This window comes from Lontra canadensis, unplaced genomic scaffold (genome assembly GCF_010015895.1).
Source record: "Lontra canadensis isolate GAN:19392208 unplaced genomic scaffold, GSC_riverotter_1.0 scaffold56, whole genome shotgun sequence".
Classification (NCBI taxonomy): domain Eukaryota; kingdom Metazoa; phylum Chordata; class Mammalia; order Carnivora; family Mustelidae; genus Lontra; species Lontra canadensis.
The window spans coordinates 7,703,599-7,764,546 of record NW_022631050.1 but is presented as its reverse complement, the minus strand read 5'-3'; the positions used below and the strand labels follow the sequence as shown (position 1 = coordinate 7,764,546).

Here is a 60,948-nt window from a genome sequence, read left to right as displayed (position 1 = left end):
AAAGGAAGGAAGGAAGGAAGAAGGAAAGAAAGAAAGAAAGGAAGGAAGAAAGAAAGAAAGGAAGGAAGGAAGGAAGGAAGGAAGGAAGGAAGGAAGAAAGAAAGAAAGAAAGAGAAAGAAAGGAAGAAAGAGGAAGAAAGAAAAAGTCTGTCCTAGCCACACTGTAGGCCAGGCCATTCCTGCTTGATCAGCTCCTGAGGGCTTACTGAGCGCCAGACCCCATGCCAGGCCCCTCCCATGTGTTCCTCATTTCAGCCTTGCAACAGTCCCAGGAGAGAGAGACGTGATAATCTTTTTAAACATATGAATAAACTGAGGCTGGAGGGGCTACCTATCTTGCCAAGATTCCACAGATAGGTGGAGGATTTGCTACTTCCAGGATTTGCTTACTTCCCCCAAAGAGCCTCTGGTTCACTCATGTTGATTCTAGAATTTAACCAGACCAGCTGTATCACTCCCTCCACCCAGACACAGTCTTGCCCACGCTCAAGGACCACCTCCTGGCCTCTTTCTTCTCCAGGAAGCTTCTCCTGCTTGTCTTTGGTCACGTCCAGCACAGATCGTGTGAGCAGCACAGCTGAGCATCTATGGCCTTCTGTTCAGTACTGAGCACTGTGACTTCAGGTGCATTAACATTTTTACCACACCCCTCCCCCCGTAAACTCCTCGAAAATACCACTGGGACGTAACAGGGGCCTGACATGTATGTATTGCCTGCCAAACACTTCTCCTGTCTTCACTGCTACCACACTGGTCCCAGCCACCACCACCTTTGACTTGAGTTATTGCCAAGTTGGTCTCCCTGTTTCCACTCTTGCCCTTCCATGGTCTCCCTTCAACACAAGTGGGAATGATTCTGTAAAAACTGAAATCAGCTCACGTCCTATCTGCTTATACCTCCAATGGCTCTCTGCATCTCTCAGAAAACAACAAACAAACAAACAAACAAAAATGTGGCTTATAGGCCCAGCCCCTCTGTTAGCTCTGGCCTCACGTCCTACTTTCCCCTGAATTTCCTCTGATCCAGCCATATGGGCTGTTCTCTTTGCCCAAAAACCTCTTGCCCTGAATATTCACAAAGCCCATTATTTACCTCCACGAAAAGGTGCTCTGACAGTCACCTTCTCCAGGAAGCCCGCCAGTCGTCTCATTTAAATCTCACATCCTGGGGCGCCTGGGTGGCTCGGTGGGTTAAAGCCTCTGCCTTCAGCTCAGGTCATGATCTTGGAGTCATGGGATCAAGCCCCGCATCCGGCTCTCTGCTCAGCAGGGGGCCTGCTTCCTCCTTTCTCTCTGCCTACTTGTAATCTCTGTCTGTCAAATAAATAAATAAAATCTTAAAAAAAAATTTTAAAAAAATAAAAAATAAATTAAAAAAAATTTTTTTAAAATAAATAAATAAATCTCACATCCTTTCCTTCTTGCTATCTTTCCACATATACTGACCCTGCCCTGCGTTTTCTATAGCACTGTCACCTTCTGACATACACTGTGTTTTACTTCTCTGGTATGTTTGTTATCTGTCATCTTCATGAACATGAGCTTCACGATGGCAGAGCATTGTCTGTTTTGAACTGTTTATTACGGATTCCTCAATAAGGGACTGGCAAACAGACAAACATGTTGGCTAGTCTGATCCTCAAAACAGCCTTGAAACACAGGAACATCAGGTATTTGCCTGAAGGGACTCAGCCAGCAAGCAGCGGAAGTGGGTTCAAACCTTCCTCTGTTACTCCCAACACAATGCCCTGCCTACAGGGTGGTACAGCCTCTCACAGATTCCCAGAATCCTAGACCAGAACCCAGTGCAGACATGACTTAACCCCAGCACGCTTTTTCTTTTACATGAAGAAACTAAGTCTATTTACTCGCCCAGTGCCTCACGGCTAGAGGGCGGCCAGCAGAGACAAGCGTCATGGCCCCTGACTGTCATTCCAGGAAAAGTGACCTCAGGCTTAGCAGACAGGGACTAATAACCACATTTAGTCTTTTATAGCAAAATATGCTTCCTTGATTAGATCTAGGCAAAATGTCTGCTCATTCTTTGGATTAAATTGTATTTTGTGTTTGTCAAGCAGTTAGAGCCTTTTGAGGCACTCCGAGTCAAGTCTGTTCTGACTTTGAGAACTGTTTTTACTTCAGGGTTGATGTTCTTGGGCCAAGCTCGAACCAGCTGTGGGACTGTGGTAAAGAATATGGCTCTGGAACCAAAGTGCCTGGGTTTAAGTCCTGGTTCTACCTTCGTGATCTTGGGGAAGTTACTTGGTAAATCTGTCCCTCGGCTTCCTCATCTGTAAAATGCAGACAATGAGCACAGTGCCAAGCACCTAGTAAGTGCTTAGTAAATGTTACTTATTCCTATAGTGTGGGGGGTGAGATGTGGAGACATCTGACGTTGGGTTTTACAGACTTTGTGGCCCCTAATGGGACTGGGTATCAGCAGAAGTGAAAGGCATCATCTTTTCACCGAGGCCCGATCTGGGAAATGTCGGACGAGCTGGCCTCTGAAACCTGGTAGAGGCGTGGGAAGAAAGGGGGGTGGGTGAAGAGATGTGCCACATTTATACACTTATCTAGTCCTTTGTTGAGCTATGACTGGAGTCACCTGTGGGGCAGAGGATGTGCTCCTGGCTCTAGCTCAGGTCTATTCTGCCTGCCCCAAGTTACGCCTCTGAAGAGTCTTAATAGTACACCAAGGAAGAAAGGTTAAGTTGCTGCTGTTGATACAGCAGTGTTCCTTCCACACCCCAGAACCAGCCTGGACTCTGGGTAAAGAAAACAGCCCCAAAGGGTAAGGGGATGCTGACCAGTGGACTGACAGCATTGGAGTTCTCAGGCATCCTCGTTAAAACTTCAGTCTTTCAGGCCCCAGCCCAGACTGATGGAATCAGGCTCCGCAGGCAGAGCTGGGAACCTGTCCCTGGGGAGCCAGGGTCCCTCGGGGGATTCTGACCACAGGACCCACCCAGGTCAAGAGGAGAATGCTTTCCCCTACTGCCCCAGAAGGTCAGGTGGATGAGCTAGAAGAAGTCATATTGTCCAGCTTTCCCATCAGACATGAGAAACTAAGGCTCGAGGTCACAAAGCTAACCACTTAAAGAAGGAGCATCAGAATGTTGAGACTGGAAGCGTAACCCTTTGTGTTCCCAGTCCAAGACCCCGTTCTCTGTGAATTCTGGGACAGTCTGCTATCCCTTTCAGCTCTTCACACAGAACTAAGCACAGAGTAGGCACCCAAATGTCCACTGAGGAGAAGACGCCAGGGAAAGAGGGAGGAGGGAAGGGGAGGACAGCAGCTATCTGGCACCTTCCAGGGGTTCCTGGCTGGCTCAGTGGGTACAGTGTGTGACCCTTGATCTCAGAGTCGTGAGTTTGAGCCCCACGTAGGACACAGAGTTTACTTAAAAAGAGAGAGCATTGCAACCTTCCATTTACCTAAGGTGTAGCAATCACGGGCTTCCACATGGTGAGAAAGTTTTCAAAGAGACTGCCATGCAGACACTAGTCATGGGGATGCCAATGGACCAGAAATACCCCTCTACCTCTCCCTCCCCATCAGACTGTGGCACCTCCAACTTGCCACCTCCCCAGGCACTTTCCCTTCTCCAGGCAGCTCTGTATCACCTGCTTCCCACCCAGGAGCTTGGCAGCCTCTGCGATGAGCTTTCCTTAAGGGACAAATTCTTTCTATAGATGACTAGATTTGCATAGAGACTGGAGGACAGGTGCTGCGTCCCCTCCACTCCCTCCTTTTCTTACCACTCTCCTTGGAAAGGGGGCTCTCCAGGTTAAAAATATATTTAAGGTATCATACGAGGGGCCACCAGAATTAGCAAGCAGAGACTCCACTGCGTCAAAATGCTGAAGCCAGCGGCCTGCTCCCACTAGAGCTGGAAGACCCTGGGACACTGAGGAGGTGGTGGGGAGTTGAACAGGAAAGAGGGAGGAGGAGCAGAGAAGAAAGGAATTCCAGGAATCTCTGGGAAGCTGAGAGGCAACCTGGTGGAAGAGTCCACATTGGCCCCTCTTTCTGGGCTTTCAGAGTCTTCGTGGTGGATGGTCACATTTATGTATATATATAAAATATGGTTTTCTGCTAATGGAGTCTATCTGCACATCATTCGGACATGGGGGGCATAACTGAGGGAGATATAGACATATTATACACTGACAGTTTGCTTATACAATTTATAAAATATGTAAATTTGTATGTATAAAATAAATACAGCAAATATATCTATCTTCTCTTTCTTCGTGTTTTTAATTCCAAATTTTCCAAAGCACCTTCATTTCTCTCTCTCTCTCTCTTTTCCATCTTTTCTCTTTTCTTTCTTACAAAACCCATGGAGCAGGCAGAGAAGACATCATTAACCTGAAATAGTAGATGCAGAAAGTAGAACAGAGAAGTGACTTGCACTCCTCAGCTCCACAGTGAGTGGAGATCTGAATTAGAACCCAGAGTTCCTAAAACAAGCCCGCCTAAAGTTTATCATTAGAAGACAAGCTGTAAATGGTAGAATTCATTTAACAGACATTCCTTAAATGGTTCAATCTTGCTCTTAATTTTTTTGAATTGTGCCACTTCTGCAAGAGGCTGACCCCATCTATTGCACTTTTAAAATCCAATTTTCATAATTTTTTCTAATTTATACATATATATCATTTTCAAATAGTGCCGCAGGAGGGAAAACGTAGATCTTATAATGACAAAGCCATTCTCTGAGCCCCAGTGCTGATAACTGCTCTCCAGAAGTAACTATGTTCATCTCTTAGCTGTTTCATTATTTCTAAATAACACATTAACTCTGCTAACTCTTGATTTTTTCCAGTTTACGGTGTCATCTCCTAAATTCCTACTATGAAAGATGAGCTCTCATTTTAGTGTTCTCTCTCAATTCTCTCTTATACACACAGTCCGCTGCCGTCACCGCCACACGTATACACAATTTCCTCCAGTTCATCCTCCCAACACCGTATCTGTGGGTTAGATCAGGAATCAGGACTTACACACAGCTGAGGCTGAGCCAAAAGACATTCTATGGTTTCATTTGCTTTTTCTACAAACTCTTATTTTCTCAGGAGTTTATCACTGTGGGTTTATTTGCTTGTTTATTTCTTTTTCTGTGTATCCGTTACTAATTCATCCCCAAATTCTCGACCAGAAGTGTGAATATACTCATTGCACTTGTGTTCTTCCCTTTCCACTGTCAGGGTAACCTTAATGTGTGGGGTGTCCTTCCTGCCACCCCTCCTATGCCATCTACGTGCAAATGGGAAGCCAAGAATCTAATGACTGGCTCCATTACTCAGTCCCTCTCAGGTATCCTAGGTCTGGAGATTTGGACAAGTGACACATAACACTGATTTCACAATCAAAGACACTCTACTAGGCACTGAAAGTACATCTATTTCTTAAATGCCAGAGGGATGTTGTGGAATGAGATCTATATTTTTGCCCAGACTGAAGGCCTACCCTCTTCTAAGGAGGGTAGAGCAGCCAAGGAGGATGAAAGGAAAGGGCTCAGAGGTCATTGCCACCTGACATGCTTCTTTCTCTCGGTCCGTTGGCTGAGATGGTCCCAGAAGTTGGTTCCCGCAGAAGCCCCCTAGGCACCTTTTAAGGCGGCATCTGCTTCATTATTCAGGTCTCCTTTTACCACCAGGGCACCAAAGCTCTGGAGCACCAGTGCATTTGGTGGAATCACAAACCTGGTCAGTCGTGTCCCAGCCAACATTTTGCTCCAAAATAGCCCTGGTCATAGAACCATCCTGAGTTCCTGCAGGATCAGGGAGAAGAGAAACACAGGAAGGATCAGAAAGAAAGTTCACTAAAGGAAGTTGAGCTCCACTTTTCAGAGTTGAGCTGCCATAGTAGCTGCATTCAGAAGGTGTCCCCCTACCTTACCATATTGGTTTTCAAACGAGTTTGAGTCATTTGTTGAACTATGACCAGAGTCACCTAAGGGGCAGGAGAGGTGCTCCTGGCACCTTTACAGAAGTCATGAGGAGGAAGGCTGGGAGAGGCTCGAGGCAAAAGGTCGCCAAATGAGCAGGGTGCCAGAGCCTGCCCCAGATTCAACTGAGCAACCCTTCTCTTAGCAGGTTAAAGATTTTATTTTGAGACTATTCAGAAGTTTTATTTTCCAAAGAGGCTCCTAGCCTGATCTCTTTTCTAAGATAAATATACTCATGGAATACAGTCAGATATATCACAAGAAAGACACGCAATGCCTCTGCTGCCCTACAGTACACACAGTCCTGTGCTCTAGCTGGTTGGAGAATTCTCAGGACCATTCCAAGCCAACAGGCAAAAGAGACAAAGATTTAATTCAGAGCAGTTTATCCATAGCATTTTTTGAATTGTAACATAATCTAAATGTTTGCCACTAAGGAATCAGTTAAATTATGGCATAGCCATAGGAAAGAATGGTATATCTCAATTAAAAATTACATTTTCTAAGACTTTTCGTACTATGGGAAAATACAACATAAAGTGATGTGCTATCAGTAGAATTGAGAACTCCATATAGGGTGTGATTCTGGGTTGTAAGGAAAAATAATTGTATACGCATACACTATTGAAGGCTTTTATGCAATACATTGGTGGTGGGGCCCAAGGACTGGGCATAACTCACACTTTTCTTGCAGCCATGACATGTGGAGCAGAAGGGTAGAGGAACACCTAGCGTATGATTCAGTCGACATTAAATTTAAAAGGAAAAACTGATCTACGGTGATAAAAGTCAGAATCATAAGGGCGCCTTGTGGCTCAGTGGGTTAAGCCTCTGCCTTCGGCTCAGGTCATGATCTCAGGGTCCTGGGATCGAGCTCCACATCCGGCTTTGTGCTCAGCAGGGAGCCTGCTTCCCTTCCTCTTTCTCTGCCTGCATCTCTGCCTACTTGTGATCTCTCTCTGTCAAATAAATAAATAAAATCTTAAAAAAAAAAAAAGTCAGAATCATGGTTACTCTGGGGGATAGTGACCCAAAGGAGTTTAACAAGGCCTTTATATATACACACACACAAATACATATATACAAATACACAAAAATATACAAATATTTGTGTATATACAAACATATACAAATCTTATATATAGATATATAATATATAATTATTAATATAAAATATATTTTTAAATTATTAATATAAAAATATTTTAAATTAATGTAAAATCACATATCATTATTATAAATAATTTATGTATTATAATATATAGGTATATGTTATATAAAATATATTATATTATATATTATAAAGTTATATGTAGGGACGCCTGGGTGACTCAGTCGTTAAGCATCTGCCTTTGGCTCAGGTCATGATCCCAGAGTCCTGGGATCGAGCCCCGCATCAGGCTCCCTGCTCAGTGGGAAGCCTGCTTCTCACTCTCCCACTCCCTTTGTTTCTGTTCCCTCTATCACTGTGTCACTCTCTGTCAAATAAATAAATAAAATCTTTTAAAAATACACACATTTTGGGACGCCTGGGTGGCTCAGTTGGTTAAGCAGCTGACTTCAGCTCGGTCATGATCCCGGCGTCCTAGGATCGAGTCCCACATCGGGCTCCTTGCTAGGCGGTGAGCCTGCTTCTCCCTCTGCCTCTGCCTGCCATTCTGTCTGCCTGTGTTCGCGCTCTCTCTCTAACAAATAAATAAAATCTTAAAAAAAAAAAATACACACATTTTTTTAAAAAGTTATAAATATATATAAGAAGTTATATATATATATATAGAGAGAGAGAGATGTATATATATCTTATATATAAATGTATATATATCTTACACCTCATTGGAAAGTTTACTTCAAGGAAAAATAAGAAGTTTAAAGTGACCCAACAGGAGAAGCTAAAGTGGGCATCCTGTAAGCATATACACAGGGTGGAAACAAAAACCTGTGGCTTTTTTTTTGTTGTTGTATATTTTCTGCAATTTATTGCAGTTTCTATGACTTTTTTTTTAAATTAATTTCTTTTCAGAGTAACAAAATTCATTGTTTAAGCTAATCCCCACCAGGGTAAGTAGTGACCCTTTAAGACCATGTGCTCACAGAGAACAGTCAATGCCTTTTTCTTTGTAGTTTGAAGGCATCCTGAGCTGATGTCCAAGTGTTAATTTAGGGTTCCCTGGATGAAAGGAGTCTGTGTTTTTGGTCCACCCGGTGGAGAGAACGGCAGGATTCTCAGCTCTTAAAGTTCAGCGGCACACTGCCTTGCCTGCCTTTGCCGCTCGCTTGGAGGGTAATTACCTCCAGCTCCTCAACGCTCAGCTGAAAGGCTGCGTAACATGATTCGAGCTGCGGAGTAAGACCATCCTGGGTTCAACACCCAGCTCCAACCCTTACTAGCTGCGTGAGCTGAGACAAGTTTCACACTTCCCCAGAGCTTCGATTTCCTCATTTACAGGCTGGGCGTTAGAGTAGTATCTACCGCATATCGGTGTAGTGAAGATCAAATGAAATTAAACCACTTAACCTATGTGGTGCAGTCAAAAGAAGTGAACTGCTATTATTTCTCAACCCACTTTGCACTCTCAGGCTAGCTTCCTCACCGCAACCAGCCTCTGACCTCACATTGCCATTCATCTTCTCCCCTGCACGAAGCTGATATGTGCTCAAAGAGCAGCAGTTAGCTTATCAAAAAGGAAAATATGGAAATAAATCTGGCTGGGACTGGGGGAGGCATGAAGCACCTTCAAATCCAAACAGAAGATGTAGTTGTTAGGCCAGGTTGGAGAGTCCCCGGTCTCCCACTCTCCACCGCAGTTTCTCTTGAAGGATGAATGGCACCTTGGCTCTAACGTTTTCCTTGGGTCTTAATGACACCATCCAAGGAGACAGAGAAGCTTGGGGGATCTGGGGAGGTTGCCCTGAGGAGGATTTGACGAGTGAGGCACTCAACTCAGTACACGATTTAAGAGATTGCCAAGGACTCCTGGGTGGCTCAGTTGGTTAAGCGACCACCTTTGGCTCAGATCATAAGAGACTGCCAAAAAATCCATGATGAAGATAAAGATCTTAATGCAAGATTTTTAAAAATCAAAATGAATCCCCAACATCCATGGTGAACATATTTCAAAACGTTCAGTAAAGACAGGATCCAGCAAGGCCAGGATTGGGGGAGGGAGGTGAGACTAAGTCTCCTTAGCATGGACAGGACTCCTAGGCATCTTAAATTCTAGATTTTACCCAAGAGAAACACCGCTGTCTGGTAAAACACACATTTGTGTAATTATCTTTTAAACTAGATAGTTCCCTTTCTGTAGGAAACTGGCCCAGTATCCTGCGTCCTCTTGGTTCCCTTTGGAGCAGACCAAGACTTGTTATATACCTGCATTTCCCAGAGCAGCAGCAAGAGTGTGTGTGTGTGTGTGTGTGTGTGTGTGTTCTCTCCCCTGAGAATGGAGGTAAATTCTCAGGGGAAAGTATTGACCTGCCTAACTTGGGTTAAGTATCCACCCACAGTCCACTCAGCTAAGACATGCTATGCCTAGTCTGTCCCAGTCACTATGTCAGGTATTAACAAAATACCTACTCCTTATACCAACCCTGTGATGGCTTTTCAGAGGGGGAAAGTGAGTTACAGCTAAATCCACAGAACTAGGAAGAGGCAGAGCCAAGGTTAGATTCAGTTCTTCTTTCTGTCTGGATGCAAAGCCCATGTTGTTTTCAATAAATACACTGCCTCCCTTTCTATATAAGAAGGACATGGTAACTGTCCAATAATTTCTCCATATTATAGTAAATATAAGCTAAATTATTGGTGTTCTAAAGAGGGAAAAAATCATATATCACTTGGAGAGAAGAGTAAAGGGGAAAAGTCAGGGGAAGGACTTAGGAAAGGCCTCATATTCTAGTTCAGGTAAGAATTCGGACTGTAGAACTGGCTAAGAAAGTTATTCCTGCCAAAGGATAAAGCTTTACAAGCCCATAACAGTTTTTTTTTCCAAGGAGATTATTTTTGTTTTTTTATTTTTTTTTTATTTTTATTTTTTTATAAACATATAATGTATTATTAGACCCAGGGGTACAGGTCTGTGAATTGCCAGGTTTACACACTTCACAGCACTCACCATAGCACATACCTTCCCCAGTGTTCATAACCCCACCACCATAACAGTTTTAAGCATTAAAAAGTTTAGGGCACCTGGGTGGCTCAGTCTGTTTAACCTCTGCCTTTGGCTCAGGTCATGATCCCAGGACCTGGGGATCAAGTCATCAGGCTCCCTGCTCACTAGTGAGTCTGCTTCTCCCTCTACCCTTATCCCCTGTTCGTGATCTCTCTCTTGTTCTCTCTCTCTCTATCTCAAAAAATCAGGCTCCCTGCTCACTAGTGAGTCTGCTTCTCCCTCTACCCTTATCCCCTGTTCGTGATCTCTCTCTTGTTCTCTCTCTATCTCAAAAAATAAAGAAATAAAATATTTAAAAAATTTTTTAAAAGTTTATATGAAGTTCTTTCTTTGTGTTTATGTTTCTCAGAGTTGAATGGATTTTTCTGATTTATCAAATAATGTTTTCCCCTCCAAAAGATATGGAAAATTCTAGTACGTGTAGATTAGGATCACTTTCCTCATAATATCACTACCTTCCTTGAGGGAATGACATTTAACATATTTGGTCTCATATTTTTTTATTCATTTTTGTCTTTATATAGTTGAGATCATTCTTTACATACTGGTGGGTAGCTCTTAGGTAAAATAAAGGTGAACAAAATATAATAAAATCATGTTAGTATATTGAAGATTTTACTAGTGAGGACTCTCATTTGCAAACAATAGACACTGATTGTGGAAATTATTCAAAAGATACGAGTCAATTTTAGAAACTTCAGAAATTCTGAGGACAAATCTCAGAGGCTGAATGGTAAGGACATGCCTCAAAATGATGTCACAGAGCTGGTCTGGCAAAGATACCAGGGCTGCTGTCCCCTGTCCCCACCACAACTTAGTCACCAACACTGCTGACCCTGGGTGAGGGACAATGGCAACTTCAAGATAAATCTGTATACAAATGGGAACATAATTTACAATGAAAATAGAACCACACAGGAAAGGACAAGTTATTTACTACCCCATGTTGGAGAAGCTGGTGATCCCTCTATGGGGAAAAAAATAAAACAATCTATGTCCCATGCTACATACAAAAGAGGACTGTACTTGGAATTTCACCTAAATGTGATAGATGAAAACAGCATATAGAACAAAGGATAGAAGATCTTTGTAACTTATGATCGAGGAAAGATTCATAAAAAATTCATAAACAAAATTTCTTAGTACACTGGTAGCCAGTTTAACACCTTAATAGGAAGGTACCAAATAAGAGAGCTACAGCACCAGAGTCTCCCTCAGATGCCAAGAAAAAAAAGCCAGCAGTGTGAATCAGAGCCCCAAGGGCCTTCCTACCTCCTGGCGAGGAGCAGTAGAGGAATGCCACAAGGAGAAGGCAGGTGACAGACACCTCCTTAGGGCCTCCATGGACTGAATCAGGAGTGACTGAGGATGGGAGGGAAGGTTCCAGATTTTCAGCTGGTTGAGCATCAAATCCTGCATTCTAACTGATCATTCGACTTCTCGCCTCACCATGCTGATGTGGTCTGTGAAGACTTGTGTTGATTTTTTAAAAAAAACTCTATCTACTCATGTTTAATGATATTGGTCCTATAAATATTCTGGTGAAGGCGTTATTAACATGAAGACATTCATTTTCCCATAGCAAATCAGTAAAAGAAAATCTCTCATATCAGATTTGTCTGAAAAGACAAATATCAGAAGACAAACAGAGTTTTAATCTTCCCTCTCACTTCTGTCTGGTTCAGAAAATTTTTCCTGCACGCCAAACCCTCTTTCTTTATTTCCTCCTACATTGTCATAATGAAAACTGTGCAACTGCTGTCAAATGTTTAAAAAAAAAACAAAAAAAGAAAAAAAAATGAGGAAAATGTAAAGGTACATTTATCTTATCTCAGGACTAGAAAGGACTTTCTCAGCTTAAATAGAATTTTAAAAAAATTCCTAACAAAGAAAATGTGTAGCTTCGATTACATGAAAATTGATAATCTCTTGTGGTCAACACTCATTGAGATAGCTACCCAGCTCACAGTGATTTCCCATTGACCACATTTGTGCCACTTTCTTTTGCCAGGAAGAGAGCTGCGTCCCAGGCTAGGGGTAGGCACATGACCTAGCCTAGCCAATCACAGTACCTCTCTCCTCCCACTTCCTACCATTTTGTCCTCCTTTCATTCTACATCTATTCCTTGAGTGAGGATTCAGTGATGGGGAAAATATTCCTGTCCTCTTGAAGCTTAGAGTTTGGGGGGAATTAAACATTAATCAAAAGAAACATAGAAAATTGTTAAATAATTTATGTACAGCCATATGGTAGAATATTACACAACCAATAGTATATACCCAACATATAAGACCACTTATATAACCAGACAAAAGAATCCAGTTATAACATTCCAATTGCCAACAAGACACGGGGAGGCAGGCTTCCACCTCGTCTGGTCCAGATCTGCTCTCAACACCACAAGCCTCCTTACTACCCAGCTGTCTTGCAGGCATCCCGTGGTCTTGTCTCTGGGCTCCTGGAATCTGCCAAATATTCTCATCTCAGCGCCTTTGTGCCCTCACTGATTCCCTCCTGGGAATACAGCTTTCTTGCTTTTGAAACAGCTGGCTTCTCATCTTCATAAAAACGGCATGGTATAAAGGTCATGGCACACATTTACCGTGGGATACCCCGCAACTGTTTTTAAAATATGAGCTGAATCTATGGGTACTAATATGGAAAAATATTTAGTGCATTTTAGATTGCTAACTGAAAAAAGCAAGTTGCAGAATAGCATGTTAAAAGAATATATATACATGATTCCATGTGTTTTAAAAAATTTTTTGTCTATCAAACATCTAAATTTAGTGTTTTTACACTAAATACATACCTGGAGAAGCTGAGTAATGAAACTGAAAAAGAAAAGAGAATGGGAAAGAGGATTTTCACTTTTTACATTGCTCAATTGTTACTGGAGGGTTTTTAATATCCTCAGCCTATATTATTTACATAATAAGAATTCTAGAAGGGATGGGGTGGGAGGGACAGGGTAAATGGGTGATGGATATGCGGGAGGGTGTGTACTATGGTGAGTGCTGTGAATTATGTAAGACTGATGATTCACAGACCTGTACCACTGAAACAAATAATACATTGTATGTTAATTTAAAAAAAAGAATTCTAAGGCAAACGTTTTCTTTGTATGTTAAATGTCTGAGCTCTAAATGTTTTTATTTTGGTATTCTAGTTTTTGCTCCCTTGATCTCTTTCCCAGATTTCTCCAAGTAGCTGGAGAAGGTCTTTATTTTATTTTTTTAAGCTGAGTTTCTCTTTAGTGCTCAGGACACTCCAAAGCGATTGGTTATTTCACCATGGTTATTTCTATTATGCAGCCATAGTCATCATACTATCTGTTTCTTAATTTCCTCTTAGTTCTAAAGTGGTTCATGAAAACCTGCTGTAACTAAGTCTCCAAGTTTTGATCTCTACATTCATGTTTCCAAGCAATGGACAGGTGTTGAGTCACTAGATCCACTATTAGTTCTCTGAGGACACCTCCCCATCACTCCTTTAAGGATCTTGCTTATTCAGTGGAAGGTTCCTTGACCATCTCTATACTGGTAATTCCAGTTCAATATATTCTACCCAGATCTCCCCAAGTCCCACACTGCAATAACCAGTACTCACTGGACATCTTTGCATGGATGTTCCAGCAAAACCTCATTCCCACATGTCCCAAACTTAACTCATCATTCTGCCCACCTGCCCTTATTTTCCTCCCTAGTTAATGGCACTAATGTCCTTCCACCTTGTCACCCAAGCTAAACCTAGAAGTTGGTCTAGCTTTTCTCTTGCCTTCACCTACACACCCCAGCAGAATTTTAAGGGACCACATTCCTGGGAGCAATGTTGAATCACGGTCCAATCAGGAGAGATAAGCTACATGGTAACATGAGCAGAGAACTTTTTTGTTTGTGTGCAGTTCTCAAACAACTTTTAATAACCAGAGGCACCCTCTAGGTATTCACTTCCTAGAAGGACAGCCTTGATCCAGCTATACAGCCATGGTATCCTTCTAGCCACATCTGACCTCTTTCTTGCTGACACAGAAAGCAGTTTCAAGTATTGCCCATGTAATTTTTTGCTGTGTTTTTCTTCCTTATAGGAATTTATCTTTTCTGATTATAAGAGCTTTTGGGTTTTGTAAACTTGCCAGTTTCAGATATGAGCAAGGGAGACTGGTCAGAATTCCTGAGTCACATTCCGGGGCAGACCCTCCAGAGTTTGCACCCCTGAGTCATGCTGAGCCCTGAAACCAAGGGATTTGAGGTAAGAAAGCAGCAAGCCTGCCCAAGCCATTCTACCCAGCATGGAATTCCCCAACAGCAACTTCCTGTCTGATCTTCCTGTTTGTTCCAGAACGTTCTTTTCCAGTTCTAGAGGCCAACCACATTCCTTGGCTAATGGCCCATTCCTCCATCTGCAAAGTCAGGCTCTCTCCCTCACTCTCCCTCACCATTTCACTCTGACTGCAGACCCTTAATATAAAGAATTATTAACTATAACTGGGGATAGGGACAATGAGAAATTAACTATGAAGAAGGAAAGGGATCTCTAAAGAACACAGGAATAGCAGATATAAGGAGAAGCCCTACCCCTAGGTCTATCACAGAGTCCCCAGAGAAGACCTGCCTCTCCTCGAGAGTTGAGGTCTAGACCTTTCCACAGAGAGCACAGCTGTGGCTCACTGGATAACAGAGAAGTTGCTGAGGTGTCATCCTGGCAGAACATAATATAAATCTGCCCTCTAGAATTTTTCAGAAATATTCCCTCTAGGATGCCAGGGAAAGCTATTCATGGGGCAGTGTCTCACTTACAAAACTACCCGATGTGGTCCAGGAAAAGCCACCAGCAGCTGGGTGCTGCTGGGGTGCAGCTGAGTGCTGCTGGGTACTGTGCACTATAGGAGCAGAGCACTGGAAAAGCAGCAGATGCTGCAGGAGCCAGAGGCCTCTGCTACAAAACTTGGTTGGAGTTGGGGGTGCGTGCTCTAGGGAAGCCTCAGGCTGCCAGGAGCTGCTTGTCCCCATGCACTGCAGGAGCTGGGATCTGGAGATGTTGCCAACACACTGCAGAAGCTCAGAGCTGAAAAGAGTTATAATCTCTGTAGGAGCTGGTCACTAGGGAAGCTTCATGTGCTGCAGGAGTCTGTAGAACACTCTAGTACTAAGAAGTCAAACCCTTCCTCCTGTAATGCCTGTCTGATGCCCTATCCTGACAAAGCGTCAGTGCCAATAGGCCAAAACATATATTTAAAGGGCCACATCTATTTTCACAGAGCAGGCAAAAAGGATGAGTTTGGAGCAACGAGCACAGGAAGTCAGATACATTCATTCTCCTCTAATACCATTGGCCATGGCTCTCATTCAGACTTACTCACTTGCTCACTTTCTCTTTTTATTCCTTGTCTGGAACGTTGAAAGAGTCTAGGAACTGGTCTCTTGGCTTGGCTGCCACTTACCCAAATGATGATGTGTGAATTTGCAGACGAGCCTTCCTTTGGGTATGCAAAACACATAGTCTGGGTATCAATTCTCCTGGACCCTTGCTAGATATGCCCTGCACAGCTGACAGCAGAGGTCTTGTTCCTCATCTGTCCCTAGACTCCAGTCTTCCTTGGCCACATCACTCCTCAGATCTGTGCTCCATACTGCTACCACTTTTCTACAACCTAAACATAACAATGTAACTTACCTTTCAACCCCTCAAAACTTCCCTGTTGTCTATTAAATAACATCTAAACTCCTTAAAAAGGCATACAAAGTCCTCTGTGATCTGCCTCTTGCTTTCTTCTTCAGTTTATTGAATAACTAAATGAACAAAAATGAAACCATCAATCAAAGAAAGAATGAACTCATGAATTTCAGGACAGAAGTTGAACATCAAGGGTCTAGTCTCCATAAGGACAAACAATAATCAAATTTGGAGGCAGCCTCTGCCTTTTCTCTAAGCTGTGGGAGTAGGTCTCAGGTAAGAGAGTACTGCCAAGCAGGCACATTATTTCTTCTTGCATATACCTCCCCTACCAGGACAAAGTTTTTATGGTCATTTTTCCCTATCTCTTTGCGTTTTGTCCACATGTTCCCATCATTAAGCTCAGTGAGGCCCAGCCTGAGAGTCTACCCACTCACTGTTTCCTCTCCATTTGCAGCTGCCAGTCCTCTCCACCTTGTGTTTACAGTATGGGAACCACATCCCACACAGTCCCTCATTCAACAGCCTGGCCCTGTACTAGATGCTGAAGATCACAAACATGAATGACACATAAGCCCTTCAGAATAACGTCCATGTCTTTGCCAGAATAATCTTCCTTGCTTTCACCAAGTCTTTTCCCTGCTCAGGGACCTAAAAAATGTACCTCTTGCCCACCTACTCATTTCTAAATTCATACTTCACACTCATTCACTCAACAAGTATAACTGAAGGCTTAACATGCCAGGTACTGGTACTAGGTATAAAGCAGTAGATGAGATAGGCATGGAATCTAGTCCTTGAGGAATCCAGCCCAGTGAGGAAGACAGACATAAAAGCCAAAATCACAGAAATAATTATAAAGCTAGTACTGTTTAACTACAGTCATTATGAATGATCTGAGGGGTGCTTATACAAGTATGTAAACAAGAGATCTAATCTAATCTAAACCAGGAAGCAAGGCAAGGCCTGAGATCTGAGTAGGAGCCCAAGTATAGGTGTGTGTTGGGAGAAAGAGTGATTGTTGAATGTCCCAGGAAGAGGAAACAGCTTACTCAAAAGTCCAAGATTGAGGATAGAGGGAGTGCGAGAAAATGTGTGCCTACAGGATAGTAAACAAGTGGGAGAGTGGCAGATAAGAAACAAATCATGCAGAATACCGTGGCTTGTACTAAGGTTTTTGAACTTTATCCTAAAAGTTAGGAGGAGCCATTGATGGTTCCAGAGCATGTGGTACCATGACCTGACTTACATATTTTCCCCTCAACATTTTATTATGAAAATGTTCATACATAGTGGAGAGAATCATACAATGAACACCTATCAGTTTGGTCCTGACTTAATTTTTAAATTATATCACATTGACAAGTGTCTAAGTGAGAAAAAGGAGGAAAGAAATTTAATTTCTTCTTCCCAGGGAGGCTACAAGGAAGTTTAGAAATGATACCATCTGGCCAATAAAATGACTAGAAATTAATAATTATAATAAACTAATAATAAGTGCACGAAAACACAAGGGATTGTTGCCAAATTCAAAACACAATTATTAGGGGAAGTGTACTAGAATTTTTTTCTCAGGTACACCCTGTCCCATTTCATCTTTAGAAATTATGACTCTAGGTCCAAGGTAATGGTTTGAATCTTTTCAGTCATTATTTTCTTCTTATTAAAACTTGAAATAAAGTTGCTTAAAGTGCTTAACGCTGTAAAAACCCCACAAACACTAATTTAGTTTCTTAAGTAATAGAATATTCTCCAGGTATGTGGAATTGATGAGGCCCTGATAAATGGTGGCAAGGGGCATAGAGAAGAAAAGAAAAAAATTTTAATTGTACAGGAAGTAGAATTGATGAGCTATGTTAACTAATTAAATAAGGAGGGGAAGAGAGAAGAAAGTTTTGGCAGAAAGATTTAGATGGCAGAGGAAGAGATTATTAAAATTATTTATTTTGGATATGTTAAATTTTATAAGTCTCTGAAATATCCAGGTAAAAATTCAAGCAGGCAACAGGAATTTAAGCATAAAACTGAGGTGGGTGTTCAAAAGTGTAAATATAAAATTGGAAGCCAGCAGCATGCAGGTCACCAATTGAAACTGTGAAAACAGTTGAGGATGGCTCTAGAGAGTATGTAAAAAAAAAGGACAATTGTCACCTTGAGTCATCACCAGACTTCTAGGTCTCAAGTGCCTTAAATACTGATGCTATACCAAGTAAGAATCAAATTGCCAGTTCTCACAATTCAGTAATAAAATTTTTTTAATAATAAAAAGATTGATAACCCAACTAAAAAAATGGGCAAGGTATCTGAATAGACATCTCTCCAGAGAAGAGCTATACATGATTGATAAACACATGAAAAGATGCTCAACACCATTACTAGGAAAAATACAAATCAAAACCACAATGAGATACCATTTCACACTCATTAGGGTAGCTAGAACTAAATTGCAGTTCCTTAAAAAGTTAAACATAGAGTTAACCTACGACCCAGCAATTCCACCCCCCGGTATATTCCCAAAATAATTAAAAATGTATGTTCAGACAAAAACTTGTACCTGAATACTCACAGCAGCAGCTATCATTATTCCTAGTAGCTAAAAAGTGGTGAAGTGCACTTTTGGGAGCAAAAGTCTATCAACTGATGAATGAATAAATGAAATGGATATATCTATATAATAGAATATTATTCACTAATAAAAAAGAATGAAATACTGATACATGATACAACATGGATGAACCTTGAAAACATCACATTAAGTTAAGGAAGCCAATCACAACGGACTTCATATTATAGGATTCCACTTATATGAAATGTCCAAAATAAGCAAAACTATAGAGACAATGTAGATTTCAGATTCCTCGGAGCTGGGAGTATTGTAGAAGGAGGATGGAGAGGGTGATGTACAATGACAGGTTTCTTTTTAGGGGTGATGAAACTATTCTAAAATTGTGGTAACGCTTACACAGTTGTGCAGATACCACAAAAAACATTTGAATTGTTCACTTTAAATGGGAGTACTGCATGGTAAGTAAATTATATTTTAATAAAGCTGTTTTTAAAAAACCAAATGGCCCTTTACAGGTACCAAAGAACCTCACCATCCGGGTACCATACTTCTTTTTTAATCAGTGGGGAAATGACAAGTGCTGAGGATAAGGTCTGTACTTATCAAAGTACTGTATTTATCAAAAAACAAAACAACAAAAAACAAAAACAAAAAGTAAGTATAAGTGAACCAGAGCAGTTCAAACCCATGTTGTTCAAGAACCCACTATATACCATGTGGTTGGGTGATAAATGAATTAATCATCCACCTGTGACATCATTATAGTAGACACCTCTAGCACTTAAAATCATAGTTTATACATGTGTTTAATGGTTCTCCCTTACAAGACCACTAACTTTTTCAGAATAAAGATTGCGTCAAATTTCAGCACAGCAAGAACTGACAAGAGTGCTTGGACACTTTATAGGTGCGCAAACGGTTTTTTTCAGGAAGGAAGCATCCAGAATTGAAGTTAAATAAGCTCAAAGTGGAGCATGAGACCCAGTATAGGATATCCGCCCTCTCCAACCAAAAAGGCACAAAAAAAACAAAAATTAATAAAGCAGAAGAAAGGAATCACGGAATGGAGAAAAGGGCTCTTCCCTCCCACCGCCAGGGCGGTTTCCCTGAAAAGCTCCAGAATTGATTCGGGTGTGACCGGTGACATCACTACACCTCTTGGCGACCACCAACCACAGAAGCAGGTCGGGTCCAGCACGCTGACTTTCCCGCCTCACTGAGATCCAGAGATGGTGGGTAGGGCCCAGCGAGCTGCGGGCCTTACGTCACGTCCGGTTCCGGAAGCGCCAAGGCTAGAAAGGGGAGGCCGAGCGCGGAGGGGCGGAGCCAAAAAAGCGCGCGTTCTGAAAGGGGGAGGGGCCAGGTTAAGGAGCGCCGCGTCACGTCCGGCCGACTTAGAGCCCGTGCGGAGGCGGTGCGGAGCGCTTCGGTACTCAGCGGCTCGGGAACGTGTGCGTTCTGAGAGGCTGCGGCGGAGCCTCCCTATAGAAGGCGCAAGAAGTTGGCAGCTTCGATTGAAGCACGTCGAGCGGCGACAGCAGCTAGGAGTCATGAGCGACAGCGGCGAGCAGAACTACGGCGAGCGGGTACGTAGAGGTGGTGCAGGGGGCGGCTGTGTGGTTCCAGCTTGCATCTCTTCCCAGGCCCGTCGGCCTCAGACCTGGAAACAGGAGCGATTTAGCCTCTGAAGTCTGAATCTGGAAAGCATGGGAGGGGTTGGCTTTAAAAGCGTTCGCGGAGAGTGATTTTGGTCGTTAAGTAGGACACCGGAGGGTTTATGTGGCCCTCTACCCGAGACGGCGGTTTTTTTCCGTTAGAAGAGGGGGAAGATTAAAAATGGCCGCTGCGTCCCCTTGGTGTTGGGGGAGGGGAGCGGTATCTCATTTCGCCGTTGCTCTCCTGCGAAGCCTCGCTGCCGCCATCTTGGGCTGGCGGGCCGGGCGCGCTGCCAGAGGCACAAAATGGCGGAGGAGCCGCGCGTCAAGGCGGCCCCGCGCCTCACAGGGCCGCGTGGGGGTGGAGAAAGAAAGGCAGCCTTCTCGGGGCGGGGGGGGGGGATTCTTTCCGGCGTTTAGTTTAAGAAAGGATCGTTTTATAGACTCCGGAAAGGCGGAATCTGAGGTGTTCTTGGGGTCTCTTTGAGGGTGGAGGAAACTAATCCGAGGTAGACAAGTTCTGGGCGGCTGTAAAGGGGGTTGGCGCGGGCTTTGTGTTGGGCCTAAATGGAGGGCTTTTCTTCAATACCGACAGCGTTTTCAAAAGAAAAATAGTTATCAGAGCGTCCAGTGGACTAGACCCCCAGGCCGCAGAGGTTTTCTTGTTTTATGGAGTGGATATTTTCCACGGGACTGTGGAAGAAACTGGCGGGCAACAGTTTATGGCGCCGTTATTTCCTTTGTTATGAGGCATTCTAATTCTGTGAACCACAGCTTGTGTTGGTAACACTTAGATTCTGAGTCTCCACCACCCAGATACGGAGTTCGGTGGGGGGTAATTAAGTTGCAGAAACAAGACAGTTTCGGGCTTAAAAAGCGTGATGCAAAGCTGGTTGCAAGCCTGTGGGTATTAATGAAGATGCAAAAATACAAAGCTTGTCAGAATCTTGCACCTTTTGGAGGTTATGAAGAATTTCTTAGGAGGTTAATAAAAAGCATCAGAACTCGATCTTTCAACTTGATAGGTATGAGTAGGGTTCTTTTACAGTTGACCTGTTAGGTTTTCCCTTTGTCCTGCTGCCGATCCTAAGATTTCAGAAGCGGTCGTCAGGTAAATCTGTTCAAATATATTAGCAAGCAGACTCCTATGAAACAGATGTGGGGCCCTTTATTAGGAAGGTATTTTAAAAAAGAAATTCTTATTTTCTGGCATGTTGTTGAACTTAGTGTGTAACTGTGGAGCCAAATCTCATTGATTTAGCCTAAAGTAACCAGGCTTCTTCACCTGTTCAGAGGAATATTGGCTTTTTACACTTAAACGTAAGGCGATTGATGACACCGTCACGGGTGCATGTACCTACCCTTATTTTTAAGCCCTTGCTTTCTTATGGTAAGAAAGTTTGGATTGAGCCCACCAATTGTTAAAGATGTGATTTCTGATTCTGCCAGTTGACTGTGCCATTGAAATGAACCATTGGTGTTTGTACCAGAAAGCAAAGGATAAATTAAAGTCTTCGTTCTCTGAACAATTACTGAGTGCTTTTTGGACTGTTGAGAGAATACAAAATGTCTGGTTTCTGAGTGGAAGAGCCCTGGGTTGCATATACCTGAATAAGGTACTTGTAATGGTGTGCTTGTGCAGTCAAATGCTGTACCACTGAGCTGTACCCCCAGTGGTGTGCTTGTGAAGACAAAAATTGCCCAAAAATAAATCGGCATATTTTACATAAGGGAGGAAGTAATCGTTGGAAGTATTTTCCTGGCTTGAGACCACTCAAGGGACATCATCCCAATTATTTGACATTCTCGAATTGTTTGTGGGTTTTGTTTTGTTTTGCTTTGCTTTGCTTTGCTTTGTTTTTCCTAGTGAACCATACTTCCTAGTTTTTTCCACAATCTTGTTTACATAGGTATTCCCTGACGTCTTACGGAAGGAAACTTATAAAATAATTTCAACCTGCATGTTAGAAATTAACTTTTTTCTTGCATACAAGTCTTGAATCCTGGAAGTGTTTCTAAACTTCGTAGTGGAATACTTGCAGGTTGTTTAGACATTTTGTTTTGTATGTAGATTGCTTCACATTTGGTGTATTGAAGCCTGAAGAGGTTAGAAGAAACCTTTTAAAAAGCATGTTGAGGTTCCTGAAGAACGTCTGGCAAAACCCTAAAGCTTAATAGAGCAGTTTAGATATAAGGCCGTAAAAAAGACTAGGTGTGGTAACAGGCAGGTCTGATTGGCTAAATTGCTTTTGAAAATGCCTGAAAGCAGTGAAAAAGTTTTATTCCGGCTAATAATCTTGGACATGCCTGTTATGAATAGCTTCTCTGGAGCCTGAAAATTACAGTAAATCCACTCTGGGCATTCAAACACTTCAGACTATTAATATGAATCATTAGTAAAAGCCAAATTGGTACTGGTAATGTAACCACTTGTAATACAAATATCCTCATTTTGGTTGGAATCCCAACTACTTGCAAACCTACCCCATCTCCCACTTAATTTAGCTGTCCAGGATCCAGATATTCCGGTATCCACAGGCCCAGGATAGTTCCAGAGTTATTTTTTCCTTATTTGGACTTTAGAAGTTCATTTCCTAAACAGATCGGTAGTTTTGTGTGCAGTAAATTGTTCTCAGTTTGATCATCCTGATAGAGTGAATTATTGACTCTTAGAACTGTGGTTAAGTGTGTCCCCTTATCTCCTTCTAAATGCACACTTAGGGTATATTCTAGAATTTTTGTCTTTCATGTAACACTTTGAGTTACGGTAGAGTAGCTTTTACCTTTATTTGTGGGTTTTTTCATGTGAAAGTTGATAGATTTAAATTAAAAATTTGTCTTTAGAGTCGACTTTCTTGATGTAGCCAAACCGGTGCAAAGATACTTTCGATCTCCAAATTCAGTTATCTTCCAGTATTGTCAAAAAATTGCTGACAGTTTTTGGGAAAAGGTTGACCAGCTCCTTTGCAAAAAGAAGTATTAGTAGCTGTGTCACAATTTGAATGGAGTAAGAATATGATAAAAGTAGCAAGTTTGGAGGTCCATCGTACTGTTGAGGGGTAATAAATCTTTAAGGCCCACTAATAGTCATAATATTTAGAGTATGCAATGTTTGTGTAAGTTTGGTCTCGGCACCTGTTTAATATTCTACTTTCCTAATTGATTGTAATTTCTTTAAGATTCTGCAAATGCATCTATACTTAGAGAATCCAGAAACTAAGGAAACCTTACTGTGTGAACCAGATGGTTTTAATTTTTGTCCTATAGTTAGGATTAAAGAAAATTTTCTGGTAGAATATGGGTTATAGTTTTTGTAGAAATGTTTGCAATATAGGTATATTATCTTTAGTCTTATTCTTTATGGAGATGAATAGCATCTGGATACCATCCCATCAAACTGCTTTTCAGATTTCTGCAGTTTTTCTCTTCTGCTTAATCTTGGGTTGTCTTTCTGTATTGTTTTTAGCCCTTAACTCTGGGTTCTGATTTTCAAAAACTGAAACATCTCAATCTGTTTCTTTCAAAAGAATTATGGCTATTGTACCAATTCCTTTAATACAGGATTGAATTAATGTCCATTGGGAGGAAATAGTTTGCACTGTTTCACTGAGTCTGGTTAGGTACAAGTCTCTTGAAGAAACCAGGTTGAAGAATATTTTTCTTGATTTTAACTAAGAATGTTTTAATGTTGATGTTGTCTGGAACTAGAAGGTGGCATTTTCAAACTGAAATTACAAGTGATAACAAGGTAAGTACTCTGGTTTTGTCAAAAGATTAAAGAGGAATTCAGGTGGTGAGAGATGTTAATGTTTATAGCATTTACCTTTTCCCCCCTTATCTCCAATAAAGCCCAAAACCTAAGTGATAAAAACTAACTTTTTCATAGTTCATATTTACCCAAAAGGACAGAACTACAGTTCTGTATTTTGAGCCTTAGCATTCTGTCTTAACGTTGATCTGTTTTCATTCGTAATTATTTTCTGAAAAGGGATGGTGATTGAAGTTTAGGAAATTATAAGTGTTTTTACCCAATTTAGTTTTGGGGGGTATGGGTTACATTGAATTTTAGGTATTGTCACTTCGTCTTGTTTTCAAGAAAGCCGCGCCCCCCCCCCAAAATGTTTTACTATAGCAATTGGACTTTTCAAATTCCCCAAAATCTTTTTGAATTAGGTAGGTTGTGGAGGTTATTTTCACATTGCTACTTTGATCAATGCAGGATTGCCTGATAGTTCAGCATGTGTGAGGCCCCTTTTCAGAGTCTGCAAGAGATGGTGTTACCACTGATTGAGGCAAGTCAGATGAAGGGGGCACTGCCCCATCCCCAGGCATTTTTCTTAAATCTTTTGAAGATCTTTCTCCACCCAATCTTCCAGTAGACTTTGACCACAGAAAAATAAAATAGTCCGTTGATGTGAGCATTAACCTTTATATTTCTAGCAGTATCAACAGACTTTTCTTTGCCCTGTTTCAGTTTTTAAGATACTACCTTGTCAGCAGCCTGTGGAGTTTGTACATGTTTTTAATGTTATTTGAATTCCAGCTATAATCCCTAGAATCGTTTTTTTTTGTTTGTTTAGTTTTGCTTTTTTAGCAAAAATTGTGTTGATGGTGGGAGAAGTTTTTTGCTTATTTCTAATAGGATCTCTTAACCAAATGGACAATAACATTAGCCCAATAGTTGGTCATCTGGTTTTATTAAAGTGGCCACTTGAGCTTAGTAGTTGAGTTGAAATAAACCTGATATTTACATTATGTAGCAACATGTTTTGATCTTTGAATATAAAAGGAGGAAGATGGTTGGGAATGGGTAATAAAAGAAAGGCAGGAAGGCGTCCATATTGAAAAGTTCTGATAGCTAGAGCTTTGGCCTCCTCCATTCTAGTATCTTCTGCATCTAAGCCCTGTATCTGTATGTTATCTTTAGGAGGCAGTAAAGAGGAAACCTGCTTGGGCATTCTGATTCCACGATTACATTTGTGCTGCCAGCAAACATTTCCCATTACATTTTAGTGATGGATATTAAAAGAAAATCAATTACTGTGACTCCCTTAAAAAGCTATTTAAAATTTTTCCTGAATTAAATAAACAATTGACTTTCCAAAAAAAAACTAGATTGAAAATTGTGCTTTCTTAGGAAAGACATCATAACACTTCCCACGATAGCCATAGTTGTCTTTATACCCAATTAGAGTTATAAGGACTTATTTTTTTTTCCCTTTTTTAAAGAACCATTTAAACCAGTCACCCCAAAAGAAAGTAAAACTAATAGAGAGGAAATTGTTGACTTGACAAATGAAAGATCATAAGGTGTGAAGTACAGGATAACAAGGAGAATGAGGCTGTTTTGTGAGGACTATTTTGTTCAGGGTGTTTAACAGACACTATTATACTTTATTGATCTGTTAAGTGATGTTGAGTTTTGTTTTTTTGTTGTTGTTGTTTTTTAATAATTTCAGGAGGTGAGCTATAATTTTCTCCCAATATTGCCACCTTAAAAAGTAGGATTTCTCCTTTGGACTGAGGAAGATTTTAATACTTTGTTCATTGAGGGGGAATTTTAAAGATTCTTTGAAAACACCACTGTTGGATTCAAGTTTGTTCTGCTTTCCTTCATAGCTACTTGGATGTAGTAGTTGGTTGACCTGATTTTGTCTTTTTATTATGTTAGTGCTAAATTTAGTAGTTGACCATTCATAATTCTAAAATGTCACTAGAGCAGCTATCTTAGGGGGTGGGTTTTGAGCACTTTAGTCCAAATTTTCTGCTTTCCCTGACATTGTCTTCTCAGAGCTCTTTAAATATGCAGTACAAAAATGTGTGACATTAACTACATTTCTTCACTGTGACATTAAATATATTTCTTTACTTTATAATGTAGACAAGTCACAAGTCGTAAGCCTCTCCAACCCTGAGCCTGTCATCATTGTACAAATGAATTGTCCGTGCTTTCCTTTCTTGCACTTTTGTATTAATGTGTCACTTTTTGACTAGAGATGTGCTTTTGACACTTAATATTTTCTCTTGATGAATACAATAAGTAAGAAGTGTGAAATGTAATTAAAGTTTTTTAATGTTGGATGAACAGCAAATGTTCAGTTGCGCACTTCGCATTTAACTTAAGCATGATAAATCTATTTGAAGTAGACAGTTGAGGTTGATTACTTTATGTATTTTAGAACCAACAGGAAGCTAGTTTGAGTTTTTTGAGCTGCATATTGTAGGTTTTTTGTGTTTTTTTGTTTTTTTGTTTTTTTAAAGTCCAAAAAAAGGGATTTTTTTTTTCTAGTTTCAGTTTTGGCACTGGATTTTATCCTGGAGTTTTAAAATATCTTCATCCTGTTCTTTTTCTATTAAGGTTAATGTTGAAGAAGGAAAATGCGGAAGTCGTCATTTGACAAGTTTTATAAATGAGTATTTGAAGCTCAGGAATAAGTGAAGCTGAAATTTGAAAAAATAAAAGAAAGAATGCATGCTAATTATCAGACCAGAAGTCCCACTTGTAGAATATTGAGCAATTTGTGTGAAGTGGGGAAGATGAAAGAAGTCAGAATTTGAAACGGAAGAATGAAGAAAAGAAATAAAAATGAAGTTAAGATAAGAAGTAATCTGGAATCAGAAAGCACTACGCTAAGTAATTACTAGTCTGTTTATGTGTCCCTGTATATTTTGCTAAACATGCATGCATTATTTGTTTAATAGAAGAAAATATATACAGGGCAAAGAAGTGCCTTCCAGGGGAAACGTTTAAATTAGGTAATTCTAATTTTAACTTCTTAGTCAAATGATTGAAATGCAATTTAAAAAAATAACCCTTTGTAGTCAAATGTGAGGCAGGAATGAGCTCTCCAGCATGGGTAACAGTTGGCTTCATATTGTCCCTCTAGATTTTTTTCATCTAACTCTGCTGGTCCTGGGGTATGAGGGAGTCCTCCAGAGTTGGAATTGGTGGTTTGTGGCACCTCCTGGACTCTTAAAATTCACTGACCCCTGTCCTTCAATACTGAGAAATGTATAATACAGTGTTTTCTGTGTTTGTCATAGTTTTCCTAAAGAATGTCTTCGGGATAGTTACAGAACCGAACCCTCAAAATTGAAGCAAACCAGTGAGCTAGATAGTTAGCTCCTTTTGGCCTTTATGAAAATATTCTTTTTCTAGATGGCATAGTGGAAAGCTATGACCAATTAGGCCCTACCTTTTAGGATGCAGGTTCTAAATTCACAAGTGATTCTTAATTCATTTCTGTTCAATGCCTTTTCCAGCTGAATGACTAGGATCATTGTTTTTTTTTTTTTTTAAATAGCAGCTTGCCTTAGAACGAGGTGGGTCAGTACAAGTGAACAGGATCTCTGACTCAAAGTGGCAGTAGTGGTAGATGCTTTATTCAGAAAACAGCTTTATTCCCTTTTCTCATTTTCTGCTATTAACACTTAACTGTTAGAGTGATGTGAGAGGTATAGGTTATAAAGTAGCTTTATTCTGGTTCCCCACTCCCAGTACTTACTGGGAAAAAAAATCCTGAAAATTGTTATTTCCCCATCTGTGTGTTTTGTTTTAGTCGAGTAAAAGAATCAGATGATCAGTGTAATGTTGCTTTCAGTTGGATGGGACAAGTACACGGGTCAGAATAATATCCAGTGGTAGGTAACCAACAGTTGTCCTCTGTCGGGAAAGCCAAAGGTACCACTTGTTCCTGAAATGAAGACAACTTAAAAAAACTTACTCTGAGAGTTGTTAGATTGTCTAGCTCTTGGAAAAAGTGGCTTAAATGACATTTCTAGAAGGATCTGTTCTCTGGAGTTTTAGGGCCAACTGTCAATGTGAGATTTGTGCTTTTTATAATTATTTCTGTGTTTCGCAAGGAGAAGAAAATTATTCCCATTTATAGTAGTTTCCAGCTTTTGCTTTGTCCCAGTTACTGGTTTGTAAAATTTTTTGCCATGTATAAACTAATAACATTAAGTTAATGTTAATTTTGCATTCTGAATTACTTACAGATTAGGCAGAGAGCTGAGGTAAGAGAGATGTGAATGGATATTCTATTTCTCATCAAGTCCGTGGATTCTTCTATCAGGAGACCTGAAAAGGTCCTTGGGGTCCAAAAGAGGAAAGACCTGTTAAACCTCTTAAGTGGAAGTAAAGCAGTATGGATATGATTATATGGTCTAAGCTGGATAGATGTGTGGTGAAACTAAACACTTGATTCTGGTGGACCATCCCATCCTTCAGGGTCCCGTCCCACCCCCCCACCCCCCCAATGACCTGTTGGCCACAGTATCTTTGAGTCTGACAGTGCCTCTTCTCACCCCTACCCTGGCTGTTGGGGAGGTAAGAGGGAGATAGGCCTCTTGTCCTGAGGCAGGTGGAAATGAAAATGAGAGAAACAAGGTTCCAAGGAGATGCTTTTGCCAAAAAAAATAGGCAGGTAGCATAAAACTCTGAAATTGAGTAAATCAGTGAGACTTAATTGGCATCATAAATATGTATGGTGCTTCTAAGAAATGTAGAAGACCAACACCAGAGTTACTAAAATAAGCTCTAGTTTAGGGACTTGTATTATTAAATGCTATGTAGGTTTACTGCGTACCTGTGGTTAAGAGCCACTGTTCAAAATCTAGTTGCTAAAAATAATACAGGAGAAACCTAGTGATTTGATGGTTCCAGATGATTTCCACTTCCTTCATCTGTTTCAGAAAGTTTTTTTATAAGATAGTGCCATTCTCGGAATAGGGGGAGGTGAAGATTATTTTGTTGAAAGTCTTTGAGGTTTTTTTCTGACATGGTCCTTTTAAGATGTATATTGTTAATATTATAACTAAGCTCAATCTACGAAAACTTGATACTCTGAGCAAAAATTCAGGGAATTTCTTGGCTTTGATACTTATATTAACTTTAAGTTCATGATTCTTTTCTTTGAGGTCCAGAATAGTGTTTCTGGTAGGGTTTTAAGGCATTCACACACAAAATTTTTTAGTCCTGAGAGTGGACTTTGAGTTTTCTTTGTGTGGAGGCTTTCCCAGCTGGTTTTATAGATTTGCTGGTGGATTAATGTTTAAAGTTAACTTTGTATTTAGATTTGGCTAATAATTTTAGGTCTCATTTCTTCTGGACAGGCTAAATTTCCTTGAATATGTATTTCCAAATTAGCTAGTGGCCAAAATATCTGCAAAAGGAGTTTAACTTCTTTAGAGGAAACATCCCTGACTAGGAAGATAAGAAGTGGAGGCATTGTTCAGGTGTTAGCCTAAGCCTGACCGAACAACAGTGTAAAAGGGAAAATCTTGGCATTCTGGCTGGTGTTTCCTCTATTCTTGGCCTAAGAAGTGATTACTCACAAAATGTATATGCATATAGCCTGTTAGTTTTAGAGGCTGAAAGGAAGGTCTTATAATTTCACAGATACTATATCTTTGACCCTTAATCTGCTAGGCTAAAAAGCAGTCTCTTATCAGTGGGGAGACTGGTGAAGCAGGTTAGGAAAAGGTTTTTCTGTTCAATGAAGCAAGAGGCACCTTGACTTTCTACACTTTGTTCCTTTATATTCCGATCCCTAGGCTGACTGATTTGTTAACTATGATACTTTATTGGTAATCTTTTAACTCTGTTGTGAGTTGTTATTGTGAGAGTATTTAGCTCTCCTTTTCAGAGTAAATTGTTTTCTTTGGTTTCCATTAAAAGCTGTAATAATTCCATGAAGTAATCTTTTCTAACATTGGAATAAATGAAGGCAGTTAACTTTTGGGGTCGCTTTTTCTATTTTCTCTTTCTAGGTTAGCTTTTGCCTGTGGTAAAAATGTCGGAAACCACACCCCTGTTTTTTGAGAACTTCTTTGTCCAAGGAGAGGGAGGTGGATTGTGTTTTTAAATGTCAATGTGCAGAATATTTGCCAGAGAATGCCAAGAGATTAATTGGGGTCCCCAGAGCTGCAGTACATCCTTTAACCCTTCTTTGTTAAAGGTAGCTGTTCTCACTAATAAGGGTTCATCTTTTTCTTTGAACCTTTTTACAGTCAGTCCATGGGATGGAGAGGAGGCTATCATATTTCGTGTCCCTTTACACCATGTTTTACAACAACTGAAATCTTAATTGGAAGTTTCTAGAGTTCTTTCAGGCTTAGAGACCAGAACTCATTTTACTGGCTGAGTAACTCTTTTCTTTCCTGTTCTAAACTTAAAACTTGAGTTTCTTCTGTATTGCATATACATTTTTTTCCTGAGCATCATAGAAATGATCTTCCAGATTCTCTCCCATTATGCTGTAGTTTACAGAACATAATCTAAAAAGGCTTCCGCTATAATTTAAAATCCTATTCTACCAAGAATGGCCAGAATATTCTGAAAGTGTATCACACAGGGAGGTCTCCAGTGGCACTTTTATCCAGTAGCTTTTAACTTTGGGTCTTTAGGGTAATGTGTTGTTTCCTTTTGGGTCTGGCTGGTTCTGCTCTACCTTGGGTGGAAAGACTCACTAGACTTGATACCTTTTAATTTGCCTTAAGTTGGAACCTAAAATAAGGTGGTCTTGCTTGATGATACACGTTTGCTGTCAGACTGAGTGGGTTTGTTCTCTTAATCCACTGTTTCTGTTTTTGGTGCCTTGGCAGAACATTTCTTTGTTCCATTACTTTATATGTATGTCTTTTTTGCTGATGAGTTGACTGTAAGTTTTGACTCACTGATGAGCCAGTTACCGTTTCCCCATTCTTTTGCTGGTTTCTTCAGAGATTTTCCTTTCTGTGCCACTTAATCAGGTAGTCTAGTTTTGATTGGGAAAGCCGTGGCTATATAGTGTGTACCAAGATTTCAGTTTTTCATACAATTCTGAATTCCCTCTCACGGACCTTGGTAGGAGCCCTTGATTTAATCTGTTCTGGTTTTAATAGGTCCTTTATGTAACTTACCTGGCTTCTTATTCCTAGATCCCCATTAGTTTGCCTTGGTTCATCTCCATTTATCTCAGGAAGCTGTAGATCTCTGACACTCTCTCAGCTCCTCTTTCTGCATAGTTCACTGCCTTTCTGCTGTGGTTCCATCTGGTTGCTTTGAGATTCTTAGGGCCTCCCACCATGGTTAGATGGAATAGGGTTTTGTGTCCTTCAGACTGGTCCTTGCTTTCCACTAGGTTTCTGCCTTTTTCTAAGACTTGAAACAGATTGTCCTTGCCTTTTTTCCCACTCAAAAATAAATAAAACTTGAGAAGTTGAGGTCTTATGGGGGAAAAAGCATTTTAAAAGTTTTATGACTTTTGTAGGATTTTATTTTGTTGATGGCAGCTTGATTGATACATAGGTATAAGATATAGGTGTCATAGTTAATAAGATTCTTTCTCACCCTAGTCTTTATGGAATAACAGTTCCAAAACACAATCCTTGGACAGTTCCCTTAACTGCTTGGCTTTGGCACCCCTTTCTGAAGAGTGTGGGATCAGTTAACTCTTATCCCAGCTCCAGAAAAGGTGGAAGTTGAAGTTAATTGGCTTATGTCAGTTGGAGCAATGTAAATATACCAGGTATATTCAGTTCCTGCCCTTACCTATGTTTTCTTATCTTGGAAGGGGATTGCTTTCCCTCACCATTTATCTCACAGCAGCTTATTTGTTTTTAAAGTTGCCCAGAAAGTATACAAATTAAACTTTTGACATCTACGTGTAGGAATCCCGTTCTGCTTCCAGAAGTGGAAGTGCTCATGGATCTGGGAAATCTGCAAGGCATACCCCAGCAAGGTCTCGCTCCAAGGAAGATTCCAGGCGTTCCAGATCAAAGTCCAGGTCCAGATCTGAATCTAGGTAAGAAAGACTGTCTTGGGATTTTCTTCTGTTACTCTTAGCTTTGAAATTGGTGTGTGCTTTGTAAATTAGGTAGATAGAGAGGGTTAGATCATTTGTTGGCTTATTTAATATTGGTACTAGCAATGTACTTATGTAAGTTCTGGGACAGAAGACTAAGTGATTAAGAGCCTGGGCTTTTGGCATTAGGGTTCAAATCTTACCTCTTTTTTTTCTGGCTTGGGCAGATTACTTAACCTTTTTCTACCTTAGCTTCCTTATCTTTAAAAGGCGGTTTAGTAATAGTACTAGTTCTTCAGAATTGTGAGGATTCGCTATGAGTTTAAGTATGACAAATAGACTGCAGAACATTGGCTTTCATAACTGCAATTCTTGATAAATAGGTGTAGTCTAATATATACACGTGTGTATAAATAAAATAATACCTTAACACAGTGCCTTTTTTTTTTTTAAATGTTGGTTAAGAGTACGCTATATGTCCTTGTATGCCGAGGACAGCCCCAGTTTATGCCTATTGTCAGGCATAATAAACTGCACCTCTTTTCTCTCTTCCAACGTGTCCTGTCTGGTTTAGATGACAACTCCTATCACTCTAGTTAAGAGCGATTGATTGGTTTTAAAACACTGTTGGAGAAGATTATGGTGATGGTGATTTTATCTTAAGTGAATGGTGGGCATAATGGGAGAGACTGAAAAATTAGAGGATGGTACACTGAGGGAAAAGGTGGGCACAAATCCAGCTAGTATGAAGTACTGCATGTTTTATGTTTACCAAATTTTTGAGTGTGTTACCTGATCTTAGGTACATTAATTTTGATCTTTATTTAAAGAAATGGAAGAGAGCTGATAGTGGTTTGGAGCTCTTATAGCAGAGTTCAGATGATTGTAGATACAGAAGAAAAATCTCAATCTCATGTTAATGTATGTCTGAATTGGGTTCTGTCTTTTGGAATTTAATTCTAGATGACTAAAAGAATTGAAAACTGTATTAATCAGTTATTTAGTTACAACCCCAAACCCTTTGTCTTACAGGTCTAGATCCAGAAGAAGTTCTCGAAGGCATTACACAAGATCAAGGTCTCGGTCTCGCTCCCATAGACGATCCCGTAGCAGGTCTTACAGTCGAGATTATCGAAGACGGCATAGCCACAGTCACTCTCCCATGTCCACTCGCAGGCGTCATGTTGGGAATCGGGTAAGAAGAAAAAATTGTTTTAAGAATTATGTCTCTCTCTCCTTTTGAAATTAGAACTGATACATTTGACAGTAGACTTTAGCAGTATGCACATGAGTTCTTTAGAGACATTTTAGTGTTTTGAGGTAATTCTCTTTAAAAGGTGTTAATGTAATGGTCTACATTTGGGCTATCAATCACATGTAAGCAAAATCTGTGACAGTGGTATATCAGCTCATCCAAAAATAAAAAAATCCCCATTGTACATTACATTCTATATGTACCATACTAATGTTACTGAAGTTTTCTGGATTAGCTTTAATACTCTTTAGAATGCTTCTTGGTTTTTCTGTTTAATTTTAAGCGAGTTTATTTTGGGTATTAAGGCTTATCTTCCCTGAGACGGTTTTTCCCTCTGGCTTATAGAGGTAATGCTACCTCTCATTATTCTTATGTCTAAAATAAATTCCTAGGAGGTGAATACCTTGGGCAAATTGCTCTCCAGTATCTTCCCACCAAAATACCAGTTTTGTTATTCACTAGCATGAGTCCTTACTTCCCCCCCTACACAAACACACACACACACACACACACACACAAAATTCTGAGGTTGAAATCCTCTTTTCAGTATTTTCTTTGGTGGGGGGTGGAGGCTGTTAAAGCGGGAGATAATTTGGGTCAGGCTCCATGGTCAGGGTGGAGCTGGATGTTGGGCTTGATCTCAACCCTGACATCATGACCTGGGTCAAAATCAAGACTGATGCTTAACTGAGTCACCTAGGTGCCCCTTTTCTGCCCATTTTTAATGCTTGCAGCTATTGCCATAACATAACCAATTTTAGGGCACCTGGGTGGCTCAGTCGTTAAAAGGCTGCCTTCAGCTCTCAGGTCATGATCCCAGGGTCCTGGGATCAAGGCCCACATCGAGCTGCCTGCTTCTCCCTCTCCTGCTCCCCCCGCTTGTGTTCCCTCTCTCTGTCTCTGTCAAATAAAACTTTTTTTTTTTAAGATTTTTTATTTATTTGACAGAGATCACAAGTAGGCAGAGAGGCAGGCAGAGAGGAAGGGAAGCAGGCTCTCCGCTGAGCAGATAGTCCGATGTGAGGCTCGATCCCAGGACCCTGGGATCACGACCTGAGCCGAAGGCAGAGGCTTTAACCCACTGAGCCACCCAGGCACCCCAATAAAATCTTTTTTTAAAAAGAAATACCAATTTTAAATTTTAATTTTTGGTTTTAAATCTACTTCATAATTAGTGACATTTGGGGTGATGCTAATTTTTTTTTTAAACTTTGATTTATGATGTTTTAAGGTTTAAAATTTATTTTTGCATTTCTAGGCAAATCCTGATCCCAACTGCTGTCTTGGAGTATTTGGATTGAGCTTGTACACTACAGAAAGAGATCTAAGAGAAGTATTCTCTAAATATGGCCCCATTGCTGATGTGTCCATTGTATATGACCAGCAGTCTAGACGTTCAAGAGGATTTGCCTTTGTATATTTTGAAAATGTAGATGATGCCAAGGAAGTAAGTAAAAGTGTACCTGTATTTTTTTTTTAATAGTCCTGTTGTTGGCTCGCCAGTACTAATGAACTTGGATAAGGAGTTTTTGCTTTATTGTACTGTAAATAGGATATATTTATAGTTAAAACTATCTTATTTGTAAGTATTTATAAAAATATTTATATCTTATTTATATTGGATAGTTTGTGGCTTTGTCACAAGTGTGTATAATAACGTAGTATTATCTTTCGAAGGCAAAAGAGCGTGCCAATGGAATGGAACTTGATGGACGTAGGATCAGAGTTGATTTCTCTATAACAAAAAGACCACATACCCCAACACCAGGGATTTACATGGGGAGACCCACCTAGTAAGTTTATTTTTACAATAAAGATTTATGGCTGAATGCAGTTTCTCTAAGAACTACCATGTACAAGGGGAGAATCTTTGATATTTCACCGTCTTGCCACAGTGCAAATCATTCTTCCTTTGTGGTTTTTTTTAACTGGGTAAGACTAGTCAAAATATTCGATGAAAACCATGCATTATGTGCTGCACACTGATGACATCCCAGCATATCCTATAGAACATATATCTGGCTTTGCTTGGTAACTAATGTTCTTAATTAGACCATTTTTATCATAATGGAATTTTAACCATTATAGTTAAAAGATTTATAACAAACTCTGCATTTTTTTAAATTTTTGTTTTCATTAAGCAGAGTGGAAGACCGTTTTTGCGTTGAACTATGATAGGGTACCTCTCTCCTTTGTTGTCATTCTCATCACTGTTTGTATTGATCAAAAGCTCTGCGTTCAAGTCTTTAAATTTTCCCACTCCTGAAACCACCTTCTTCCAAATATTTAATTTTCCCTTCTTCTAGGAAAATATGTGGGTTTAACAATTGACTTTTGAAAGCAAGTTAGCAGAATGTGTGTCCCTTAACCAAAAGATTTTTTTTTAATGTATTTATGTACATTGTTACAGGGAGCAGAGAAAGGACAATGTTTATCCCAAATTAGTGAAATCTTAAATAATAATAATTCTTTTCTGGTTAACTTTTCTGTTGGAAAAGGCCTATGAATTAATAATTAGGGAGTTATTAGTAGATATTATTTTTGCCCAACAGAAGAGAGTAAAGAGATGCTTGAAGCAGTTGCCTAGTCATGTTCTTAGAATTCCGCTCCCAGGACCCAAATGAGCCATGCTTCTGCTGTTGTCTGAACAGCTTTAAACAGTACCTGTTTAGTTGTACCTAGAAAGATAGGAAAGGAAGGCCATGTGGTAATTAATGAAGAAACTCTGAATATATATTTCACTGGGTGAAATATATTTATGAAGACGTATTACTATTCATAGTGGCAGCTCACGCCGTCGGGATTACTATGACAGAGGATATGATCGAGGCTATGATGATCGAGACTACTACAGCAGATCGTACAGGTAAGTTAACCATAGTATGAGATTAAGTAGCCAAAAATGGAAGGCAGGTATCCTCTCTTCTGAATCATTTGCAACATAATTTAAGCCAAGTGCCATAAAAACACTAATTTTTAGTGCTTAATAAAGTCTTTTTTATACTAAGAAATGTAGGGCTAGAGTTTAAATTAGATTTTAAGGTTCTATGTCAGTTTAATATGAATGTTTTTACTTTTTTAATATCAAGCTGTAAACCAACTGGAATCCCTGGTTTTGAGCATGGCAGTGGAACCAAAATTACATAGACCATACTTTTTTCACTTTTTTGTTGCTTGTTTTTTTAAGAAAAGTTCCATGAGCTGCATTTTTAAAGTAATTGCTTTATAAAGCATTTTTGGTGTCTCAAATGTATAATGCACTGGTGATATAGGGAAGAGTCCAAAGAAATAATTGCTGAAGGGTAGTAATTTGGTATCAGGATGGCTAGAGGTTTTTTTAATACAGAAAAATTCCTTTTTTCCTTAGAGATTAGTAGTAGGGAAATAACTATCATACCGAGAAATACTTGTGAAGATAAAATTAAAATTCTTTATTTTAGCTGCAGCAGGTAATTTAGACCACGTCTTATGAAAATGTAAATCATGTGATAATAAGTATTGGCCACACAGTTACCTTTGGTGCCTTATTGAGATGTGTCTGTTTTGTGTACACTGTTTGAATGTTTAAAGAAGTTGATGATTGTCAGCTATTACCTGTGGAAGTGAGTCCTTAAAGCTTGCTTTTGACACTGTGGTCCAGGATTTTATCCCCAACAAAAACCTTGTTTGAAAGAACATTTGTGTTAATTGCCACTTTTAAGGGATTAATCTGTGGAGGCTGGGAAGATTAAACTTTCAGGTTTTATTTGAATTCAGTTGAGCATTTACTTCAGAAGTGTAATTGGTTCTGTTACTCATTTTAGCCACCAGAGAGAGCTCTATGCCAGTGTGTAAAAAGGGTGACAAAAGTTAGTGCTTTAATCACTTTACTTAAAAAAATGACCTTACACTTCTCTGTGGGAGTTCTAATTTTAATTCATAAATAATACATTGTTTTTAAAACTTAAAAAAATATATGCGTTGCTTTTCTGCCTTAACAGAGGAGGAGGTGGAGGAGGAGGAGGATGGAGAGCTGCTCAAGACAGGGATCAGATTTACAGGTATGGCAGGAGAGGATTTTAAAATCTGCACCAGTACACAGTAGAATGGCTCACCTAAAGACATTTGGTTACTATTATTTTGGTAGTTATTGTAAGTTGCATCACACAGTTGGATTGCATGAAATCCATCAAATAACTGAAACCAATGATAGTGTTTACATGGCTTCATTTGTGTGTTTACAGAAATAAATTGGGCTTATACTAGGTAATTACTCAGTGGCCCCCTTTAGTACCTTAATATGCAACAATGGTATAAGTTAAGGTTGCTGATTAAGCGTCGATAATCTTAGTCTTTATTCCTTACAGCTATTTTTTTTGTGTTACTGCATTTTTGTTAGCTTTTAATGAGCATCTAAATAAGCAAGTGAATATTCAAGTCAGTCTTATAAAACGTCGTTGAAGTACTAGTAAAATTTATTTTGGGTGTTAGTTTATGAAGGTGTGCTTGGGATTAGTGGTTTTGTTATCTCACATAGACTTGAAATACTGTGACTATTGAAGTCTTTATATGTCAGTCTTCAATCTATGGAGTCTTAGATGGTCTTGGCATTTCTTTACAGAAGGCGGTCACCTTCTCCTTACTATAGTCGTGGAGGATACAGATCACGTTCTAGATCTCGATCATACTCACCTCGTAAGTTTTTAACTTGATATGACTTTATATATTAGTATAGTTTGAAGTTACCAAACTACGGTAGCGGGTTAATTCAGGTAGTTTTATATATATTATAATCCACCCACCCATCCTCAGTTTTTGTGTGTAGGGTTCAAGGTAGTATATGAAAACAATCCTTGGGATGTTATTCTTAATGCTAATTAGTAAATGTATACTGCATTCTGGTCACCATTTGTAGCTTTTTTTTCAGGACGGGTTGCAGTTTTTATACAGCCTGGAAACATTTGGGTGACTAAACCTTAGTTATTTGGGGGTGGAGTTATACATCCTAGCTATTTCTATTCAGTGTTGGTTCTTTGATTTCTAGTGTAACCCATTTCAGGAGAGAATTTGCTGCATAGAATTTTCTAATGGTGGAATAGTCTAAAAAAATCTCAACCTTAAATTATACTTGATAAATAAGCTTCAATACTGAAAGACTGATTATTATTTCTTCCTAGGTCGCTATTAAAGCATGAAGTTGAAGACTTTCTGAAGCCTACCCTAGAGTTGGGATATTGTTTGTGGACAATATTTTTTATTGTCTCCTGTTTAAAAAGTGAACAGTGCCTAGTGAAGTTAGGTGACTTTTACACCTTTTATGATGACTACTTTTGGTGGAGTTGAAATGCTGTTTTCATTCTGCATTTGTGTAGTTCGGTGCTTTGTTCAAAGTTAAGTGTTTTCAGAAAAGTATGTTTTGCATGTATTTTTTTACAGTCTAAATTTTGACTGCTGAGAAGTTTCTATTGTACAAAACTTCATTTAAAAGGTTTTTCTACTGAATCCAGGGTATTCTGAAGATCGAAGCCTGTGTGTAAAATGCTACCAAATGGTAAAAAGCAACAATAAAGTTTGGTTTTTACTTTTCTTTCTAACATCAATGCTTAGCAAAACTGTTCAGATTAGGTTGTCAGTAGTAAATTTCAAAACTAAAATACCCATTTTCCTCCAATCCGTGAGCATACTCTACTTAATATACCTGCAACTAAGTGTTAAAAATTATGCTCTGTAACCCTGTACTGCTAGTATTAGAACTAAAGAACTTTCAATACAGCCAATGCTTAATGCTTATATAAATGTGGATTTGTCAGCCTTTATGTAATCTGTATCATATAAAGCAGGGAATAAGAAAAGAGGTACACAATGTATGCCTTTAAAAGGCTATTTCTTAAAGCTGTTACAAGGGGATAATGGTATTTCAACTAGTTATCAGCAAGTGACAATACATTCCACCACAAATGTACTCTTGTTCTTCTAGCTTTTTAGACTATGGAAAAAAAATGAGTGCTTCAGAGTTCGGGAAAAGAGAAGGGAGCACTACACCTGTATTGTGGATGAACTGAAGACTTGCCTGTTCATTTTTTAAATATTTTCAGGTCCTTTGCTTACCAAAGGAAGCCCAATTTCACTCAAATGTTTTGAGAACTGTGTTTAAATAAATGCAAATGAAAAGAGTAAAAGGCTGGTACAACTCAGTTGACCTAGAAGATTTTGTTTTAACCTTGTTACTTAGAGGGTTTTTTAAAATAGTTTTTAGTCCCTTGTATGGTAACCCTTGGGCTGAAATGTATTCTCTTTGCTTTTTTTTTTTTTTTTTTTAATAGTTAAATTATACGTTCTGGAAAATACCTTTAAGAGGGGAGTTAGTTACTTGATTGATTGTCTTCGTTAGGATGATATTACAATACATGAGTCTAGTCTCCACACCTGTCCTGGGGGTGGCCAGTTCAAGGGGAAATGCAGTAGGCAAGTAATTTATTAAAATCATTAAGTATGTCCTAGGTATTTTTTAAAACACTTCATATATATTAGTTCATTTAGTCTGTAGCAACCATGAGATGCACCTTACCTGAAGTTAAATAACTATTAAATGGCAATGCCAGGATCCAGATGTGGGCATATCTCCATCCAGTCTATGGGTGATGCCATTCTGCCACTACTCTATAATCAGATGAATGCGAGTAATGGTGATGGGGTGCCTGGCTGGCTCAGTTGGTAGAACATTCAACTTCTGATTCAGGGTAGTGAGTTCATGCCCTATGTTGGGCATGGAGCCTACTTAAAAATACATATATATGATTCATAGGCAGTATTAGCAGGCCTTAATTTGTCACACTGGGTGGTGTCTCACATGCATACCTGTCTCCTACTTTAGAAACTCATGCAAAATTCTGCATGTTTGTGTTTTCTAAAAACTACCTGGAACTATGTTTCAAATTTATTGTCAACTAGTTTGAGAGTAAGACTTGGCACCCCGGATAGTTGTAGAATGTGGTCTAGAAGGAGTTGTAGTTCTGTAGTGTTAAGAGTGTACATGAAGGAACATGGTACCACTTAGAAGCTCTCTTGCTAGGGGAAAGGACAGGCCAGCACCTAATCAGTGAGTGTGAGAACTGTGAACGTCAGTGTAGGTCTCACTGAATGAGTTCCCCTACTCAAAGACCTACCTCTCTCTCGTCGTATTATTGTATTATAGTATGTGGAGTAAGAAATAGATTTCCCAGCCCTCTAATTGACTTCAGGTCTAGAGCAACTTTAGAAAGCATCCATGTCTAATTCATGTATCCCAGGAGGTGTTGGCTTGCAATTAAATCATGTAAGCTACCCATTATTCTGCTGTGGTGGTTTTTTTAAAGCTAGTGATCAGTTGAGCTTTTGGATCTGGAAGCATTTTGACTTATAAATTAATACCAGGAGTGTATTACAGGCAGCAGACCTTGAAAATTTAGAGTTTACCAGGTTTGATGGGTGGAGATTCCTTTCCTATTCTGGGATAGGAAACAAGTCATCTGTTCATGTGCTCTGATAGTCATCATCTGGTAAGTCCCTTGGGTTGACTGTTGGCATACACCAATTAGGAGAGACAAATAATGTCAGAACCATAGGAGAGCCATTGGATAAATAAGTCTTGAAATTCTTGCCTTAAGGCAAAAAAACCTCAGGTTTTTATATGCCAGTACTAACAATACATTGTTTACTGCTGCAGGCCAGGGATGATTGAAACCAAATGCAAAGTTGATTTGGAGGACTGCTGAACTAAAATAGTTAAAATTCATAATCATACTTGGGTTTTGTGAAAGCACACATTATTCAGGAAATGTCAGATCCCAACAATTGGAGTTAAGATTGTGCTTTTTGTTGTGCTTTTTTTTGGAGGCCTTTGGGAACCCCAAGCCCTCCAAAATGGTCTTAGTTGCTTTCCTTGCATAAGGAAAGTATGCCTCGGGATAAAACGAACAATGCCAACCCTCATTTCCTGTTAATCAGTATTTCAACTCCGCAGAGGCGCAAGGGGACAAATTAAGAACTAGGAAAAAAAAGTTTTCACCCAGAAGTGAAATTTATTTACATTATCAAAATTAGGTAAATTTTACAGGGAAGGATTTATTGATAGGAGTGTGCACACCATCGGTTTCGTTTCAGACAACAGACCGAAATCTTACTTGATTATATAATTTTTAAAACCTCTGGATCTTGTGAACATAGGCCTGGCACAATAGAGAATTCATAAGACATTGAACTCTTTGAAGAAGAGGCCAGAAACCCAAAATAAGAACCACCTGTGCATATGAACTTTACTAATTTTGGCAAAGGGTTGTGCAATCATTTGTGTACTTAACTATGTACAGGAGGAAAAAAATATCCAAACTTACCAGAAATACTAGATACTGGCTTGCAGTTAAACTAGTTCATGGGAATGAGGGACAGACACTGTTGTGATTTAAAAAAGAAAAAAGTTAAAACAGGCTTGGAACTAGGTGAATAGGATTCTGTTGAAACTTATTTTGTTGTGTGGGGGAACTTCGAATCATCCAGGGGCGAGGGGTTCCCCCGCCCCACCCCAATCCTGTGTAGGTTTTAACTAGTATCCTCAACTAGGAGGATCCTCTTAACCTTGGGATAAAGGCCAATGGGAAGCCATTTAGGACTTAATAAGTCATCCTGTCTCTGAGAATTGAGGGGTGTAGTGGTGGTGGCTCTGGCAAATAGAGAATGCAGACATTTTCCATTTCTTGCTTAGTTTTGCCAGTGTGTAGACTGGTGGACATTTTAGGTGGTGATTTTAAGCGCAGGTGCTAATCCAGATGAATTTTCTGTATTGGGACAAACAGGTCACTTGGTATGTCCCTAAAATTTAAAGGGTTTTTTTTTTCACTCTTCTGTTCAACGCTAGAAGCAATATGCATTTGTGTGGGAAGGAGAGCAGTTTACCTTTCCCTCTTAAGAATTTTTGAATTCCCAAAGGTAGGCAAACTGCACCCCTTGTACTAAGTCTGGCTGGTTTCCAGGGTTTTGTTTTGTTTTTTTTCCAGCTATAACCATTCGCTTAATGCATTATATATGAGTGCCTTCACATTACAATAGCAGCATTGAGTAGTTGTGACAGACCATATGACCCACAAAACTGCAAATAATGGCTGACCTCTTACAGGAAAATTTCTGCTTGCTGATACTTTAGTCCATGGGTAACTGATCCACCTCCCTGTTCTACCGAGCCTGATTGGTACGTGGCTCTCTACCCTCTCTGCCTGCATCACCCAGAATCAGACTTCAATGTTCAAGACCCACTCAGAAGACCTCAATGATTAACATCAGTTTTCCCAGTGAGAACGAAGAGTAGTGTAATTCTCCATTGTCTTGGTCTAAAAGGTAACTGAGTTCATGGGTATCTCCTAGACAGTGTCTTGTGACCTCACTATATGGCTAAGTAGCTGGATAGAAGGGTTGGTAATAAAGCAAAGCAATGAACCTGTATTTGAGTATCTGTTCACGTAGGCTAAACATTACTATCACTTTGAAAAGCCTGTCTTGCTAGTAATAACCAACCCTGAGCTCCAACATGCAATAAGTAATGCTTTTAAGGAATCACTGATAGGTAGTTTGAACTTCTTCCACTGTGAAAGGGACATTAGTTTTAATTCTAAGAATTCTGGAATTGAATTTCTTGACATGGTAATCTCTGCCTAACAACTTAGGTTTATCAGGGTTCTTTGGAGAAAATGGAAAGTGTGTGTTTGTGTGTATTATATAGACACTTGTAAATATTATCAACTATGTAATTCACTTTACATTCTTACTACTTCCATATCTTAAACATGATGCCTTTAAAATACTTTAGAAACATTTTTTTAAAATTATTTATTTATTTGACGGAGATCACAACTAGGCAGAGGGGTGGGGGGGAAGCAGGCTCCCCGTGGAGCAGAGAGCCTGATGCGGGGCTTGATCCCAGGATCCTGGGATCATGACCTGAGCCGAAGGCAGAGGCTTTAACCCACTGAGCCACCCAGGCGCCCCCATTTGAGAGTTTTTAATAATTTAGACTCTCGTTACCAGAAATTAATGTAATCTATAAGTTTCTGTTCTCCCATTCTTAAATTCTAAAATGGACTTAACGTTCTAAAGTGTATGAACCTTTTTAAGGCTCAGGAATGTTCCAATACATATCACTAAGTTATTTTCCAGAAGAATTTTAACAAATTTACCCTTCCCCCAGTAAATAAAATCCCTAAACCCTTAGTTGTCTTACACAGTTAAGTATAATCATCCTGGAAGCTTTTCCAATTTGATAGGTAAAAGCACCTCTGAAGTCTTAGAAAATTGGGTTACCTGGAATGAATAGTCTGCTTTTTTGTGGCTCTTAAAGTTTAATTCTTACAGTGCATCAAGATAAGTAACACTGGAAACAGAGCACAACTGTCTTCCAGTATCCATTCCATTCACTGCTGCTGATACTTCCCACTGTAAGATGTGCTGGAATTACACCATAAATTTTGTCATTTCATAGGAAAACCACTGTTAGAATGAGTTTATTAAGAGCTCTAAGCAGTGAACACAAATGCTGTTTTAACCTTATATGCAGTTTAACTTTACATATTCAACTTTTAGGGAAGACTAGATTTCTCTTTAGTATGACATTTGAGAGAAACGAGGTGGAAGTGGGCCATAGGGATACGTGGGGAAGGTATATTGGTGGATTAAGTTCCTTGGTTTAGTCAAATGTAAGGCATACCAGGGAGGTCAGTGTGAGTAAAGATTAAGTGGGAGAGCCATATCAACTTGTGATTTTTGTAGACACTAAGGAAAATTTGGCTTTTACTCATGATGGCATGAAGAACCATTGGGAGTGTTCAGTGGAGGAGTGAGCTGATAGCTCAATTCCAGAGTGCCAGTGAGTAATGAATGAGGTCTTCAGTGGGAAAGACAGGTACATACGGAGGTGATTTTGTTAAAAGATGATCTGTTAGATACATTTGTAAAAAGCTTTGACATTCCAGAAAAGAGCCACTGGCTAGATAGACCCAAGAGAGCTCGAGTCACAGGACAGTAATACTCCTGGGCTTAAGATCATGTTTACAAAAGTGATTGTAAGCCGTAAGACCAGTGTATGAAAGAGAATTTTGAAAACCATCTATACATAGGCTGAGTAGGTCTCAGAATTTAGTACAGACAGGTCTCGTGACCGAACACAAACATTTCTTGTTTCCATAATTAAAGCCTTATACTTAACTTGCCAACCTTTTCAAGCCGTGGAGTTCTTCAGATACCCTCAAGGGTACCTAGTCAGCTGTTGCTGCATAATAACCCATAGAAACTCAGGCATACACTAAGTTTTGCTGCTGATCTCAGCCAAGGTTCCCATTTGCAGGACAGCTGCTGTTTGTTCATTGAGACTCTTGCAGTGGCAGAGACGTGTTGGCTTCACACTGCCAGGGTGTGGGTCTGTTCCACATCTCAGCCTCCTTGGAAAAGTGGGCAAGCTGGCACATACTCCTCTCATGATCACAGAAACACAGGATCAACCACCCAAGTACATTTCAAGCTTCTGCTTGTCTGTTAACTTTCCAAGGCAAAAGCAAGTCACATGGCCAAGGAAAAAAGCCAGGATGAGGAAATACACTAACTTAGTTTGGGGGTTGCAGAGTTAACATGCAATGGGCACAGATAACAGAAAAGGGTCAATAATTAAATCTACCATACAAAGTTTTCCATTGTTGGATTGGGTGTGTCAATTTTCTCAGCTTCTCTGGAGGCAAACTTGTCCGGGATATTCACCAATAAGTTTTGCTGGGAAGTAGAGACTACCTAACACTGAAGATGCAGAAAATTCTAGGTACTTTAGCCCACCCTTTTCTGCTTGTAGTGCATAAGCCTGTGACTTAAGGCTTGGTCAATCAGATGCATCCAAACTTGACATCACTAACCAGTAACCCTAAAAAATAAGTATAGTAGAGTATTCAAGTGGGTGGAGTGGCTAAGTGCCTCAAAGATGTGGGTCAGGAGGTCGGGAGGAGGGGAAAGGGTGAAGCAGGGAGTGGGCAGTGCTTCAAGCTTCAGTAGCCAGATTGCTCATCTCGTCAGCAGCAATGGCGCAAGCTATGGTTTGGCAGTGGCAATGACCACACAGAACTGACTGTGATGTAACTTTGGCTGTTAAACTTCCTCCCAAGCCTGGTTCCTCCCTTCTTCCTCCAGAATCTGCAAACTACCAAATGGTCTTATTTTAAAAATAAAATTAAAAAACAAGCTCCTTTCTGATGAAATCAGCTGGCATTTTCTATTTTTTACAACCCAAGAATTTTCACTGATAATACTCATTGGGACACCTAACTGGTAGCCATCTCTGGACTCAATTCCTATCTGTTCTTGAGTCCCTTCTTCACTCAGCAATGAGAGTGAATGTCTTAAAATGTAAATGGAAATCAGATCACATCACTCGCTTTGAAATGTGCCTCCCTCAAACCTTGTCCTGACCTCATCACATTGCCTGTCTGACATGAAAAGAAAAAAGATAATGAAATCTTTCGATGGGATTCCTGTTGCCATATTTAGATATAAATCCAAACTCTTAGTAGCCTGCCAGAACATTATTCAGCCAAGCCCCTAACCTACCAGGTCTCTCCAACCTACTCTTGGAACTGTCTTCTTTTAAATACCAGAAGCAGGAGCTTCCTGGTTTCAAGAACAAGCAGCAGAACCTCTAACAGCCACTTGGGAAGAAAAGGAAAGAAAGGAGGTAAGATGGAGACAGATCTTTGGAACTAGGTACCTCACAATGGTACTTCAGAGGCTTGGGACGATTTCTTAATCCTTATTTTGCTTACTACCCGCTTGGCCTTTGTAATTACAGTAGAGTTTGTTTTGAGATAATGCTTTAAGAAGCAAGCAGCCTAATTTTTTTTTAATTTAATAGGATGACCTATCCAAGAGCTATGAGACAACTACAAGAGGTATAACTTACACAGAATGGTAATACCAAAAAGAATGGAAGGAACAGAAGAAATACTGAAACAACAGTAGTTAAGAGTTTCCCTGCTATATCAGACTGCTATAAACTGTGTTCCCCGCCCAAGTTCATGTTGAAACCTAATCTCTAATGTCATGTTATTTGGAGGTTGGGCCTTTGGGAACCAATCTGTTCATAAGGATAGGACCCTCATGAATGGGATGGCTTCTCTTACAAAAGAGAACCCAGAGAGCTCCGGTTGCTCTTTGTAGTATGTTAGCACACAGCAAAAAGACAAAACGACTATCGGAGTGGATCCTCACTAGATACTGCATCTGACAGTGTCTTGATCTTGGATTGCCCAGCCTCAAGAACTGTGAGAAATACACTCCTGTAGTTTATAAGCCACCTAGTTTATGGTATTCTGATAGAGCCACCCGAACAGACTATGACACCAAACTATGAACCCAGGAAACTGATTAGGCCAAACAGGATAAATTGCAAACAAACCCTAAACAACAATAACAAAACTATGCCTACGACTACCATTTTCCAACTACAGATAATCAAAGATGGAAGGAAAAAAATCTGTAAGAAGACAGAGGAAAAACCTTACTGACAGAGTAGCAAACAATTACATCTCAATTCTCAGAAACGATAAAAGCAAGAAGAGAGGAATGTGAGATTTAAAATACTGCGGGGGCACCTGGGTGACTCTGTTGGTTAAGTATTCAATTCTTGATTTTTGGCTGAAGTCATGATCTCAGGGATTAGATTGAGTCCACCGATTCTGCCTGAGAGTCTCTCGCTCACCTCTCCCTCCACTCACGCACTCTCTCTCTCTGCCCCCCTCTAAAATAAACACAATTTTTAAAAATACAAAGACACATATACATTAATGGTAAGTAGAAGAAGAAAAATATGCCATGCTAATACTAATAGAAAGCAAGAGTGGTTATATTAATTTCAGGCAGCTGACTTCAGAGTAGAAGTTTATCAGGGAGAAAAAGGCATTACATAATCATAAAAATAATCTTAATGGGGTCAATTCTTCAAGAAGATAAAACAATCCTCAGTGTATGTGCCTAACAATAAAGCATCAAAATATCTGAAGCAAAAACTGCTAGAACTGCAAGGAGAAAGGGATGTCTCCAATAGTAGATATGGAGACTTCAGCTCCCCTCTATCAGAATGGGCAGACCAAGCAAGCAGAAAATCAGTAAGGTGGTAGTTGACTTCAACAATAACATCAATAAATGGGATCTAATGGACATCTACAGACTAATTTATACAGCAACAGCAGAAAACATTCCTCTCAAACTCACATGGAATATCCAACTAGATGGACCACATCTGGGCCATAAAATAAACCAAAACAAATTAAAAAAAATAGAAATCATACAATGCCTGCTCAGACTAAATCAGAATTAAACTAGAAATCAGTAACAGAAAGGTGGAAAATCCCCAAATAATTAGAGGTTAGATGACATACTCCTAAAGAACACATGTCGAAGAAGAAATTTCAAGAGAAATTTAAAAATATTCTTAACTAAATGAAAAAACACTACTTACCCAATTTGGGTGATGCAGTGAAAGCAGTGCTTAAAGGGAAATTTGTAGCATTGACTATATGAGGTAGAAAAGAAGAAAGGTCTAAAATTAATCATCTAAGCTTCTAATTTCCTTAAGAAATTAGGAAAAGATAGCAAATTAAGCACGCAGGAAACAAAAGAAAATAAATACAAAAAATAATAAATATAGCAAAAGCCAATGAAATTGAAGTAAGACTTCAAAAGAGAGAATTGGTGAAAACAAAGCTGGTTCTTTGAAAAGATTAATAAAATCAATAAACCTCTAGTGAGGCTAAGGAAAAAAGAGGACACAAATTGCTAATATCAGAAATGAAGAAAGGGTCATTGCCTCACATCCCATGGGCATTTAAATAATAAAGAAATACTATGAACAACTCTATGCCCACAAATTTGAAAAGCTAGTTGAAGTGGACCGATTTCTTGAAAGACACAATCTGTCAAAACTCCCACAAGAAGAAACAGACAATATGAATAACCCTATATTTATTTAAGAAGAATCAATATGAATAACCTTCCAAAACTGCACCAAACCCAGAGGGATTCACTGATGAACTCTACAAAGCACTTAAGGAAGAAATTATGCCAATTTTCTGCAGTCTTTTAAAAGATCGAAGCAAAGGGAATACTTTCTAACTTATTCTAGGAGGACAGCATCACCCTAAAACCAAAACCAGACAAAAACATTACCAGAAAACTATAGCTCAATACCTCATGAATATACATATAAAAATATTAGCAGGGTGCCTGGGTGGCTTAGTGGGTAGAAGTTAGACCTCTGCCTTCAGCTCAGGTCATGATCCCAGGGTCCTGGGATCGAGCCCCACATTGGGCTCTCTGCTCCGCAGGGAGCCTGCTTCCTCCTCTCTCTCTGCCTGCCTCTCTGCCTGCTTGTGATCTCTCTCTCTGTCAAATAGATAAAATCTTAAAAAAAAAAAAAAATTAGCAAGTCAAATCCAGCAATGTATACAAAGAATTTTACACCATAACCAACTGGGGTTCATCCCAGTTGCAAGACTTTCAACATTTAAGTATCAAATAATGTAATCCATCACATCTACACAGTAAAGAAGAAAAATCACATAATCATATCAATAGATGCAGAAAAAGCATTGGAAAACTCCACAAACTCCAGCAGCCATTCACGACAAAAACTCTCAGTAAACTGGGGGGCCTAGCTGGCTTAGTCAGTGGAGCATGTCACTCTTGATCTTGGGGTTCTGAGTTCGAGACCCATATGTGGTATGGAGTTTACTTAAAATTAAAAATTAAAAAAAAAAAAACCTCTTAGTAAACTAAATGGAAGGGAATTTTCCCTGCTTGATATTCAACAAAAAACCCACAGCTTACCTCATACTTAATGGGGAGAACCTAGAAGCTTTACCACTAAGTTCAAGAACAAGACATCATTCCCTCTCAACATCATCCTGGAAATCCTAGCATGTCCTAGCCAATAACACAAGAAAAGGAGTTTAAAAATATGCAGATTGAGAAGGAAGAAATAAGACTGTCCTTACACAGGGGACTTGATTGTCTATGTAGAAAAGCTGAAAAGAAAAAAAACCCTACAAAATAAAAATAAAAAACTGGAATAAGCAATTATAGCAACACTGCAAGATACAAAGTTAATATATAAAAGTCAATTGTTTTCCTATATATCAGCAATTAACAAGTGGATTTTGAAATTAAAAACAACACCTTTGGGGCGCCTGGGTGGCTCAGTGGTTTAGGGCCTCTGCCTTCGGCTCGGGTCATGGTCACGGGGTCCTGGGAAATGAAATGATTAGGTATAAATCTAACAAATTATATAGAAGATGTATGAGGAACACTAAAAAAACCTGATGAATAAAATCCCAAGAATAAATAAATGAAGAGGTCCTTCATGTTCATGGATAGAAAGACTCAATATTGTCATAACATTGGTAATTTCCAACTTGACATAGATTCAATGCTGTCTATAGAAATGAAAATCTCAATAGAAATCTCTGCAAGTTATTTTGTGGATATTGAGAAATTGATTCTAAAGTTGATATGAAGAGTCAAAAGAACCAAAATGATCAACAAAATACTGAAGGAAAAAAAAAGTTGGACTTCAAGACATACTAAAAGTTACAGTAATCAAGACAACGTAATACTGGAAAAAAAGCAAACAGATCAACAAAACAGAACAGAGAGCCCAGAAACAGACCCATAGAGTTAACTGATCTTTAACAAAGGAGCAGAGGAAATACAAAAGAGAAAATACAGTCTTCTCAATAAATGATGCTGGAACAACTGGACATCTACATACAAAAAGGGAAAAAAAGAATGTAGATACAGACCTTATGCATTTTACAATTAACTCAAACTGGATTAGAGACCTATATGTAAAATACAAAACTATAAAACTCCTAGAAAATAACAGAGGAGAAAACCTAGATGATCTTGTATCTGGTGATGATTCTTCAGATATAATACCAAAGAAGCAATCCATGAAAGAAATAATTGAAAAACTAGATTTCATTACATTTAAAAACCTCTACTTTATGGATGACAATGTCAAGAGCATGAAAAGACAAGCTACAGACTGGGAGAAAATATTTGTAGAAGATATATCTGGTTAAGGATTGTTATCCAAAATATACAAAAAACTCCTTGTTTTTTTCTAAGTAAACTCTACGTAGAACCCAATGTGGGGTTCACACTTAGAATCCCAAGATCAAGAGTCATGTGCTCTACTGACTGAGCCAGCCAGGCACCCCTGCAAAAAACTCCCATGCAGCAATTCATAAATGAACAACCTGTTTAAAACATTAGCCAAAAAAAAAAAAAAAAAAAAAAGAGCCAAAGACTTTAGCAGACACCTTCAACGAAAAGATACACAGAAGGTAAATGGGTTTTTGAAAGAAAGCATATGAAAAGATGCTCTATGTCATATGTCACCAGGATATGCAAATTGAAACGAGATACCTATTAGAATGTTCAAAATCCAGAACACTGACAATATCAAATGCTGATGAAAATGTGAAGCAACAGGAACTCTCATTCACTACTGGTGGGAATACAAAATGAATTGGCCACTTTGGAAAACAATTCAACAGCTTATTGGAAAACTAAACAACCTCTAAAACTGAACCACATGATCCAGCAGACTCCTTGGTCTCTTTACCCAAAGAAATTGAAAATTTAGGGGTACCTTGTGGCCCAGTCAGTTGGGCATCTGCCTTCAGCTCAGACATGGGGCCATACCCCATGTCGGGCTCCCTGCTCATGGGGAGTTTGCTTCTCCTCCCCGCTCCCTATGCTCATGCACTCTCACATGCTCTCTATCTCTCCCTCTCTCATATAAATAAAATCTTTTAAAAAAAGAAGTTGAAATTTATGTCCACACAAGAGCCTGCACACAGATGTTTATAGCAGCTTTATTCACAATTCCCAGAAGTTAGAATCAACCAAAATGTTCCTCACTGAGTGAATGGATCAAATATGGTACAACCAGAAAATGGAATATTATTCAGCACTAAAATTGCCAAGTCATCAAGCCTTGAAAAGATCTGAAAGAAACTGGGGCACCTGGGTGGCTCAGTCAGTTCAGTTAAGCATCTGCCTTCAGCTTAGGTAATGATCTCAGTGTCCTAGGATTGAGCTCCTCATCGGGCTCCCTGCTCAGCGGGAAGTCTGCTTCTCCCTCTCCCTGTGCCCCTAACCCCCTACTTGTGCATGCTCTCTCTCTCTCTCAAATAAGTAAACATCTAAAAACTTTTTTTAAAAAATTAGGTCTTAAAAGAAAAATCTAAAGACAAGAGTTATGCACAAACCGACAATTCCACTCTTAGTTATTTACCCAAGGTAACTGAAAATATATGTTTACACAAAAACTTAAACATGAATGTTCGTAGTAGCACTATTCATAATAGCCAAAAAGTAGAAACAGCTCAAGCGACCCTCAACTCCTGAATGGATAAATGTGACATGTCTATATAATAGGATATTTGGCAGTAAAAAGAAATGGAATACTGTCACATGCTACAACATGAGTAATTCTTCTATACATTTTGCTAAATAAAATAAGCCAGTCAAAAAAGAACATAGGTTGTATTATTTATATAAAATGTGCAGGACAGGAATTTTATATACAGAAAAAGTAGATTAGTGGTTTTCTAGGGCTGGGAATTTGCAGAAGGAATAGGGATTAACTGGCTGTAGGTATGGGGTTTCCTTTAAGGATGATGAAAATATTTGAAAACTGATTGCGGTGATAGTTGCATAATTTTGTGAATATACTAAAGGTGTTGAATTGTACTTTTTATCTTAATAGAGCCGTCAAATTCTAGTCACTGAAAGGCAGTATTAAAAGAGTGAAAAGGCAAGTCACTCTGACAGTGTTGCCACATCTAACAGAACTTCTAATCAGAATACGTAGAAAAGAGCAGACAACCTGTGGAAGCCAGCTCCCCAAACCACCCCCACTGTCTTTGCTTCCTGGTAGTCATACCCCCATTTAGTTAGTCCTCTTACATACTGAACTAGACAGACTTAGGCAACCAAGAATGTTACAAACATGACACAATATAACTTCAAACTCAGGGTCAGAAAAGACATGGAAGCTTCTACCTTACTCTCACCTGGGTCACTTGCTCTGGGCAAGGCCAGTAACAGTGTTGTAAGAAGTGTCAAGTCACCCTATGAGAGCCAATGTGGCAAGAAACTGTGTCCTCCTGCCAACAGCCAGCACCACCTTACCAGCCACGTGAGTAAGCCATCTTGGAAGTGGATCCTCCAAACCTGCTCAAGCTTGTAGAAGACTGCAGCCCTAGTTAACCTCTTGAGTGCAACTTCAAAAGAAACCCCAACCCAGAAGCACCCATCTCACCCAGTCCAGAATTCCTGACCCTCAGAAACCAAGATAAGAAAAGTTCACTGGGGTTTAGGTCAGTATGTCTTGAGGTAATTTGTTACTCAGAATAGATTATATATAATTCAATTTTCTAAAAAATGGACAAAATCTCGAACAGAAATGTCATGTTTAAAAAAGGATCTAGGGGTGCCTGGGTGGTCCAGTCAGGCACCCAGCTCTTGGTTTCAGCTCAGGTCATGATCTCAGGGTTGTGACTCCACGCACAGCAAGAGTCAGCTTGGGATTCTCTCCACTTCCCTCTGCCGCTCCTGCTTGTGCATGCTTTCTCTCTCAAATAAATCTTTTAAAAATTTATTTTAAAAAAAAAGGATATGCAGGGATGACTGGCTGGCTCTGTCAGTGGAGTGTGTGACACTTGATCTCAGGCTTGTGTGTCTGAACCTCACATTTGGTGCACATAACTTAAAATACTTTTTTTTTTTAAGATTTTATTTATTTGACAGAGATCACAAGTAGGCAGACAGACAGGCAGAGAGAGAGGAGGAAGCAGGCTCGCTGCCGAGCAGAGAGCCCAATGCGGGGCTCAATCCCAGGACCTGGGATCACAACCTGAGGCAAAGGCAGAGGCTTTAATCCACTGAGCCACCCAGGTACCCCTTAAAATACTTTTTATGAAAGGATATGCAAATATCTAATAAGCTTAGTGGGGGAAATTCATATTAAAGCTGCAGTGAAATATTGCTACATACCCACGAGAATGACTAAAATTTCGAAATTGACGACAACAAGTGTTGATGAGGATGTGAAACAACTAGAACTTTCATACATTGCAGGCAGAAGTTTCCATCGGTACAGCCACTTTGAAAAACGATTTGACAATATATTTTAAAGCTAAATATTTATAACCTTAAGACCTAGAAATTTCACTCCTGATTATATTTCCCTAAGAACTGAGTGCTTTTAACTATAATAAACATAAACAGGAATATTCTTAGATTTATCTGTAATAGACTCCAACTGGCAACAACTCAAAGGTCTTTCAATAGGAAAGTAATGAACAAACTGTGGTATATACAATGGAATACTATACAGCAACAAAAATAATCAACTGTTACATTGATTACATGGATAAATCAAACAGGCTTAATATTGTTGAAAGAAATAAACCAGAAAAAAAAGAGTACATACTGTATGACTCCACTGATATGAAGTTGAAAACCAACAAAACAAACTGTTGTTGATTGAAATCGAAAGAGTGATTTCTCCTTAAGGGGTTGTATTGCCTAGAAAGCGTCATGCGGGAGTCTTTTGTGTCACTAGAATATTCCATATCTTGATCTAGATGTGATTACAGGAGTGTAATCAGATACAAATTCATTAAGTTGTATAACCAAGTTCTATATACATCTCACTAAGTTATACCTCAATTAAAAAATTAAACTGAAATGGGGGGATTTATATAAAAGACAAACCACACAGGGAACAGAAGAAAATATTTAAAAATTATCATTAACAATCTCTGCGTAGTAAGATAAAATATTATAGCTATGGATAAGAGTACTACACCTAAAACCAAGAACAATTCGCAAGATAGAACTCTTCAAAATTAAAAACATGACGGGCGGAATAGAAGTTCAACAAAAGGCTGAAAGGTAAAGATGAAGAAAACTCCCAGAAAGTATAATACAAAAACCAAAGAAGTGGAAAGTATGAGTGAAAAGAAGAAATTAAGAGTATTTCAGGAGATGGGGAATACTAGAATTTGCCAAAAGAGAGACCAGAGGATATGGAGGGGATAAAATTATTTAAGGTAGGATACAAATAAATTTCCCAGAACTGCAGCAACAATTCTCTATATTGAAAATGCCCATTGAGTACCCAGCACACAAATCCACATCACAAAAGTTAAGGAATACTAAAGAAAATCATAAAAGCATGGAGTGGGACAGAAGGAGATGGACAGAGAGAAGCAGAGAGGGGGATGATAGAGACAGAAACAGAGAACACAGGTCCTATTCGAGGAACTAGATAAGAGGGTGCCTGGCTGGCTCAGTCTGTGGAGCACATGACTCCTGGTCTTGGGGTCTTGAGTTTGAGGCCCACATTGGGCACAGAGGTTACTTAAAAAAAATTTTTTTTAAATCCCAAGGAACCAGATAACGGAATCAGAATAGCATGGAAGTTTTCAAGAGCAACACTGGATGTTAGAAAATAGTAGAGAGACGCCTTTAAAATTTTGAGGAAAACTTATTTTCAACCTAAAAATCTATACCCCCTTAAACTTAAGTATGAGGATTGAATATTCCCAAGTATGCAAAGATTCTCCTTCTCTGAAAAAAAATATATATCATTTTTTCCCGGGAACCTGGTTGGCTCAGTCGGTGGAGCATGCAATTCTTGATCTTGGGGTTGTGAGTTTGAGCCCCACGCTGGGTTAGGATTACTTTAAAAAAAAACAACAAACTTTAAAAATATTTCTTTTCCTACATGATTTTTAAGGAATCTCCTAGAAGATGTGCTTTGGCAAAACTAGGGCATAACTTAGGAAACTAGAAGGACTTGACCAATGGGTCAAATAAGAAATCACAAGGAAATTTTTAAAATATCTTGAGACAAACAAAAATGGAAACACAATATATCAAAACTTAAGGAATGTAACAAAATTTGTTCTAAGATGGAACTTTATAACAACAAATGCCTACATTAAGAAAAAAGAATTATATCAAGTAAATATTGTAACTTTACATCTCAAGGAATTAGAAAAAGAAAAACTAAGCCCAAAGTGAGCAGAAGGAAGGAAATAACAAAGGCAAGAGCAGAAATAAATGAAATAGGCACCAGAAAAACAATAGAAAATATCAATAAAACCAAGAGGATGTCTTTTTGAAAAAAAAATTGACAAAGCTTTAGCTAGACTAGGAAAAAAGAAGACTCAAATAAATGAAATAGAAAATGAAAGATAAGACATTACAAATGATACCACATAAATCCAAAGGACAAGAAACTACTCTGAATAATTATATGCCCACAAATTGGATAGCCTAGAGGAAATAAATTCCTAGAAACATACAATCTCCCAAGACTGAATCATGAATAAACAGAAAATCTACACAGACCAATGGTGAGTAAGGAGACTGGATCAGTAAACAAAAACCTCCACAAAAAAGAAAAGACCAGGAACACGTGGTTTCACTGGTGAATTCTAAGAAATATTTAAAGAACAATCAATGTCAGTCTTTCCCAAACTCTTCCAAAAAGCTGAAGAGAAGGGAACACTCCCAAACTCATTTTATGAGGCCAGCATTACCTTAATACCAAAGCCAGATAAGGACACTAGAAAAGAAAACTACAGGCAATTTTCCTAATGAATATAGATGCAAAAATTCTTGACAAAATATAAGCAAACAGAATTCAACAACACACTGAAAGGATTATACAGCATGATCAAGTGAGATTTATCCCTGGGATTAAAAAATGATTCAACATATGCAAATCAATCAATACCACACACCACAGTAATAGGATGAGTGATAAAGATCATATAAATATCTCAATAAATGCAGAAAAAGCATTCGGCAATACAGTATCTTTTCATGATAAAAATTCAACAAATTGGGTATAGAAGGACCATAACTCAGCATAATAAAGGCCATATACAACAAATCTACAGCTAGTATTACACTTAATAATAAAAAATTGAACGCTTCCCCCCTAAGATCAGGAAGAAAACAAAGATGTCCATTGTTACCACTCTTACTCAACACCATACTGTTAGTCCTAGCCAGAGTAGTTAGGCAAGTAAAAGAAATAAAATGTTTGTAAATAGGAAACAAAGAAGCAAAATTGTTGTTATCTGTAGATTACATGATTTTATATATAGAAATCCTAGGAGTGCCTAGCTGGCTCAGCTAGAAGAGCATGTGACTCTCTATCTTGGGGTTGTGAGTTCGAGCCTCATATTGGGTATAGAGATTACTTAAATATATAAGTAAACTTAAAAAAAAAAAGTCTAACCCCAAAAAACTACTAGAACTAATCAAGAAATTCAGTAAAATTGCAGGATACAAAATGAACATACAAATGTCAGTTGTATTTCTATATAGTAACAATAACCTATCTGAAAAAGAAATATGAAAAACTATCTCATTCACAGTAGCATCAAAAATAAAATACTTGGGAATAAATTTAATCAAGGAATTGAAAGATCTGTACAATAAAAACTGTAAGACCTTGATGAAAGAAACTGAAGAAGACAAATGAAAAAATATCCCATGTTCATAAGTTGGAAAAATTAATACTGAAAATTAATACAACACAATCCCTATCAAAATTACAATGATATTTTTCACAGAAATATAAAAAACAATCCTAAAATTTATATACAACTATTAAAAAAAAGTCAAATAGCTAAAGCAATCATAAGAAAGAAGAACAGGGCACTTGGGTGGCTCAGGTGGTTAAGCATCTGACTCTTGGTTTTGGCTCAGGTCATGATCTCATGGGTTGTGAGATTGAGCCCCGAGTCAGGCTCCAAGCTCAGTATCTGCTTGAAGATGCTCTCCGTTTGTCCCTCCCCTGGCTTGTGCGTTCTCTTTCTCACTCTCTCAAATAAATACATCGAAGAAGAAGGAGGGAAAGAAGGAGGGGAGGGGGAGGGGGAGGAGGAGGGGGAGGAGGAGGGGGAGGAGGAGGGGGAGGAGGAGGGGGAGGAAAGCTGGAGGTCATTATGCTTCTTGATTTCAAACTATACCACAAAGAGACAGTAATTAAAACAGTATGATACCAGCATAAAAATAGACAAACATACCAATAACAATAGAGCTCAGAAATAAATCCCAGCATACATAGTTCACTAATATTTGACAAGAATACCCAGTGGGGAAAGAATAGCCTCTTTGACAAATGCTGCCAGTAGAACAGGATAACTACATGCCAAAAACTTGGAAAAATTGGACCCTTATCTTATACTACTCAAACAAATTAACTCAAAATAGATAAATATAAGACCTGATAGCATGGAATTCCTAGAAAAAAAAATGGGGAAGAAGCTCCTTGACAATGGTCTAGGCAATGATTTTTTGGATATGACATCGAAAGCGCAAGCAACAAAAGCAAAAATCAACAAATGGTGCTACATCAAAGTAAAAAGCTTCTATACAGCAAAGGAAACAAAAAAAATGAAAAGTCACACTGTGGAATGTGAGAAATATCTGGAAACCATTTATCTGATAAGAGGTTAACATCCAAAATATAGAAAGAACTCCTATAACTCAATAACTTACAAAAAAAAATCTAATTTTAAAATAGCAGGGGAATTAATAAACATTTTTCCCAAGGAAGACATCTAAAAGGCCAACGGTATATGAAAGATGTCCAACTAATCATCAGGGAAATGCAAATCAAAACCATAATGAGAGATCATCTCACACCTGTTAGAATGGCTATCATCAAGAAGATAAGAAGTGCTGGTGAGATATGGAGAAAAGGGAACCCACATTCACTACTGGTAGGAATGTAAATTGGTGCAGCCACTATGGAAAACAATATGGAGTTTCCTCAAAAAATTAAAAATAGAACTACCACCTGGTCCAGCAATCCTAAGTATATACCCAAAGGAGATGAAACAGGATACTGAAGAGATATATGCAATCCCCTGTTTATTTTGAAGCATTATTCACAACAGTCAGGATACAGAAATAGCCTAAGTGTCTGACAACAGATAAATGGATAAAGAAAATGTGGTGTAAAAATATAGAATGGAATATTATTCAGCCATGAAAAAGAAGGACATCTTGCCATATGCAACAACACGGATGAATCTTGAAGGCATTATGCTGAGTGAGATAAGTCAGAGAGAGAAACACTAGTACTGAATAGTATCATTTATATGTAGAATCGAAAAGAGCTAAACTCATAAACACAGAAAGTAAACCAGTGGTTACCACGGGCTATGGGGTGGGAGAATTGGGGATATATTGTTTAACAGTACCAACTTGAAACTGGTAGATAAAAAAGTCCTGGAGAGCTAATGCATAGCATAGTGATTATAGATTAACAATACGCTATCATAAAGTTCAAAGTTTCTAAGAGAGTAGATTTTAATTCTTCCCACCAGAAAGAAATGATAATTATGTGACAGAGGTTTTCACTAATGCTATGGTGGTAATCACATTGCAATATATAAATTTATCAAATCAATGCATTATATATCATACAATATGTCAACTATATCTCAAATTTTTAAGGGGCAGGAAACCTAGCAAAAGAAATCATGATTGGGGCACCTGGGTGGCTCAGTCAGTTAAGCATCTATTGATTTTGCCTCAGATCATGATCACTGGGTCATGGGATAGAGCCCCATATCAGGCTCCCTGCTCAGTGGGGAGTATGCTTGGGGATTAGCTCCCTCTGCCCCTTCCCCCACACTGAAGCTCTCTCTCTCTCAAAGAAATAAATAAAATCTTTTTAAAAAAGATTTTATTTGATTATTTAACAGACAGAGATCACAAGTAGGCAGAGAAGCAGGCAGAGAGAGAGGATGAAGCAGGCTCCCTGCTGAGCAGAGGGCCTGATGCAGGGCTCCATCCCAGGACCCTGGGATCATGAGCCGGGCCAAAGGCAGAGGCTTTAACTCACTAAGCCACCCAGGTGCCCCAGAAATAAATAAAATCTTTAAAAAAAAGAAAAAAGCTATATGAAAAAATAAAATAATCCCATTTATAAAAGCATCAAAGTCAATAAAATATTTATAAATAAATTTATCCAAGGATGTGAATGACCTGTACACTGAAAACTATAACACATTGATGAAAGAAACTGAAAAAGATATAAATGGAAAGATATCATGTGTTCACAGATCAGGAAAATTAATATTGTTAAAATGTCCATACTGTGCTCACTTCGGCAGCACATATACTAAAATGTCCATGCTACCCAAGCTACTACCAAGTGGTCTACAGATTTCAAGCAACCCCTATGCCAAGATTCCAATGGCATTTTCCACTGAAATAGAAAAAACAAAATCTAAGCTTCATATGGAACCACAAAAGACCCCAAAGAGCTAAAACAATCTTGAGCAAGATCAAAGCTGCAAGTATCATACTTCCTGATTTCAAATAATATCACAAAACTACAGTAATCAAAACAGTATGGTACTGGTATAAAACCAGAAGTATGTGGCAATGGAACAGAAAAGAGAGCACAGAAATAAATCCACACATATACAGTCAACTAATATTGGTGCCAAGAAGACAAATTACCAAGTCAATGAAAAACAATGCTAAGAATATACAATGGAGAAAGAATAGTCTCTTCAAAAACTGTATATCCACATGCACAAAAATGAAATTGGACTCTTATCTTACACCATACACTAAAATCAACTTAAAATGGATTAAAGGCTTCAACATAAGACCTGAAACCATAACACTCCTGGGGAGGGGGTGAGAACAGGAAAAGCTTTATGGCATTGGTTTTGGCAATAATTTTCTGTATGTGACACCAAAAGCACAAGCAACAAAAGCAAAAATCAACAAGTAGGACTACCTTAAACTAAAAAATTTCTGCACAGCAAAGGAAACAACAAAGCAAAAAGGCAACCTACAGAAGAAAATATTTGCAAACTATATATCCAATAAGGGGTTAATAACCAAAATATATAAATAACTCATACAACTCAAATAGCAGAAAACCAAATAACCCAATTAAGAAGGCAGAAGATTGGGGCACCTGGGTGGTTCAGTGGGTTAAGGCCTCTGCTTTCAGCTCGGGTCATGATCCCAGGGTCCTGGGATCGAACCCCGAATCTGGCTCTCTGCTCAGTGGGAGCCTGCTTCCCTTCCTCTCTCTGCCTCCTTCTCTGCCTACTTGTGATCTCTGTCTGTCAATAAATAAATAAAATCTTAAAAAAAAAAAAAAGAATGGGCATAAGATGTGAAAACACATTTTTCCAAAGATGGCCAACATATATATGTAACCATACTCAACCTCACTAGTCATCAGTGAAATGCTAACCAAGACCATAATATCATATCACTTCTGTCAAGATATTATCGAAAAGTCAAGAAATAACAAGTTTTGGTGAGGTTATTGAGAAAAGGGAACACCTGTGCTGTTAGGAATGTAAATTGATACAGCCACTATGGAAAACAGTATACAGGTTTCTCAAAAAGTTAAAAATAGAACTACCGATCCAGCAATGTTACTATAGGCTCTATATCCAAAGGACATGAAGTCACTGTCTGAAAGAGATATTTGCACTTCCATGTTCACTGAAGCATTATTCATAGTAGCCAAGACATAAAAAGAAAGTGCCCATCAACACAAAAATGATTTAAAAATGATTTTAAAAGGTGGCATATATATATATATATATATATATATATATATATATATATATATATATTTTAATGCAACATTATTCAGCCATGAGAAAAAAGGATATTATGCCATTTGTGACAACATGGATGAACCTGAAGGACATTATGCTAAATGAAATAAGGAAGACACAAAAGACAAAAAGACATATACTGCATG

The 60,948-nt window shown here is 39.0% G+C and overlaps 1 protein-coding gene across 2 annotated transcripts; it reads left to right on the top strand.

Moving 5' to 3' along the window:
- The first annotated feature begins 19,709 nt into the window (after positions 1-19,709).
- Positions 19,710-39,220, top strand: TRA2B (transformer 2 beta homolog). 2 transcript variants are annotated; one of them, XM_032875580.1, is made up of 9 exons: positions 19,710-19,952; positions 31,674-31,807; positions 32,840-33,002; positions 34,321-34,509; positions 34,740-34,855; positions 35,845-35,928; positions 37,043-37,102; positions 37,663-37,736; positions 38,219-39,220. In XM_032875580.1, the coding sequence occupies exons 1-9, from the start codon at positions 19,917-19,919 to the stop codon at positions 38,227-38,229; spliced, it is 867 nt and encodes a 288-aa protein (XP_032731471.1). In that variant the 5' UTR covers positions 19,710-19,916; the 3' UTR covers positions 38,230-39,220. The 2 variants fall into 2 exon arrangements, with proteins under 2 accessions (XP_032731471.1, XP_032731472.1); XM_032875581.1 differs by lacking the exon at positions 31,674-31,807 and having other exon boundaries at positions 19,750-19,952.
- The last annotated feature ends 21,728 nt before the right edge of the window (positions 39,221-60,948 follow it).

Excerpts from the sequence above, each read along its gene's own strand:
- TRA2B (XM_032875580.1), top strand. The coding sequence starts at position 19,917 with ATGAGCGACAGCGGCGAGCAGAACTACGGCGAGCGG. Across the intron at positions 31,808-32,839 it reads AGGTCCAGATCTGAATCTAG|GTCTAGATCCAGAAGAAGTT; the intron begins GTAAGAAAGACT and ends TTTGTCTTACAG. Across the intron at positions 35,929-37,042 it reads TACTACAGCAGATCGTACAG|AGGAGGAGGTGGAGGAGGAG; the intron begins GTAAGTTAACCA and ends CTGCCTTAACAG.